Source organism: Pholcus phalangioides, unplaced genomic scaffold (genome assembly GCF_987345545.1).
Source record: "Pholcus phalangioides strain wild (caught in Gottingen) unplaced genomic scaffold, Ppha-v1.0 ptg000004l_1, whole genome shotgun sequence".
NCBI classification, from domain to species: Eukaryota; Metazoa; Arthropoda; class Arachnida; order Araneae; family Pholcidae; genus Pholcus; species Pholcus phalangioides.
This window is the reverse complement of record NW_028301597.1, coordinates 26,774,956-26,847,044: the sequence shown is the minus strand read 5'-3', so window position 1 is coordinate 26,847,044 and position 72,089 is coordinate 26,774,956. Positions and strand designations below refer to the sequence as shown.

Here is a 72,089-nt window from a genome sequence, read left to right as displayed (position 1 = left end):
AAAATTGATTTTTTTTTAGAAAAATAATTTGTAAATAGGTAAAACTATATATATATGGGTTTTATGTATGTATTATGTTTTGTATTTTTGTATAGTTTTTATATGTAGGCCTATTAGTTTTTTTTCGTACAGTCGAATCCCGTTGTAGCGCCAAAATTTTTCAATGAACAAATCTTTTACATCTAGGCATTACACACGTTAATTTGTGATTCGATGTAATGCCAAACTCGTTATAGGGCCAGAAATCGGCGAGACAAATGGCGGCGTTATATCGGGGTTCGACTGTAAATACAAGATTAAAAAAAAGAACATTTTTTGTTTTTAATTAATAACTTAAATATTTTAGAATAAAATCAATGTTTTAGCAAAACTCAAACCGTCTTAGGCTTTGTTCATTTTTCTATTTGTTTCACCCTTTTAGTTCATTACTTCTTTCCTTTCAACAGGGCCGTCTTGAGAATATAATGGGCCCCTGGGCTAAGTGGTTTTTGTGAGGCCCAACCTGGTAAATTCTTTAAATTTTAATCAGATGTCATTTTATGAGGCCCTGGGTCGTGCGTTAAGACGGCACTGCCTTTCATCACTAAGGTAATAAAAACAGTTTGCAAGATAATACTGTTTTTCTCCTGGCAAGAAAGGCCCACTCCACTAATAGGGTGGGACGGGATTCGGCCTCCCCATGATTCTACTACTATCCTAAACTCGGGTAAGGCAAAGAGAAGGTTATTGGAAGGGCAATTCAACTGCAAGAATGCATAGGGCGCGACTTTCTTTCTCATGTGTTGCAGATTTGCATAACTACCTAATTCCACCAGCTGAAGACGCCAAAGTGGCGTCATGTGATTTATTGATTGAAATATTTTATATTATACTAATTTAACTCTAACGTTGTGTTTCATACACTAAAATAAACCTATTTATAAAAAAAAAATCTGCCAGAAAAATTCTGAAAACAAATTAGGCCAAGCAGTGAACATGTTGAGAAAGATTCCAACTTATGGGCCACTTTAGAATTTCAGCACCATGTCAATAACAAACTCATATCATCAGAAAAAGGCGACCCCCAACCTCGTTCACTAAAACAATTGCATTATTGGCATAAGCGGGAACCCCCCTTCCCCACAGAACACACCAACAATGATCCGTAACCCCCCCCCCCCCACCCCTTTCCTGATCAATTCAAAATAACCATTCTAGCTTTCGATCAGGATTCCAGACCTGATCAAATCCGAAAGCAAATGGAATGGAATTCTGGAGCAAATTCCCAGATTCTCTTACGAGTGAATGCAGGTATATGCATTTGAAAGAATAGGAATGAAAAAATTTTCCCACGAAAAAATGAACTACCCTTTCCATTCCTTCAAATTTCATATTTGGTAAATGAGCAAGCGTCTTGAGCGTTTCTAGGATGGACAAGCAAGCATCTTGAGCATCATTTCTAGGATGAGCTAGCACCTCGAGCATTTCTAGGATGAGTGAGCACCTTGAGCATTTCTGGGACTAGCAAGCATCTTGAGCATTTCTAAGACTCACTTTGGCTCAGGATTTGATCAGGATTCAAGACCTGATAAAATCTGAAAGTGAATGAAAATGGAAATCTGGAGTGAATTTCAGGTTTGTTCGTGAGTAAATGCAGGTATACAAGTTCTAAGAAATGGGAATCAAAAACTTTTTTCCACAAAAAACGTGAACTATCCCATCCATGCCTTACAATTTCATATTTGGTGAATGAGTGAGCATCTTGAGCATTTCTAGAACAAGCAAGCATCTAGTGCATTCCTAGGATGTGTAAGCAGGCATCTTGAGCCTTTCTAGGATGGACGTGCAAGCATCTTGAGCCTTTCTAGGATGGACGTGCAAACATCTTGAGCATTTCCAGGTCAAAAACAAAATTCTACCTCTAAAATTTAAAACAAAAATTCCATTAGGAATTATAAAAATGCAAAACCAAACAATATTTTTAGCTATAAGTCACACTTTCACACAAACATTGGCCATTGAAATGGATTATAAGGCAATATTTCTCCCCCACAAAGTAAAAAAATTCACATGTATGAAACGAATGTTCAAGATGAACGAATAGGAAGATTCATCATCAATCAATAAAATAAAGTGAAAATCTTTATACCAATCCAACAAACTTTTAATGGATATATATATACATAATCTCCTTTAGTAACGCTGTATTACAAATTAATCTTATTTACAGCACATTCATTCACTCACTTTATGATATAACAGATTTTATAAGTATCGCCATGCTCATATTTACAAACATAATTTATGAAGATGTTATTTCAATTTCAAATCAGATACAAAGCAGGCAAAATTACTTGATATTTAAAGAGTAAACTATTCAAGAAGTTGACACGCAGAGAGATAACAAAAAAAAACTCTTCTCATATAAACTTGCGATTGTAAATTTTATACACGAATGGCAATTAAAACGTGTATAAAATTTTCAAGTAAAATAGAAAAAGAAAAGTTTTTATTGATTTGAATTTTTTTTTATTGTTCTTATATATAATAAGATTCAGATATTGTCGATCATATTTGTAATTTCAGAAAATTTATACTTTATTTTGGGACAAATTAGGGTCAATAATATCAAAACCTGCCGCTCAAAACTCATTGCATTGAACTGTAATGCAGATCATCCATATCATAGTTTCCCGAACTTCTTTTTTTTCATAGCCTTCCTTATAAATTTTTTTCTTCCATCACCTCCCTCTTGAAACAACCCATAGGGTCCCATGTTATACCTGTAGCTTCTATCGCCCCTCTGGACAGTTCTGTTGCCCCTGGAGGAGGGCAACATTACCCACTTTGGGAAACACTGATCTATATATATACAGGGTGTCCTGTAATTCTTCCTTTATCACCTCAACCATTCGTCATATACAAGTGTTCCAATTATAATTGCAGTGCATTTCATGCCTTCTGGGGTTATTGTAAATAAATAAATAAAAGAAAAATCTTAAAATGCACCCAGAAGTCACCCTGCGCCAGCTGTGACAGTGAAAATACTGTGCATCACACAAAAAATCTACATTTCTATGGTCTCTTGTCCTATAACTTCAAATTAGAAAGTTATTAATCTGTCTCTTCTGAGCCCAACAAAAATCTGTTTTTAAGTATGATATTCGCTGAGATATTTGAATTAAAAACCAAAGAAAAGTTGGGGAAAAAACAGCATGAGGTAGTCCCTTAGCTCTCATGCCTTCCTTTCCCACCTTTTCTCAGATTTTGAATCTCAGTAAATATTCCACTTAAAAAAAGCGGAAGTCTTTATTGGGCTCAGAAGAGACCGGGCAACTACTTTTTGTTTAGGAATTAGAGGACGGGGGGGGCATATAAAAATTAAATTTTTTTTTTTTTTACTTTGGCACATACTCTTTCCCACTTTCAAAACTAGTGCCAGATGATTTTTGAACACATTTTTAACATTCTTTAAATTGGAACCATATACCTCAACGACGAACGGTTGATGAGATAAAGGCTGAATTAGGACTTATGGACACCCTGTATACATGTTGTCAGTTGCGTTTGTTTCGAGTTCTTGCTGGTGTTGCCATCTGTCTTCTACATTTTTAAGCAAAGATGGAAAATGTTTGAATGTTACGTACACCTCAAAGTTGGAAAACCGCAGCAAACCCTCATTATGAAGTGTAAAACAAGCTTGTCTATATACAGGGTGGGCAAAAAAAATCAGTAGAAACTTCAAAATTCATAAAAATCGGAAATGTAACCGAAATAAAAAAAATGGTTTGCAGGGTTAGCTAGGTCACTAGAATTTTTTAAGACAGGAAAAAATATAACTCAAAAACAGCCGATAGGTGGCGCTGGTACGAGCAACTTCAGTGGAAATATGCAAATGAGATGGTTATAAAAACTTGCACTCCTAATCCACAACCAGTTCACCGTTACAGTTAGTTGTAAACCGTGTATATGAACAAGCATGCTGAGTATGAAGGTGGTGTGAACACAAACTGCTGTAATGAACAATTTGGAAATATTCTGTTCATTATTTACGTATCTTTTCTTTCACTTGTGTACATCAGTGCCACCTATCGGCTGTTTTTTTGAGTTATCCCCCCCCCCATCTTAAAAAAATTCCTGCGACCTAGCAATGCTAACCCTACAAAACATTCCAGTTTTTATGAATTTTTAAAGTTTCTACTGACTTTTTTGTCCACCCTGTATATTAGTTTATTTAGCTCTTTCCCTCATTATCTCTCTCTCTCTCTCACAGCAGTTTTTGAATTCAAATATCTCAGCGAATATTGCACTTAGAAATATAACCACCACCCATAAAATTCATTTTTTTTGTTGCGCTCAGGAGACAGCGCAAAAACTTCCCGATTAAAAGTTAGAGGACATGGGGAATGTAGAAAAACTAAATTTTTTATCTTGAGTTTTTCTTGATGCAGTGCCATCTGTGAATTTTTAAACTATTTTTTCACGTTATAAGCATTAAAAAAAATCTTCTTGACATGAAGTGTTTTAACTTGCAAACAGCATTTTTTATGTCAACTGGCTGATTTTTTTATTAGTTTTTGAAATGTGGATTTTTCGCCCACCCTGTATAAGTAACAAAATTCATTATGGATGAACATTTATAAATTTTCCACATTCACAAAATTTTGATATTGGAAAATTTTTTACTACAAAACATCTTCACGTTATTTGAACAACATTAACTTATGAAATTTCAGGAAATTATTATACAATCTTAAATTACGATCATGCAAGGAATAACATTGTACATACAATTAATTTCATATTTTAACCCCCCTATATTTCTGGGGGGTATAATTTAAGTATATAGTACATCTGGGTAATATGGAATACCAGGTTTTCTCTGCCTTCAGGTATGGTCCCTAACAGCAATATTAATAAACATCTCTTCAAAATGCCGCCATGATGCTATAGAGTTAGTGTTGCCCGGTTGTCACCATCATCACGCCTACTATATGAGAATATTTGTTTTTACACTTTCAGAAACTTACTTAGGCAAGTTTTCAAAAGTGTTTATCAACTACTGGAAATGTGGGTAATAATTTGAATCTAAGTTTTAGCTACAGATTCTCTCTGGTTAGATGGAAAAGCTATATTTTCATACATAGTGTTCGAGTAATGTGGAATACTATAAGTGTTATGAGTTGGGCAAGAATATATCTTCAAGATAAAAAGTTTTGGAGGATAGAAGAGGTCCTGTTCTCTGCGGGCCCATCATTAATATTTTGGAGTAGGATAGGAAGATTGCATTAGTTTTATGATATCCATATTTATTATGGGCATCTTTTTCTCAGCCACCTCATTGGGCATTTTGTCTGTTGTGGCATTGTATTTGTATAAATAGACTATGACACCACCATATCACCAACTGCAAAAACAAATGAAATTTTTATCTTTTATTTTCATAGACTCATTAAATCTTGTTTTTAATCCGTTTTTTTTCATTTTGCTCCCCCCACATTCCATATTACTTGACTATTCCATATTATCTAAAATCTGTTTAAAATCTATCTAAATTTTTTTAACCCTTAAGCTACGGGAACAGAAGCGAAAAGCTGCTCTCGGTGTGGCAGAGTAGAAAAATTCTCTTTTCAGTTGACTTTTGTGAAAGATAGATGGCAATCACTCAGATTTGCAAATTACATATATGTAATAAAAAAAAAAAGGTGTGGAACAGACAAAGGATTTTTTTTAAATCCACAATAACAGACACAATAGCGATTGGGGTAGGTACGACATCTACCGCTACTCAACAATGTAAACTCGCCCAACACAGTGCAAGCAAACCTGTCAGAAAACAGAAAAAGAATAATAAAAAACTAGAATATATACAGTCGAATACCCTTATAGCGAAAATCTCGTTTTAACGAACACTTTTCTAATCCTCCCAGATAAGTTTACATAGGGACATTTTTAAATAAACTGCAATTCCTTTGTAATGAAATTTTGTTATAACGAAGTGGTGAAAGGTCTTGCAGGTCTCAAGTTTCTATCATGTTTCAAATTGGAATGATCGAAAAATATAAAAGTGGCATTCCATACTACCCCAAATGTACTATACAACAATATTTATATATATATATGTTGGCCTATACATTACAATGTATATATATACACAGATAATTATTTCTATCATGCAAGTTTTAACATATGCAAATTATTGTACATCAAGATACATGTATATATAACTCTCGAAAATAGAAAACATTGTTTATTTACAATAAACACAATTTCTGAAATGCATAAATAATATAAAACCTCAAGCATAAAATCGATAAAAAAAAAGTTTTATACATGGTTATACCTATTTGAAAATTTATTGAAAACATTGTATTGATTTATTCTGTGCAAAAAAAAAAAATAAATAAATCATTTTTTAGATTCTTTTATAATGAATAATTTGTTTTTAATTCATACCTATAAGATAGTTAATATCGCACTCATATGTTGGCGCAAGGAACAAGGAAAAAAGATGAACGAGTGAGAGAGGGGTATAAGTAAATAGCATTAGTGCGCTCTCTCACTTATACACCCCTATCACTTACATGTTTCTCTCAGTTATAAGACAATATTTTCTACACTCCTGGTCAAAGATATAGCATAATAATGCTATGCACTTATATGCCTCTCTCACCTATGCATCTTTTTTTCTTGTACCGACGCATATAAGTGAGAAATCACTTATTACATATACCTTTGACCTAGAGCACGGAAAATCACCTTATAACTGAGAGATCACTGTATACAGGGTGATTCAAAACTCATCGTACAAACTTTTACTGGAAGTAGAAAACACAAAAACAAAACAGAATCACATAATAATGTTTTCACAACTTTTGTGTGTGTGTGTGTGTGCGTGCATAATTGTGGATGGTAAGAACTTGAGCACTTGTTGTGAAACTTAAGGTATTGAAGTTACTGTTCTTGTATTGCTAAATAAAGAGTTTATCCCACCCATTATTGGCTTGTCATTTCTGCGCTGATGGGGCTGGGAGTTTCCTGTCATACATTCTTACGTATGATTCTGTTTAGTTTTTGGGTTTTCTACCTTTCCTAAAAGTTTGTACATTGAGTTTTGAATCCCTCGGTTAAAATTTCATGTATTTCCAAAAAGACATCAAGTCTTGAATTGCAAATTATGTGAACTAAACTGAACGTAAAATTCAGTTGCAAATCTTTTTTTATAAGATTCGCAGAGAAAGAAAATTACAAAGCACATGAGAATGATAGCAAATCTATAAAGCCAATGGCTGGCATCCGAATGATCAACACACAAGACTTTGGTTTCAATTCTGGAAGCGCTTTAAGAGAAATAGTTATCTGAAATCAGCTTTAACTTTGTGATGTACAACAATATCTGCAAGTTGGGCTCACCCAAAAGAGTCCTTCAGAGCATCGAGACTTGTTTTTCACAACCACCTTTGAGGAAAACTTTTATTTTCTCCCTGACTTTCACAAGGCCCTACAGACATACCTATGCCTCTTAACTGAGCTGTCACCATGCACACAAATACAGTAGACTGGATAATCTGACCATGCACTAGGTCCTAGCTGGTCCAGTAATTCAGAGTTTTTAGGCAGGTTTTCTTTGAGCGTAAAAGAGAAAAATGTGTCACTGCATGTCCTTTTATATTATTTAATTAAGAAATTTATATTATTTAAATGAGCTTTTCTAATTAACTACCAGTAATCCGGCACACCTTGATCTGATATGTGCTAGATTAGTGAGTCTACTGTAGTGTATATGACAATTTTTTCAGGCTTGACAAATCCTGGGTGCCACAGCTACTTAAAAAATTAGTGTGTGTGTGTGTGTTGGTTTCAACAGGGTGTCCCTCCCCAAAATAAAAAGCGCTGATGAATTTTTAAAAAATTCCAATTTCAAAGACATTTTTATCTGGTTTTAAACTACAATAAACTGCACTACATTCAAAGTGCCTTCTCTAAACTTCTAGGCATGCATCATTAACAAACTTCATGTTCGTGAAGACTTGTTTCAGCATGACTACACCAACTGATCCAGTCGATTGAACTATTCGGTTGATTGTTGAGTCGGCTAGTGAGCATTGTTCACCAAACTTACCTCTCACAAAATAATGTTCTAACTTCATTAAATGATTCTTTTGTTTGAAAAAATGAACTTCAAATGACTTTGTTCTGGGAAGAACGTGTAGACATACACTCTCACGCCTTTTCTTTACACGATTACTGAACTCAGTTTGCTACACCGATTAAAATCACTCCCATTTCAGTGTTGCATATGGCGGTTTTTTTTAAAGTTTTAAAGTTTCTTGCGCTTGTAGTACTAGAGTTGGGATTATTTAAATTCCTACTAGCAGAGTTTTTGGGGACATACTGTATTATTAAATTGGAGTCTGAGGGCAACATATTTAAAAAAAATTGTTTTTACCCAAGGGCATACCCAGGATCTGAACCAGGGGGGGAACTCACTGATACTAAATTGATATGTCTGTGCTGCGTGTCAATTACTGCACTTTCATTTCTCTTCTGAGCAGAGTGGGAGCAGTGCCCCTTGCTGGTTATGCCCATGTTGTTACCATATCAACCACGGAAAGAACCAAAAAAGCATAAAAATTCTATTATTTTGTTTTTCTTGAAAAAGTTTGGCTCCTACAACATTTGGCTGGCACCTTTCTTCAATTGGTCAAGCCCTACACTGGCACTTTTTTTGCTATGTGTGGCTGCACAAGTGCATAGCTTTCAAAGAATGACATTTGCAACAATGAAATAAGGCCTGCAATGGCTTTTCAGAGAAACCAATAATTTAGCTGAGTGTTTCTTAAATTTGTTTTACCCACAGTCTCTTCTTCAAAGTATTTTTTTCTCATGAACCATCCCCTCCCCTCAAGAGAAGCGAGACCCTTTCATTCATTGAGAAAGCCCTGGTTCTAGTTTCACTATAGGTAGTTTTTCATTCTGAAAGTAGTCACACTTTTCCCCCCTCATATTTCACTTAAAGCTTCATTTCGGAATTTTTTCCCCAGCTCTTTGTGATCCCTTCCTTAGCAGCATGTCATCACTTCCTTTCACCTTGATTTTCACATGTGGCCATCTTGGAATATCTCAGGACCACAAGAGAGTCGCATAGCCCCGGTTGAGAAACACTGATTTAGATGGGGGGAAAAAAATGCAGATAATCTTGCTTCCCTAACAAATAAAAAAATTATAAAAACACCTTTTAAATATTTATGTTACGATAAATGTGATAAATCAGTAATTATGCATAACTACCAGTTATTATGTATAACTACCAACCATGTCAGTAAGCTCGAACAATTTTCTTATATTTATCACACAGGTGATAATACATAATTCCCTATTGAAGTTGGTAAGTATGATAAATATGGAAAAAATATTGCTTAAATTCACAACCACTTATGAGTTTCTCCCGTACATAATGAGTACACTACAAATAATTTGCCATAAAAATTGAATGAAAATAAGTGTTATAAGGATAAAAAAGTATAAATTATAACCACTATTTTAATACTAGCTTTCTTTCATATTTATCAAAATTTTAAAACATAATCAACATCATAGATCGAATCAATCATTCGACTGAAGTTTGAGCAAAATTTCTAATAAATTTAAGTAATTAAATGACGATTTATCATATTTGCCAATACAAGCTGGAAGTTATGCATAATCACAGGTAAATGGTATAAATTCAGGAAATTTACCAAAATGGTTGGTAATTAAGCACAATCAGATTTATCACATTTACCATAACATTTGTACATTACTGAAAATTTTAGATTATAGAAAAAAAAAAGTCATATTTAAAACTGTTGTTATAGAAATATACAGAGACATGCCTCTAATACAATCGACGCCAATAAAAATTTCCGATCCCTTTTTAATACCTTATTCTAAAATCCTCTCAGTCATAGGCATATAATATAAAGTTGAGCATTCAAATAATGTGCGACAGTGATTAAACTTAAAATATTAAATGTCAATAAATTAATATTTCTTATTAATTAGCTTTTTAGGAACAAAAACAAATTTACAGACAATAACAATCACAATATCATGAAACAGTGAAAGTACTAAAAAGGAAACCTGTATTAGTTATTTTTATATAGAATGATAAATAGATTGAATAAATCATAATTTTATTTTTATTAAAAATTCATCATAGATCCAAATTACAGTGGAACTTTTGTTTAGGAGCATAATTTGTTCTGTGAACAAGCTCATAACGCAAACCACTCGTATATATAAAACAAATTTTTCTATAGGAAATAACTTGGATGATTTGTTACACAATTATTCATTCACATGAATGACCAACAGAACTGGCAGTTAACCTCAATAATACAACAAGATACAGGGTTCCCGGCGATCTGGAAAGTCAGGGAAATAAAACATATTTGACAAAAGTAAGGGGAATATTTGATAAAATTCAGGGAAACTGACTTTTGAAATTGCAAAAAAAGTTATTTTTTCAAAAAATATCTTTTCTGAGATGTGATATGCAATGGTCCCATTATTCAATCCACTTTTCTAAGTAAGGCAAGAGAAATTTTCTGTAACCTGTGTTGTCACAGACTTTTCGAAGCTGAAACATAATACGTAAATGCAATATTAAAATCGGGCCACAGCACCACCCCCCCCCCAACTCTTTACAGTCAGGATCTCACACCATGCGATTTCTGGCAGTTTCTGATATTGAAGGAGGAGCTCCATAGTAGAATAATAAGTTATTTCAGCTGTGTATGATTTGGTTCGCTGAGACAGCGTCCAGAAAAAAAACCTTCTGCACTTGCTATGAAGAGTAGATTGAACAATGGGACTATTGCAAATCATCTGAGGGAAGATATTTCGAAAAAGAAATAAATTATTTTTTTGCTGTACCTATATACTTTGATTTTCTATGAGATTTTACTCTCGGTTCTTTTATGTAACGCCCCCTTGTAATGACAAAAATCAAAAACAGTGAATGGGAATATTGATCAGACTGATCATTTTACAAAGTTCAATTTTCAAAGATTCTCGCTTGAAGTAAGCACAAAGAAAAATTATGTAAATCAATTTCAATCCTCTTTTGATTCGGTAAACCAAAAATTTTTGTTTCAGTTAGTAGAGTGATGGAAGCAAAACATAAAAGTTCGCGTAAATGTGTAACATAAAAAATCTATAATTAAGCATCTCATACATAAGATCTCTATTAAATGCGATAAAACAACACATTGAATCAAATGACTAGAAGAGGAATAAAATTAATTACTCTGAAAATGACAATAACAACTAAAGAGAAGAAAAAAATGAGTTTCTAACGTATGAGGAAACTGAATTTACACATACATTTACATACATTTTTGACATTGAAACACATTATACAACACAAGATTTAGGTGAAAACATTTCTAGAACATTCACATAGAAAAGAAAACTGGAAGAAAATTAAAAAAAACCACTCTTATATTTGAAATACAGTATCCCCCTTCGCTATACCATGCCTTAATACAATATGCACTCTACTTAACTGTACATGCACCTCAAACATTCATTTAGTGGAATTTGTAACGAATTAGTTAAGGAATGTGTTGGGCATGTATATATGCATAGCCCTAACATATTTTATGTTGTCAGAGTAATGCTTTGTTTCATGTTATATTGGTGCTACCACCTTTCGTTCATACTTTGAAGTGAAAATGGCAAATGCATGAATTTTAATGTTTTATGTAAGTACCATGTTATAAAGTTCTACTTGCTCTCTGAGCAGAGCAACTTTTTAGAAACTCTAAATACAATGCGCATTCTGATATTTCATGAACTTTATTAAAAATTTAAAATTAGATTCTATAATAAAGGCATCAGTTACATAATATGTCCAGCACAAGATTCTTTTCCTTCGCCTCCTGACACAAGCGATATAACAATAGGGTTATTGTATTTCATTCATGGGAAAAATTCATGAAGCAAAAATGAAACAAAAAGTCATGAATAAGCACAAATGGTATGAACACCTTTCACAGACAGGCACTTCTTTCAGCACCAAAATCTGACATTTGAGCTTTAGTTTAGTTACGGGGGAAAGACAATCACACAGAAAGTATTGATTGCTTTCATAAATATTTGCAGTTGGTTTCTATAGAACAAAAAGCCTAATGAAATCATCTTATTTATAAATACACATAACAGAAAAAAAAACTTATGATACAGTCATTGAAATTATATCTGGAATTCAAGCCATCTCATAACATTTTCCCTAACAAGTAATGGTAACGAAAAAAAAATAACCATTAAGACCAACACGTAACATGGGAATTAAGGAATTCATGAGCAATGTAAAATATCATTGGAGATAAAGCTGAAGGAACAGAGTAAACTCTGTGTATTATTCTATTACAGAGAACCTTTTAAAGTAATTATAATAATACAGTAGACGCCGCTTATTGGAATGATGGATAATGTTATCACTTTTGCAAAGTACAGAACAGACCAATATCATGACATGGAAAAAATTTGTTTATAGTTACTTGGACTTTGGTTTATGTGGTTTTTTTTTACGTCAAAAGTATTTTTTCATGCATTTCAAAGCTCCAAGGTTGAACCAGATCTATTTTGTTTTTATAAGTTAGCGTTATTAACCTAAAAGACTATGTAGAAGGTCAGAATGTAACGACCATTCTCTTGTTTACAAACATTCCCGTAATCAGTTCACAATGTTATAATCTGGCAGTAGTAGACGTGATGACCCATGTATGTGTGCAGCTGCTTTTGCAATGGCCTTTGTACAGTGGAGATGAATGTGTAAAAAAAATCTTTCCTCCAATTCTTGGTCAGTTTCTTTCAGCTGACCAAATCCAGTTACTCCGCCAAAAGACTTTCTCAAGGAATCTAAGAAACATACTGTACATTTAAAATATTATTGTTAATACGCATTAGACAGGTGCCATTCTAACTCCTCACACAATAGCTGAATAATAATGAATAAAAAACCAGGATTTGGCTCAAAGATAAATATCGTATTTTAGAGCAATGTAAAAGAAAACAAGACTGAAAATTTTGCAACCAGTTACATAGGGAAAAGCAAAACAGAGTTGTCGCGTTTGAACAAATAGGACGCATGTGGTCATAACAATTGCTTCTGGATTTCTTTCAGATATAGTTATCAGCTAGTTATTGTTATCAGAAACCCTGGGTCCCGATTCAATCACATTAAGCGGCGTGCACTGCAGTGTAAAAAAAAGCAACACAAAAACCATCAACAGTTTATGAGCATGAAAAAAAATAATTTAAAAATCCAATGCTCTTATAATTAAAATCCTCTGGTATAAAGTGGCCGTAAAACATTTATTCATCCCGAAAAAAACATTCTTTTCAACAAAAACTGATATAGGAAAATTCAGATACGAGCATGAAAAATTTATGTATGAGAGCAGAATTTGGAATTCTATTTACATAAGACAAAATAAAATGTTTTGGGCATAATTAACATTCCTATATCACAAAACAAAGTGACTACACACCAGAAGTTACAAAGCCTTTGAAAGGACCTTTAAAATATTTGCGAGCACCAACAGGCACAAGAAACATCAACAGATATCTATTACTATTTATATAGTTTCTATGTGGCTACAGCAATTGTTTTCTTTTCATCTCTTGCACTTGTTTCGGATCAACGGGAATGTGATACTGAATACTCGCCTTCATCGCCATCAACAGCTGTACAATAAAAACACAAAAAAAGCACTGCAAAGATGGCAAGGAGAAACCATAAACATATATCGTCAAAGAACACGAAATTTTTGAGTTGATGTCATAATTCCCTATCTTGCAATTTCTCTTGTATGTTTTCATGATAGGAACCCTCTGCTTCAGATTCTATTTGAGCAGTTAAAGTTTCGACCCGTATTTTATATTTTTTCAACCTAGACTTCAGTTTTCCGGGCACCCGACATATCTTGTCAGCAGAAACGAAGAGGCGGAAGGCATCTGCACTAGACCTAGGATTCTGACAGGGGATCCCGAAGAAAGTGCTGATGGGCCACCTCCATTGGGCACCCCGTGGGAAGTGACTGGATGGCTGCTGCATTTCCATGACTTCGCGCAAACGAGTCAGTAGCACCTGGACGTCCTGATCGATCTCTAATATCTTCTCTTTCTTCATCAATTTGTCAAGCACGCTATGGAAATCTGTGTTCACTTCAGGGTTCTGAAAGGAAGGGCTTTCGAAACGTGGAAGATTATCTGATGAACCTTCTCCGAATTCTTGGGTAAGAACAAGAAGCTGGTCAAGGTCTACTTTTATCTGCTGCAGATTATGTAGTTTGTTGAGCAACAACTTGACCCGTTTTTGAGCACTGGCATATTCATCTTCTCCAAAGAATTTAGGCAAGGATTTGTAATCCACGAAACGAGCATCCTCAGAGAACTTGGAAGCATTTTCTGAATCTTGGTTCACAAGATCTTCACCACCTAAAAGAATTAGGGGAGGGGAAGCTTACATTAAAATGAACATTGCAATAATACACTCTCTTATTAGAAATAAATAATACGATCATACAAGCAAACTGATTCAAATTCAGCTAAATTATATTAATTGGAGTTTTTTGCCCAAATTAGAAATTTACTGATTATATTTTATGGTAATGTGTGTTTCCCTTTCTGTGCAAAAGGTTATTTCAAAGTAAAACATGAAACTGAAAATAGAATACTACTGCAATAATGTAAAAGTGAACATGAATTATACACAAGTTTACTAACTGAAAGATGTACCTAAACAAGAAAGGTATTGGGCTACTGAAAGAGGCAAAGAACATCTAGAGAGGAAAACTAAGTCGTAAATTTTATGATGCATTAATACTTGAGAGTAAATAATGGTTGACATTTTCTGAATTAGATGTGAAATTGTAACAATTGTGTGTTGAAAAAAAAATTTATTCGTATGTACAGCTATATCTTGGCCAACAAACACCTCTGATTACGAATTTTTCGGCTAACAAAGATTTTTTTTTGGGACTTTTCTGCCTCAGCTAACAAACATTTTCATAACATAAAATCTGTACTCAGATGGCAAAATGCCATAAATCACTTTTGTTAAAGAGAGAGGTGCGAATGAGTCAGTGTCAGGAAGAAGACTATTTATTATACAAGAGAGGACACAATATACAAGCACACACACACACACACACCTACACATATAACTAGAAACGACAGCTTCATGGACATGCAGCGCCATCTATACACATACTTATATAATGTTAACTCTAGCGTGATTACATTTCTAACAACTTTTCCTAAAAAAATTGTGTTGTTCACCTTCCAGAGTTCCGTTCTGCAAAATTTTCAAAATTGGAAGGTGGCGAAACTGTCTTTCTTTTTCAGTTTAAGATGAAACAACAGAGGTAAATTGTAATTAGTCAAAAAGCAACAGCATTGCATTTCGGCAAAATATTGTTTACAAATTCCTCAAAGTGGGTGTTACAACCTCTGTCGGGGGGGGGGGGGTTCTAGCAAGCTGGAGATATTCATTTATGCACCTATTTATGCTTTGAAGTTGCTCTTTTATAAATAAAAATATCTACCAAACTATTCTGGTGAGCTCCGGATGAACTACGAATCAGACAAGAGAGCCAATGGTGACAAAAGTTTTTTTTACAAACAAAAATACACACACATTGGACAATAACAAACGAAAAGGAAGACAAAAGAAAAAAAAACACCCATATAACAAATATACACTATGTGGCCCCAAGGGACACCAAGTCCTTCCTTAAGAATTGCTGCAATACACGATAAATAAGTGGTCTTCAAAAACCGTTCCGCAAAACATTTCAAGCAATTCATGTAGCCACTACATTACCTCAGATTCAATAAGTAAAATACTGTACCTACGTAGTTTTTTATTTGCCAATGGGTCTATTAATTATTTTTCACACTTTTGCTGGTCCGTGAAATTTTGCAACTGTTTTCACTGGCCCAATCCACAGGTATGAAGGTTTACATTGAAGAACATTAGGAAAAAAACATCTAATTTTTTTCTCCTTTTGAATTCAAATCCTATACTGTATTACTGTTGGAAGTTCTGAAGAAAATCAAAAGCTGTGTGTGTGTGTACATTCTATCAGCTTTTTCTTCAACAGGAGACAGCAACAAGCTACTCAATCTCCACATTAGCCTGATTTGTTTGCAAACACGCAATTTTCCAAAACAAATGATCAAATCTCACCTGCTACAACAGCTGCATCAGCTATACCAACTTGCATGTCTGGATACTGTTGATATGTATTCAGAAGCTCTCCTCCTTCATCAGAAAACAAGAAAACCATAGGGATGTTAACATCATCTCTACCATCACCTGACATGGCAAACATGGGTGCTGTCTTAGCACTACTGCCAGCATGGTGATCTATAAGCAAGGGAAAAAAAGCAAATTATGCATATTTTTCTTTTTGTTAAGAGAAGATGAATGCCCAACGTAGAATAGAAATAAACAAGAAATAACTAAACTTACCCAAGACAATACCAGCTACTGCACCAGCTTTTTCAAGTATGCGAGCCTGAATGAAAAAAGGGGGAAAAAATCAAAACAATACAATAATAAAATATCATAACATTTGGTACACATTATTTATGCACGAAGCAAGACAATAATACCAATGATTTTGACATTTTTCAGATAATGAAGTATAGCAATTATGTTTAAATTAGAGTAAATTAACTATTTACTTAACCCTTCAAGTGGCATTGACCAGATATCTCGCCTCCTTGAAAGCCTCTTATTTTAGCACTGACAAGCCCAGACATTTTGTAAAATTGATTCCCCCAATGGAACCCTATACCCCCTTAGTTTACTCCTGCTGAAAATCAGACGAATGCTTACATCATTAAAAAAAATATGGCATTTTATAGGGTGTTCAGTGCTTTCTATCATAGAAGAGGTTAAGCACTTTATATGTTCATTTCATTGCCTTTATTATTACAAGTCCATTTCTTTTCGGTGAAGATTCACTGTCGATTTGTGAAAAAAAATTTACATAAATAGCAATGCATACAAGAAACATGGATGAGAAAATGACTTCAAAAACTTACTTTATCAATAAACATGCAGTCCCCTCTTTCTACAACAGCTATTTTACCTTTCAAAGCCGCAGCATTATGAACTTCTGTGCATGCTCTCAGAGGCTGAACTATTTCTAACTCTGACTCAATCTGGAGGGTGAAAAAAAAATTCAAAATATTTCTTAATATCTCATCATATACATTTTTCAACTTGAAAAAGCTGAACAATGTTTACATTTCAATGACAAATGAAAACTGCCGGGCAGAGCATATATTTCATTCTCTTGACAGTCCGTTTCCCCACAGGGGTTTCACTGTATAAATACCTCTACAACAAAATTTTTAAGTTATAAGTAAGATACAAAATGCTTGATTTTTTTTCAATGAAAGAAAAGTCATCTTTTGATTTTTTTTTTTTTGGAATTCTGATTCATGATATTGCAAAATGTAAGAAGATTGACAGCAGTGCTTTACAACATAAACATTTTAATTTATTTTTTCAATTTAGAGAAAAAAATCTATATTTTATTTAAGTTTGGAATGTATTGATGAAACATCTCATAAAAGGAAATATATATATACAGCTTTATAAATCTTTTATAGGTGCAACAAAAAATAAAATGCCTATCATCAGGTCTTGACAAATCGAAATAAAATATAAGTGCCAACAAAATTTCTTAGGAGCCAAGCACTTTTTTTCCCAAGCGAAATTGGCCAAAATCTATTTTTCCATGACAGAGCTATTTTTCATATTCAAGATGAGCTGATAACCACTGTGCGATCATGTGATCATAGTGACAGATTCGTGTCACGAGGACCCAAATTCAAACCCCACAAACAGCACACTGATGGTCTGTTGAGGAGTTTGTTTTCCAATTTTGAGATGCAAATGCGAGCTAATCTTCCCATTAAAAAGTCTCAAAACAAAGAGCAATAGAACTACAGCAGTACAGTAGAATCTTGGAAATAAGAGCCCTGTAAGTTTGATTTTCCACATAATCCGAGGTACTAAAAATTGTCAAATTTCCTTCTCTTGAGACTATTTCAATATTTTTCTTTTCCCTCCAAGAACCCAACTTGATCTTTTTTTCCAGGAATACTACGTAGTACGCGAATATTGTAGAGTTTCAGTTTGAAAGAACTAGGCAGCCAAAAGCACTATAACGGATAACAGGTGCAATAAAATATTAGACTCCCTTGAATGATGATAGACCATTTCAACTTTCATAATGGAGGACTATGGCATTGTCCCCAAATTGCTTAGGTAAAATTATTGGAAATGCAGTTGAAAGCTATCAGTGACTCAGCAGTGTTGACCATCAATAACATCAATTTGTCAGTCACTCTTTCACTTTTGCACTCTTTTCACATTCTTCATTTTTTTAAACACATTGCATGGCATCTTTACCTTATTCAAGAATTTCAACCTTATGCTAGTACTGCTTTTTCTGTGTTGTCTTTTATTTTTAAGTAAAAACCAACATTTAAAGCATCTTCTATTGTTTTTCGGATAATTCAAGGTGGCCTTGGCCCCATCCACCTCAGATTATCGACACTGTTCTGTATAACCTAAATCAGGCATCTTCAACCCAGTGCTCCCTGAAGAACCAAGAGTGCTTGATGCTAGTGTTCGATTTCATGCTCGTGAGCACTTTATCAACGTCCCAAGGAAATACATATTGCACAAATTGCATTGAAGGATTGAAATCATTCTGATTTCACACATTTGTGTGTCAAACCTGCCGTAAGGGTGCTCTTCTTTCGATGATGAGTACAGACAGTGCTCGCGACTAGAAAAAGGTTGAAGACCTCTGACCTAAATATTCAATCATTACACTTCTCACTCGTAGTTATAAAAATAAATGGCAGCACTAAAATTCCCACACAATATTGCATATACACTAAGACTGTTAGGTACACATGCATATTTTTGGCACAACACATTTGGTAATAAATTGCCTATGGTGATAGACTGGAGCAATCAGTTTAAAAAAAAAGATAAGCGAACACAAATTCAGAGAAATCCTTATTGCATCTCCTAAGACTTCAATTTTAGAAGTAATTACATACACAATTTTTAGGCACCAATGGAAGTTTTTTAATTGTCATGGTGATGCAGACCATAGAATTTGTCAAGCCCTGGTTGGTACGATACAAACTTCTGTGTAAAGGATCCTGCTTAAAACATCATTTTCAGACCCTTATAATAAAACATATTAAGCAAGGGAAAACTTCTAAAATAGTTTTTTTTACATTGAAAAAAATGTGGACTTCAAAAATAAAGCTTATTTATATAGGAAAATGTCCTCAGCAATGACTTTTCAAGTGAGATTCATTTCAAAATAGAAGCAGAACATAAAACTCACTGGAGTTTTTCCTTTAATGTCAACACCAAACTGTGCAGGTCCAGCACTCATCATAACGGTTTTTTCAGTGTTTGGAACTGTGAAATAAATAACTCTCGAATTTCTTGCGATAGCTGAGAGGAAGAAAATATATTATGCTTAACAGAGATTTTATACATATATCAAAACACGTATTAACTATTTACTACTACATGTAAGTACATTAATATTGTTTTTAAAAAAAACCAACATAAAATACAAATGCACTCATATCAAACCCTCAAAGTGATAAATAAAATTAAGTATCTTGACCAGGGGTTTTGAACCTCTCCTATACAGTATGCACAAGAATAAAACAAAAGGCTGTAGGAATCCAACCCATATCTGTTTTTAAAATAAAATCATTCGAACACTTTCACTGCAAAAAATTGCTTTGTACAAAAGTATTAAAGTGAAAAAACCCATTACACAGGCCTGATTCAAATGCAAATTGCTTAATGGCTTCTTAGGAACTGAAGTATGTCTTACAGATTTTTACTCAATTGATTATCATGCTAGAATAGCATCGGAATTAATATTAAACACTGAAATATAAAATTAATCATCAAATGGTTATTTTAACTTCCTTCCGCTATCTTACTCACAGAAAAAGTAATAAAAAAACTCACAACATGCATAAGCAAAATCCTGTGCAAAAATAAGAAAGAACATAAGATAATTGCTGCCACCGCCACCAGAAAAAAAGTTCTGAATACAGTAACTGTATGTTGATTTAGCATGACAGCGATCAGTCAGCAAAGGGGTATTCAAGAGTAAGAGGTACCCATATGGAAGAGCTACATATGTGCATTAGTAATAGGTACCCTCCACGGTACCATTTACTTTTTCCTTTTTTTTCATTTCATGTGATTCTAACCCTTTAAGCGACATAACAAATAAACCTCTATAAAATTCCATATCTTTAATTAAGCAAGCTTTCTTCTGATTTTCAACAGGTGCAAAATAAAGGGTACAGGGAAAAGGTGTTTCATTGAAAAATAAACATTACAAAATATTTGGGCCTTGTCGATGCTAAAATAAGAGGTCTTCAGATAAGCAAGTATCTTGTAGTGTACGGTTTGAAAGTAAAAATGATTCCCAATGTGGGCATTAATGCCCCCAAGGGGGCAATAGGAAAAAAATATCTGCAGAAGGGGGCAATGGGACAAAAAAGGTTGGGAAACTATAGTCTAAGGCAAGGAACTTCAATCTCTCAAACATCATGGGCAAAATTAAAATTACCCCCCCCCCCCAAACCACCAATTCCTACTGAAGTATTTATAGTTGAAAGGCTGAATCACACCTCCCCCCCCCCTGATTTTCAAGGGCCTCTCATGTAATTTACAGTGACATCTACGAAAAGGGGGTCAATGGTGCCCCGAGTTGAACGGGGACGAAAATAATTGAAGATTTTATTTATTCTGAAATTATTTATTTTGTTAAATTGATTTTGATTAGTTCTGAGATCATTTTTTCATCAATCATTTTTTATCTAAAAAAAGTTTGATTAATTATGATTAACTCACAAATTACAAAATTATTATTCTCATTGATGTATAAGTTATTTTTTTCAGTAATTCTGAAACAACTTTTTTCAAAAATTCTGAAATTTCATCAATTCTTTCCTTAACTCAGAGTTTTCATCAATTTGTCCTGAAATTTTTCTTTCATTAATTCTAGAATTAATTGTCTTTCAATGTTTTCAACCATTTTCTGAAAATGATCAGTGGCCACGACAAAAACTCAGAGGGCCAAGCGTTGAAGATTCCTGGTCTAAGTGGGGGAGGACTAGGAATTTTAAAGAAAACCAGGTTGAGAAACGCTGATGTCAATTGTGATTATAATTTGAGATATTTTAACAATCAATCACTGTTAAGTCTACTCAACTGTGATTCTTCCATCATTTTTCCTCAATACATAAAAATTTAAGGAACATCAGAAATTAAAAATAAAAATGTTACATGAGAAAAAGCATTTGACATCGGCCCGGTCTTAAAAAATGATAGGTGATCATACTAAAATAACTTTCTAGATAATATGAACCCCTAGCAGCCACACAAATCAATGAATGTAAATGAAATTTGAGATATAGCAGTTTCAAAGCATGCACTCAAGAATAAGCAGAAAAGTGAAGCCATAGTTCTCACAATATGGACCAAGATACAAAGTTTTGAAAACATTCTAATGACAATGCTCATTTTTATGCATTGCTAAGTGATCGGCTCAATGCAAAACTATGAATAGAGTGGTGGAACAGTAGCTGTAGCATAAAAAACACCGGCACAGGACTTAGACAAAGAAGCATATGGAAACAACCTATGTAGATCACATTACTACCGCATGAAGTCCCCCACCAAAGGGTTAGCACACCGTTTGGCGAGATCATCTTTCTTTGACTGTGTCGGCTTTTATAATGCTGAAGGTACAGTTAAAATGTCATTTATGGTTTTCACTGAATTAATCTCTTAGCAATGCAAAAAAGTGGGTGGTGCCATTTCAATTTTTCAAAATTTTGTTGTCGTGATCGTAACTGTGAGGGCTAGGACTTTTTCTTCATTTTCGAGTGCATGCTTTGAAGCACTTATATCTTGAATTCCATTTGCATTCATTAATTTTTAGTCATAGGTAGCTTGTATATTGGGAAAGTTATTTTATGATCCCTCCATATTATCATATTAACAAAAATAAGTATAATAATTAGAATTTTAAAAAATAAAAATATGAGTTGATCATAATAATAATTATGTGCGATTTGCTGTCTTCAAGTTCTCAGCATTTAAAAAGTACATTCATACTCTCTAACAGAGAATTCTTTTGAAAATAAATAAAGAAAGGGTCAAATACTAAAGAGCAATTCACATTAAATAGAGGTATCTGTACATGCTTGTTTTAATGTAAGAACATGGACGATTGATTCTGAGATTGAAATTTTTAGTTTGGCAATGAGAAAAAAAAAATCTAACTTTTCCAGCTGAAGACATCAGTAAAGTTTTATTAAATCTGATTTTAATGCGGTTTGAGGTTCATTATAGATGCATAAAATAGCATTTTATATATATATATAAAATCTGAATGATAACAAAGCCTTCATTTGTTACATCTAAAGGTTTACTATATACCGTAGTTCAGGATAGAGAGGTTTGACTGTATTTACCAGTATTGTGATACACAAGCAATAAGACAGTTAAACACTAAAGAAAATAAAAAGCATTGTTATTCCAGTACTGATTATACAGGGTGTCCTGTAAGTCTTGATTTGGCCTTTATCTAATCAACCATTTGTCATAGAAGTATGATTCTAATTTAAAAAATGCTCCAAGTGTATTCAGAAATCACTCTGTACCATTTTTGAGTGAAAATACAGTGTTACAAAATAAAAGATCTACATTTTCTACACAGTCCCCCCCCCCCTCAACTTCCAATTATAAAGTTGTTGCTCTGTCTCTACTGAGCCCAACCAAAAGAAAAATTTCATGTTTTTAACTGCAACATTCACTGAGATATTTGAATTACAAAAATAGAGAATATGTGAAAAAGAACTGCATAAACTAACAGACAAGCTCATTATGCGGGTTTTTTCCCACCTTTTCTCTGATTTTTTAATTTGAATATCTGAGCGAATATTGCAGATCAGAGAATGTTGGGCTCAGAAGAGACTGAACAACAACTTTTTCATTGGAAGTTAAAGGACAGGAAGACCATTTAAAAATGTAAACTTTTTATGTTGACACACTGTATTCTCATTCTCAAAACTGGTACAGGGTGATTTCTGAACACATTTTAAGCAAATTTTTAAATTGGAACCATACCTCTATGACAAATAGTTTTATTTATTTCATTTATACAATATTACTTGGCCAAGCACAATACAAGAGAATGTGGTGGTGAAATTGGACTGAGGTGACGTGTATGTTACAAATAAAATCTGAAACTGTTGTAAAATCAATAATGTTTGATAAGAGATTGTTCTATTCAGTTATTGTTTGAGAAAAGAGATAACTAAATTTGAAACAATCTGTGAATGCAAAGATGGGTTTTTCAATTTTTGGGAATGATTAACGCTATTAGAAAAGTAAAGGCTGGGCTAGAATATGGGCAGTGTCAATATGAAAAAAAAGCTGTGGGGGATTTTGAAAAAGATACTCAAGAGGGCAAGTCTATGGGTAGAAAGTGGTTGGCAATAAAGTTCAGTAACAGAGGAAGAGGAAAACCAGCAGTTTAAAATGAAGTGGGCAGATTTATTTTAAATGGATTCTAACTTGTCTATATTGGAGAGTGTATGGGGGGTCCCAGATTTCACCAGCATATGAAAGTCCTGGAAGGATATAAGTTTGAAAGCAGAGATGTCTGAAGTGACGGGTGGAGTTAAGATTTCGGCAAAGAAAAAAAATTTTTTTTTTTGGGGGGGGGGGACACACACTGGTTTCCAAAAACTTTTTATGAAAGTTTATGAAAGATGTAATCCACGTAGAGGTTCCAGAGGTCAGCAGAAATTATTGCACCCAAATATTTATGAGAAACCTATGTGATTTTAGAGTTGTTGATGAGATAAAGGATGAATTACAAGACACCCTGTATGTTGATGAGTCTGAGGAACATTTTTTCAAAAAAAAAAAAAAAAAAAATTCCCTGACCATTGCTTCATTGATTGAATTTATAGAAAATAGAAATGGCCTGTTATTATCATTATTTTTTGTAATATAGCCCTATTATTATTATTCCTTATAGCCCTATTGCTATTTGTCATTTCGATAGTTTTCATAGTTAAAACTTGTCTGCAATAATTTTTCAAGGGAGGAAAAAAAAATAGAGAAAAATCACATTTTATAGTTTTTGCTGAAAAGACAGAAAAGAAAAAGACATAAAATGTAGTAGTATAGTAGGTTAGAGACCTGGGTTGTTGTCCCAACCAACAGTTGTCAAGAAATAGGCCCCAGCTAGAAAAAAAAAGAGAGAGAAAAGAAAAGATATTTGTCTTCAGGGACAAAACGAAAATGAGAAATTTCGATAATATTGGAAAAACACCAGATATGTTTCATATTTGATGCATAAATATTAAGGGAATTAAAATAAGTAATAAAGAACAAGTTAAAAGCCAGAAAACCTGTCTTAAATGAGTGAACAAATTAGTCTGTGGCTTTACTAAATAGCTACCTACTTATTTTGTCAACCGAAATAAATAAACTGTAGAAAAATGGGATCTTTTTAGAACTGGAATGTGTTAAAAGCTTTCATACATTACATTAAAATAGACTGACAATGAAATTTAAATAGTTAGACGATGTCAGCTCAATATAGCATTAAGATAATTTTAGGAATTTTAAAATTACATTCATACTGTACGGAATCCAGCTGTGTTCATGACAGGGTGATGTATATACAAGTTATATATTTCACGTAATACAGTAGAACCTCTCTATCTTGAAACCGATTGGGGGAAGGGAGGGGAATTATTCAATAGAGTTTTTACATAGAAAATATAACCAAAATAGGAAAAATATCCATGGAGTAATCTAAAATACTATATTTCACTATAAACTCAAAATTGCATGAATGAAAAAAGCTTAGGCTTTCTCAAAATCATGGTTCCACTACAATGACTTTTTTCTGCATTGAATAAAACAAAATTGTTGAACTCGTCTCTCAATATCAGGACAAGCATGTTTCTAGAATTTGCTCACTCTCTTGATATTGTTTTCACTTTTTTGATTCTGATTATTGTTGGAAGGGTGCCACAGGATATTCCAAACTTTGATGTGACGTTAAAATTTGTCTGAAATTTTTGAAATCTTCCTTCCCCCCCCCCCAATTTAAAGAACTTTAGACATTTAAAATAGCCAATCTAACCATTAGGAACATACTTTTTCTGTTATGAGAGAAGCAATGATTATTTTATTTTCCTGAGGATTTGTGATAACCAGCTTGGTTAAGAAAGAAAAAAACTACTATTGACACAAGGCTCTGATTTCTCTATTATTATTTCTTTCTTTTTTGCTGCCAGATTTACAATTTTTCATCTTAATCTGTGCCCATCCCATCACTTTAATTTTCATCAACATTTTACTTTGTATCTCCCCCCTATTTTCTATGTAGTAGCTATGAATGAAAATATACATCATCATGGTGGATAATCAATGTCATAAATTTCCTTTCTTCTGCTTACAGAAGAAAACCAGATTTCTCCTGCACAAAAGCAAGAATTTTCATGTTTCTATGCACTATCACAGTTTTCACCCTCAGGATAGAGAGGGTTTTCACAAAAAAAGTGCTCCGATATACAGAGGTGGCAAATGCATGGATTTAGCATTGCAAATGCAAAGAGTTTTTCAAGATAGTTTCAAAATATAGAGGTTCTGTTGCACCAATTAGTGCAGAGGAAGAATAGATGTGTAACACCCCCAAAGCTTGTACAGTGAAACCTCTCAACAACGGTCACTAACAGTACTGAGAAAACGTGGCCGTTATTGGGAAGTAAAGTTCTTAAGAGGTTGTCATCCTGACAAAAAAAAAAAAATTTTTGGCTGCGCATAAAGTTATTAGAATTCATGTTATAATTAATTAAAATAAGTTGTTTTGTAGCTCGTGACATTTACTTACCATTGAGGACGAATGAATTTTATATGAAAATCTTCAATTTTTGATTGGACACTTTTTAACTACTAATTTCATTCAAACAACAATGTTAAATTCTAGATGTAAAACGCAACTGGTTTTGGCAGAAAAACTGACAATTCCATGAAGAAAAATGCATAGTGCTGTGCTGCAATTTTTGTATCAACAGACATGCATTTTTCAAGAGATCAAGCTCATCTTCTGATACTATCAGTTATTTTTCGTTTTTGTCTAGAGCAGAATTTTCAATCAGTTGTAACCTGAGTACCCTCAATCAAACAGTATGGGAAACCAAAAACTCCCTAGGCTATGACATAGTCATTCGCTATATTTTAGCCCAAACAATTTCTGCTTCGATCTCTTCTGAACTGCATCTAACGCACCCATTAGCTTGAAAACCGGGACTTGAGGGTCTGCCCCCCCCCCCCAATATATGAGAAAATGGCCGGAAAAAGATGGTCAAATCTATTGTTCTGTCACTTTGGCTCCCCCGAAATGAAAGTGGTCCCCCCCGAACGAAATTTCTAGCTACGCCCCTGAACCCAATAGGATGTTTTCTGTTCCAAGAAAATGTGACAATTGTCCAGAGGTTACCATTGTTTGGAGGTGACTGTTACAGGAGGTTTCACTGCATAAGATTCAATCATTGATTTCTTGAAAATAGAGAGAGGGGAGGGGGGATTAAATTTTTTAAAATAAGTTTTTGGAACTAGATTACAAAATATCACTCTTCAAACTTGCCTTCATCAGTAACGATCTTACCAGCATCCAACAGCTCATTAAGGAAAAGTTTCCCTTCCAAAGACAACTCCTTTGATTCAGCCTGAAATAATATAGCGAGTAGTTTTAATCAAGTAAACCATTACAGTGTGACAATAAACATTATCAGTCATACTAAATCACTTGACGTAACAAAGTGGTTTTATACCCAACTTTTTTCAGAATAAGCAAAATCTGGATTCATTCAATTTCTTTTTCATTCGTCAATTGTTAGTCATGGTGTCTGGTTGTTAGATGCTGGTAAATCTGGGCACAACATCGCTACGATACAACATTGTGTTCTAAAAAAATAAGTGTGAACTAATGGACATTTTTTGCTTTTTTAAAAGAATAGTTTTCCTTTCCTAGTTCTGTAATTTTTCATTATGTGATTCATGCTATATTGTCTGAAATATTTATGCATTTTCAAGTAGTTTTATACCTCCACAAATTATAATTATTTTTTCATATATTTGTTTTGCTACATACAAATTATATATAGAGAGAATATTGTTATCATTATATCAAAAGTATTTGTTTACTCAGGCATTAATCAATGCTTCTCTATGCAGTACGCATGAATGTAAGCATGCAAGTGTGTATGAGTACTTAATCTGATTGCAAAAATCTCTATACTATATCTGCTACAAGTTGAAAATAAATGTTTTTTATTTCTTACTTGTAAGGCATTCTGAATAAATTGTACCCTGCCATCTTTCAAATTAAGAAGTTTAATGCCCATTCTTCGGAGGAGAGCAATGTGTTCGGGGTTATTTGGCTGGAAATCAGCAGCATGGATAAGTCTTTGTTTACTGTCACATGTTAGGGGGGGAAAAAGACATACTTTAAAACACATAAATAGTAACTTATCAAATTAGTGGTTAAAAAAAATTCTATAGGTGTCTGGTTCTACAGCAAAATAATGTGAAATAACAAATGATTTGTCTATGAGAAGTAAAAAAAGATTACTTCTCCACGTTTTCTAGAGTGTCGAGTTTTTTTCAACAATTCATAAAATTATAAAAGATCAAGAAAAATATTCTTCAATAATTAACCAAAAAAAAAATGATGAACATGCAGCCTTAGGAAAGCATAGACCCCTTGCTCATTGAAATTAAAATAAAACTTCATGAACATAGTTTTGAGAAACAAACATGTTTAAAATAAATGTTTTGAACAAACAAACTTACGGAGCTTTATTTGGTGGGCAAACACCCTCTACAAGATTCTTCAGCGGTAAACGAATTGACTGAGCAAAATTAGAACCCTCTGGAAAAAGGTAATGAGTATTTGGACAGCTGTGTGAAAAATCTTCATCCTCCAATTCATCAAGACTAGCAAACTTTGGCGACTGAAAATATAAATACACATCATATAAAACTAAAGAACAAAGATACCTTAGAAAAAGTGATATCAATGAAATATATGCAGAGAAAACTTGAATGAGCATTGAAAATTTTGAAAACAAATATTGCAAAGTTGACAAAAGAAAATTATAAACAAATTAGTGCTCTCATTATTTTATTAGTTTCAAACAGGGTTTAAGCTACGATCCCATTTTTCGCAAAATGCGAAAGAAATGGTAGCCCCTTTCGAAAAAATGCGTACAGGAGATATATAATGGGTAGACATCCTACCATTAATCATTAGCATTGTAATATTTTGCTAAATCTCCCCCCTTCCATTCTCGCTTCTTTGCTAAAGGAATTTTTAATGTAGCTTAAACCCTGGTTTCAAATACCAGTTTACTGAATTGCATATCAAGTATAAGTTATATTTGGACTTTTCTAGAAATTGCTTGTTCATGAAATAAAAGAAAACTGGTACTACTGTGAATTTATAATATTTTAAAAGAGTTTTTGCAAGTTTATGTTACCATATTACTATATGTTATATACCATATAAGAAAATATTCAAAACAAAACATTTTTGTCTACAAAAACTTACTAATTACCAGAGTTACGAGTAGTTTTTAATCGAGCAAAAAGTGATAACTGTTCTAACATAGTTTCTACTATTATGAACAGAAATGATAAAAGTTTGGTACTACTCGTAAATACAGTGAAAGTTCTATATAATACGATACCCTCTATAATGATAATTTCCTATACAATGATATCCTGGCTAACAACAGTTCTGTTTAAGAGTTTTCAACTTTGGAGGATTTTTTCCAATGTTTTTGTGCCTTGGCTAAAGAATATGGTACAGCTAATGAATATTTTTGCTGATGTAGATATATATGCTAACCCGACACAGCCGTGTTCATGAGCTGAAATTTCGTGCCAGGTATTAACTTGAAAAAAAGAATTATTGAAAACCATTTCAAATGAATAAAAATGAAGTACGGATTTACTTCTGGAGCGAAGAGGTTACACAAGAGTGTTAAACTCTTGTGTAACCTGTATAAATATTTTTTTTCTTATACCTGTACATATATGTAGTCAAACTTTTTTGGTTAATTAAAAGCTTAAGGAGGATAGCAAAAAGTTTGAATTATCCAAAATTCAAACTAATCAATACAGAATAAAATACTCTTAAAAAAAAATCTAAAACTTTCAATTACAAAAATGTATTGAATGCTATCATTCACAATGTCTGTATGAAACGCAAATGATCACAAAAAATCTTACACTTGTAATTTTAATTATATTTTTTTCTGAATTGAGAAGATTTTAGAGAATGAAAGATGTGATTTGATAGCATTATACATAGTAATGATAAGGAAGTTATCAGCAGATGTTTTATGGATTAACATATTTTCAACTTTGCTGTTGATGTTTATATAGAAAAAAAAAAATCCTAATTTTTCATTACATATAATTAAAAACCACACATAATTTAATTCAGTTATAATTTCTATAGTTGTGTAATAAACTTTCACATTCATAATACTTACGTGCACAGCTGTAGCATTACTGAGACGAGCAAGACTTAGTGGAAGTAAATGAGCTTCTGTCGTGAAAATGAAATCATCTACTTCTATAGTCAACTCATCTTTGTCAGCAAATAAGAGATACAAATACTTCAATGTTTCTGCCAAAACAAAGGAATCCATTCTGGAAATGAAAATTTTTCAAATCAAATTTTAAAAAAAAACCTAATAAAATATACCACTTGTTCGATGTTCAAATCATAATACACACAACATATTGTTTATTCAGAATAACAAGTATCCAGAAATTATAATAACAAGTATCCAGAAATTATAATAACAAGTATCCAGAAATTATAATAACAAGTATCCAGAAATTATAATAACAAGTATCCAGAAATTATAATAACAAGTATCCAGAAATTATAATAACAAGTATCCAGAAATTATAATAACAAGTATCCAGAAATTATAATAACAAGTATCCAGAAATTATAATAACAAGTATCCAGAAATTATAATAACAAGTATCCAGAAATTATAATAAAAAATTCCCATTCATAAACACGTGAAATTCACAAATAACAGACCTGTCTTCATGGCTTCCTGTTCGAACATCTTTAACAGCAGCAAACCCACAAGGCACTCTGGCATGTTTTTGAAGACTGTGTAAAACTCGTTTCCCAACCTCCAGATAATAAGGGTCACTAGTTGCCTAAAAATTTGAAATTTAAAAACTTAACATGCAGTTTTGTGAAGAAACATGTCAGGAATAGAGTGGTAAGGTGCAGTGAAATAGTAATTATCAAATATAACTAAAGAGCATTATTATATATAGAGCAGGTAAATGTTTAACATAATAGAAGATCTCTTATTGTAACTGTAAATGAAAGATCTAATATCACAAAAAGCAGAAAAAAATATAATTGAATTAAACCAGAAAACCTGCTGTTGAAATTACCAAATCTAATTTCAAGCAAAAATTTATGGTAAAAAACCATTCACTCGTGCTTTTAAGAAAAGAATTAATATATTGAGTACCAATAATTTACTAAACAAATAGAGAAAAAAATCAAATTTTCTCTTGAATGGCCAAATAACAGTAACATTTCACAACTTTATTATCTGGTACATTTCAAAATTACCAGGGCAGGTATAGCTTCAAAAAGCAAATTACACAAGTTAAGATGGTCCAAAAGAAGCAGATTTTGGAGTTAATTTTTAATTTCCTCCTGTCCCAATTCTTTCTCTTCAAAAGATAGTTGAAAATAGAAAAATTTTGTAATCATTGAAGCAACAAAATTCATAATTTGTTTATTCCGTTTCAAAAAATTCCAACATAACTATCAATGAAAACTTATTTAATGAAAATGACACCCTAAAGTCAAAGTTCTCTTTTTATACAATTTTTATAGAAAACTTTTCTTCAGAATGATTTCAAATGAAGTAAATTTGATCAAATCTGTCTAAAACTTGATCATGTTCCCATTTGTTTCTCAATTGAAATGTGAAATGTTGAACAGGAGCACTACACATCATATCAATTAATAGATATTTTTAATGCATCAGTTTTTCAGTCATTCAGATATCATTTTGAGGTCAATGTTTAACACTGGCAGTCAATAGATAAGGGTGAAATGGTCATATCAATCCCAATCAATTCAAAGGATTCTGAACACTATTTTATCATTGAACTTCGCATTCTAAAATAAATGCAACTATTTCAGACCTTACTTAACATCAGTGGTTCCCAACTGGTGCTCCGTATGCACTTCTGAGGGGCTAGGGGCTGCTCCAGGTAAATAAAATAAATTAGTAAATTTCGTGAATAAAAAAAAAGTCCAAGGGGCTCAAATAGAGAAGTAAATTATGTTAGGAGCATTACATAATTGCATAAAAGAAAACTAATTTTTCATCAAAAAAGTTACTGCATTCAGTGCACCATTTTATATCCAGTACTTGTCATTGTTATTACTGATCTGTTTAATATTTTCATATTTATTTATGGGAAGGGGAAAATATTCATCATAACTAAGTACTTTGTTACATACGATTTTGTTACAAGCAGGCTGGACTGTTTTTACAAATAGGCATGTGGTATTTAGGTACTACCACAGAGGCAACATAAATTCATAATCAATTTTTTCTTCACCTTATATAAGAAGTAAGTACTCTCAACAAACTCTGGTCGTAATGGATGTTGTCCCCAGTGCACTTGAAAGTCTATAGTAAATGCCTATAAAAATACATAAAAACCTTTAGTTTAAATTGTTTTTTTTTTATTAAGAAAACATGATATAATACAGCAATTCATTATTTTATGGTTGAAAAAGGCACCAATATATGTGTCTTAAAAATACCAAAATACAATATTTCTCATTGCATTCTCAGTTTTATAATGAGCAAAATGATAATATGGAGCAAAAAGTTATTTTTCTACCAGCAATTTTTTTTCTTCAAGATTAATGAGTTCACATTTGCTTTTTTTTTTCTTTTATTTTCACATAAAAATAAATATAGGCATAACATTTTCTTACTAAAACTTGTTAAAATGCTGAATTGTGCTTTTTTGAAGCAAAAAATATCAAATTTTAGGAATGAGATATAACATAAAAAATTGCAACTTATGAGAAATATCTTTTCACCTAAATGCCAATAAGTTCTCTCTCTGCAGGTGAAACAATGTTTAAATAATCTCAACTCACCAATGATAATGAAAGAACATAAACCAAAATGATAGAAATATATAAAATCAGATAACCGCAGAAAATATGCTAAGAATTATCACAACCAAAATCAATAGATCACGCTAAATAATATTTTCAATTATGGAAACATATGGACATATTTTTAAATAATGGTTTTTAATTGAATGAGTATGGTTTATGTGAAAAATAAGGAAAAAAAGACATTTCAATAAAATCTGAGTCGGTAAGTGGATTAAGACTTACTTCGGGAAGGAAATTATGCCTTTGCAATACTTGGTACAGCATTTCATGGGTTTCAATGGCAGGTTTTATATCTCCTTTTAGAACCTGATAGAAAAATAAATTTAGATGTTGATCATATTATGTTTCAACAAACATTTTTTTTTCATTATATGCAAAAAGCTGAGAAGATTTGTCAAATTAGAACCAAAAAAATTTCAATTGGAATAAGCAAATTATTTCATGAATTTTTTTGTCAAATACTAACAGCAGTTTCAGAGCAATAATTTATGGGAAAAATAAGTAAGCTAAAAATGTTTCGGACAACAGTCATATTATTGTTTACAATATCTGGCTGAAGTTGGTTTTCTGTGGTTCCCAACTTCAAGGTGCAAATGCGAGCCGATCTCCCCGTTAAAAAGTCTCGCCACAGAGAGCAACAGTCCTACAACGATAAATCATTCAATCATAACACTTCACTCATAGTTAGAAAAACTGGTGGCAGATGGCAGCACTACACACAACAAGCATTACAGAGAAACAAAAAAACTTCACGTCAGGTTTCACTACACGTACACGCACATTCCCGCATATAACGATTCGTTGGGGGTTCCGCGGGGTGTGTGGGGTGTGGGCGGGGTGCATGTGTGGTGTAGCAGTAGTAGGTAGGGCCTCCAAAAAATGGCTTGGGGATCACTGATGTTCTTAAGTCAGCCACCTCGTTGGGCAATTTGCCTGTTGTGGCGTTGTATTTGTATCTATCAGTTCAACTTTTTTTTATGATAGTTTAAATAGCTTTTATAGTTTAACCCAGTGGTTCTCGAACTTTTTTCACCCGCAACTTACTTGCCCTATTCATGATTCTTCTGCAGCTCCCCAGAATAGTTTAGTAGATGTTTTCACTTATAAAAGAACCATTTCAAATCATAAATAGGCACACAAAGCAATATTTACAGACCGCCACAATGCCCCTAACAAAGGTTGGTGCTGCCCCTAGGAGCTGTGATGCACACTTTGATAGATAATGATAGGCCAATATTTCTCGTCTTTTTTGGGACGCTTGTTTTCATTTCTAATCAAGCAGTGGAAATTTTAGTTTTGATAGCTGCACCTAAATTTTAAACTGACTGCTATAAAAGTTAAACACAATTTAAATTTTTTTTAATAAACAATGATTCATTAATTAATAATTTTAATTTAATAAAACTTTTTCCCCCAAATACTTTTTCTTTCATATTTTATTCATGTTACTTTTTCTTTTTTTTTTAAACTAAATAATAGAGTTTTGGCATACAATGGGTTAACCATACATAAATTATATTCTACAAAGTGAACTTAAAATCAGGGCCTGAGAAGTTTCTATGTTATATTTAATGCAACACTGTTTCCAAAAAAACCAATATAAAAATATCAATTTAAAAAAAAAAAACTAATCATTTTTATTCCTCTTTAATTCTAAATTCTAATTCCAGTACATTCATTCCGACCATTACCTCTGGATGCAAAATGTAAAAATACTCTAACATGTCTACAAATAACAGTTTGAAATAAATATTTTCTATTTAGTGAACATGGTGATTTGGAAAGCAGTGCGAGTAAAACATATTATAACAACATTTTTTGCAAGTTGTTACTAAATACAAGTCTGAGAGAAATGTTGTACTTACTTTTGGATTTAAGAAATAACGCTTGGTGTTATTAATTAAGTATAACTTAAAAATGTATAAATTAACTTCCGAAAGATTAAAAAGAAGTGTGACATGAACTTTTTGGGTCCATGAGAAAAAATTTAAATTATTAAAGAAATTTATCATTCAAAGTTTATTAATATCAAAATAATAAAAGGAATAAAAACATAAACTTATAAGCATTAGTGATCTTTTACACAAAAAAGAAACCCTTTGCTTTTTCTCCCAAGATTTCTCTGTGTGTGCGTGTTGGAGTTGCTAGTTTTAAAATCTTATTAAAAAAACATTAAGAGTGCAAATGGTTAGCTAGGTCAAATGAAAAATGCATACCTTAATTGCACTTCATAAATGGATATAGGCCAAACTGCATTTCTTAAATTAAAGAATAAATTATAAAATACAAAGCAACTAAAAGATTACTAACCTGCAAACCTGGCCAAAATGCAAGCAAAGCATCCATAAAATTACGAGAATTTGTATGAGGTCTGTGCATGTGCACATCTATCAACAATGGACCCTGACTAATGTATTTCATAACTGCAGAATAATGCTGAAAAAAGAAAAATATAAATAATTTTTAATAAGAACGCGTAAAGAAAAGTATTTCAAAAAATGGTTAAACATTAACCCTCTAGCTGCAGGCAAGTTTTAACATATTCTATGAAATTTTGGTGGGTCTGCTATTAATGTGCATTCTATATACATAGCCGATAAAAATACCCAGCGATTTTATACAGAAAAAATTTAAAAACAGCCCGCAGCAGAAGGGTTAATGAAATGAAGTTTAAAAAACATATTGTCAATCACAGAAGGAATTATAGCCAAAAATCGCTACTTGGATACCATTAGCACTGGAGAAAATATTTACTTAAGCCATAGGTTCTTATTTTTTTAGCCAGACTCCAAAATCAATAACATGATCTAATTCATTGCCCATGAATCTATTAGTTATACAAAAATGAAACCACTGGCACAATAAGTGCTATATTTATTAAAGGAATGTGAATATATTTGTATGACAATAGGCAGTGCCGTCTTAATGCATGGGTTCAGTTGAGCGTGGTCTGGGGCCTCAGGAGAACCACAAATATCAGAACCAGTTGAAATTTTTTAGAATTCGCCATGTAGGGTCTCATAAAAATCACTCTGCCCAAAGCCCATGATGCTCATAAGACAGGTTTGCTCATAGGTCAAGAACCCGACTAAAGCAATCTATCCACCTACATTATACTGTCTTGCAAAATACAGTGAACAATTGCACCATTAAATTTGAATCACAAAGTACTTTACACAAAATTATTTAAATATAGGTTTTTACACAACAAAACACACTTCCTACAAGTTTTTGTGTTAACAAGTAGACAGGAAAATCAATAAAAAGTTTAGTACCCACTTAGAGAGTGTTTTTTTTTTCAAGATTTTGACTGAAAACTAGCCTTTAGTTAAGTGATTTTAGCCACAAAAACATTATTTCCTTATCTGATTTTGTATTGGAAATCTAGATAGAATTAAAAAACCATATTCACTCAAAGAATTTAGACTGTATAATAATATAATCAAAAGAAACATACAAAAATGCAAATAAGCACATAAAATAAATTATGTTGTTCGAGTGGCAAATACTAACCCTGTTGAAGCGTTCCAAGTAAACATCATCACCGAGCAATATGTAGGCCTTCAGACAATATTCATAGTAGGAATCGATGCCAGCACCAACTCCACTATCTGTAAATATTGATACATTTCCATTCATTTGTTCCATTCTTCAGGAATTTTGTGTGTGTGTATGTATACCTGTAGTTAAGCCTGCTTATAATTAGGGTTGTTGGATTTGCTGCCCAGGTACATCTCCCTCCAGGTTTTTTTGTTTTGGAAAAAAAAATTTTTTCACAAAAAATGGGATGCTTTCAGGTTAAAATTTCAGTTTAAAAAGTTCATGCATTTCAAAAATTGCTGCACAGTAAAGTGCTTTAAAAATTTATATTTTAAAGTGATTTAAATCATTTTTGGTAGGGAAAATGTGATACTTTAAATTTTTTGTTACGCACACACACAGTTATAATGCTTATCTACTTTTTTTTTGTAATGCAAGAATTTAGATATAAGATTTACAAAATTTAAATGTACTACAAGAAACTACAAATAGAAAATATTACTATGGACCTTACTTTGTTAGCCTCTGTATGTAGTGAAGTAAACCAATGTATGTGAACTAAATTTTTATTCAAAAAATATTTAAATGTTTGCATTATTATTTTGTGAGTTCCATGTGGGTACATTTAGATTTTTGTCAATTCAAATATGAAAGGACATTAGAAACAAAATTATAATGTAATTAAAATAAAATAACTTTGTGGGAGTCTAATTAAACATTAAAAGTAATACACATTTCATCATTAAGTGAAACGGAAGAAAAAGTAGTGTTTCCCAAAAATAAGATACACTTGATTTTTCAGGACTCTCATAATATAAGCCCTATCCAAGTAAGCTTCAGTTAAAACTGTCAGACAGACTAACATATTTTGAACATCTGTTGCTATACATGATGATTATATCAAATTATAAAGTAGTATTAATATATAATAATTGGCATGTACACTTAATGGTAATTCAAGTTATTCAGTAAGTTTAAGTTCCCAAAAATGGCCACTTCGGATGAGAGGTCAACTCTAGAGTAATGAATCTGTAGGAATGACTGCCATCTTCACTCTTGACAAAATATTTGAGGACCATTTGTGCATGGAAAAGAATGATTATAATGATATTGGAAATAAGCTTGAAAAATTTATGAAGAGTCCCTGTGAGACTGCAAGATATTGCTCTGCGAGACATATTTATTATCCTCTGAAGATGACACCCATAGCGTGTCGAAATGCATTTAAGAGTTTTATATTCCCCTATTTGTTGGTGATTTTCTGAGTAGGAATATTCTTCAAAACATTTAAAGTACGGAATTTAAGAAAAAAAGAAGCAAAGTCACTTTGGCTCCTGAAAGTTTGAGTTAGATTAAAAAAACAAAAAACTCAATGGTTCTAGTTATATATAGCTGAAGCTTTTATTTTTGATGGATCAGTACACTTTTGAATACATCTTTCCACAGGGCTTGAAAAATTTTAAAAAGGAATTTAGGTACCAGCCAGATTTCTTATGATCCAAGTCCACATGGGTTTTTTTTCCCCTCAAGAACAATCCTGAATAATGTTTATTTGCCTTTTCCAAGACTTCATGACCCCTTTTCATATTGAAAGGCACGTTGTCATGAAATCAGAAAATTTTGTGGCATCCTTAGACTCTAACCTACCTATTACATATAGAAAATTTCAAGTGCCAATGCTGATTGTCCAGTCGCCATTGTGACAGCCAATGGAATTTACCAAGCCTTGTCTTTCCATTAATAAATATTGCATTATTTTCTAAATTGAAAAAGTGAAAATAATTTGGGACCTATATTTTCAAGATTACAAGAGATCATACTCTATATTTTCCTCATTACCTATCAAACTGCCAGCACCTTTTTGTATGATCAAGAAAAAAAAATTTCCCCCCTAAATCGCTAATCATGAGTGACTCAGCAGCCTACTAAGCTTATCATCTAATCATGTTAGAAGGAGTTCAAGGGTAAAATTAACATTTTCAAGCGTTGCCTGAACAGAATATTGTATATTACAATAAGTACTATATCACTGTATTGTACATATTTGTACTATAAAAGTAAGCAATAAGATGCCTAAAGTAGAATTAAAATTATAATTTCATTATCACAGGGTAGCAACATTTCAAAAAAAAAAAACGTAAATTTTTTTTTTCCTTTTGAATTTAACTACTCGTGATTGAATTTTCATTATCAAAATTAATTTATATTACCACAAATAATCTTCTTGCTACAGTTTCACATACGACTCAAGGGATTCAGCTATTACTCAGAAGTAAGTGTGCGTGTGTGAACAATTATTACTCACACAATAGAAAAGTCACTTTTATTAAGTAAATACATAATTTAAGAGTACCAAAACTGTATATTCAGACATAATAAAACAGACATTAAAATTGTACACAAGAAGGATGTACATACATATTTAAGTTAGATATTTTCAACTTGTGCAACTTGTCCATTTTGCATTAAAAAAACCCCACTCAGGATGGGGTTTTTTTACAACCCTGCTTATAATGAAATCGGATATTATGAAGTACCAGTAATAAAAAAAAAATTTTCCATCCCTGTGAAACTGGAATACGAAAATAATGTTAAAAATATCACTTTTAACAAATTTTCATACTTATGAATATCTGGAAAAATATTTTTTATGTTACTTAATCCTGTGAAATAAAAATTTGATTTTTGATGGATTAAGTAACATAAGATCAGAAACTAAGGTTATCTTTCAGAAACCACTTCTGATGGTGAAGTTCTGCAGTATTGTGAGAGAAGATATGAGCGTACCCCACATATAGGGAGAAGAGAATTCAGAGAACTCCAGCCCTGGGGTCCGGAATGAATCCAATTTTTTTGTACTTGTTTTTTTACACCGCAAGTTTATTTTAGAAAGGTCTGTGAAAAGGCCTAATTTTAGATTGGGGGGAAGAGACAATATATATATTTTTTATTTTTCTACACAACCACTTGAATACAGTTCTTGCTTATCCGAAAGTCCTTATTGCTTCATGAACTGTAAAAAACACGTGATGTACAGGGAAAATATAAAAGCTTGAATGACATCAGAAATTTTCAAAGTTTGGCTAAAAGAATTTTACAACAAAATGCTCAAACAGGATAGGTGAATTTTGCTGCTGATTGATAACTGCACCATACATAGAAAAGATTAACATAAGTGTTTTGCTTCTCACGCAGTGTAACTTTGAAACTATCCACTAGATATGGGGATAATAGAACGTGTCAAAGTACATTATAGATCTAAAATCATCAGACAAGTTCTTTTTAATCTCGAAGTTAATCTCAGTTTTGTTGGTGATTTAAAAGCTGACTCTTTTAATGCAGAAATTGAAGCTGAGCAAATGACTGATGAAATTATACTGCATTAATAAGATCACAAAATGCATCTATTGACTTGGATGGAAAGGACACTGAAATTGAAAAAAATATAAAAATTAGCAACAATAGAATATGCCATAGACAGTCTCAAAAACCTACTTCCAAGTGTTTTTATTTTTTAACTTACATCATCGACTGCCGTGAGAATTTAAAGATGTCAGAAAATAAAATTAAAGACTTGGGTGTAAAAGCCAGACAGCTTCATAAGTTTTTCGGACAGACAAAAAACACTTGCACTGTATGAGATACCCGTACACAGCTAATTTTTCTGTATATCTCTATAGTCATGTTTGGAGCCGTATGGTTCTTATACAAAGGGACTGTTTTCTCTATCAATAAGTGAAAATCAGAAAAAAATGGAGCTGTCTGGTTTTTACAGACTTCTTCAATTTAGGTTTGTGGCAAACTCAACCTTCCAAAAAAGAAAAAAACAAAGTTCCCTTCTCCCCTCTTTTACATCAAGTTTCACCCTTTAGCAGATTATTGTTTGGCCTAAACCCTTTGGGTGAGTAAATTCCGAATATCAGAATAACGAATATCAGATATTCTGAATAGTTTTCACAATCTTGTAGGACTTTTTTATACCTGGGCTCGACTGTATTTAAATACAGCCGAATCCCATTATAACAAACTCCAAAAGACCAGAGAAATCACTTCGTTATAACGAAATCTTGTTATAAAGGAATTCCAGGTTTTTGCATTGTTCCTATGTGAACTTATCTGAGGGATTAGAAAAGTGTTCGTTAAAACGATATTTTCACTACAATGGTATTCCTTAAAACGGGATTCGACTGTATGTATATTGATGAATGTGCCAGTGAAATTAAATGTACAAAAATTATGAAAACTACTTGCCTCTTCTTATCCAATCTCCATTATGAATATTGAGAACTGTTCCCATGAGATCACTTGTACGATGCCTCTGCTTCCAGAGATAGTCCATTGCTCCCCTGGCTTTATCCTAAAATCGTGTAAATAATTCAGATTTAATGGTGTGTGTAAGTGCATGTTCATGCATTTATACATAAATAGAATTGAAATGAAGTTATAAACAATAATTTAAAAATGAAACGAGTACTTCAAATATGGGTTCCCCCGTAAGTCGACTCAGTGCTGCAAACTCCAATATCATTGTACCAGCACAGGCTGTGCAGGTTTCCCTTACTATCCCTAATTTAGGTGATTTCATTCCATATAACAGATTTATCTATGAGAAAGGTTGAAAAAAAACCAAATTATACGAATATTTAAAAATAAATATCCAATAAGTTTCGATGATGATTATTGCATCATTTTCATGATATTTAACTTGTATTTGATGCACTTGGAATGAAAAATTTGAAAAAATACAAATCAATGTTATTTGAGAAAGTAAATCGCTAATCATTTAGTTTATAATTAACACATTATGTTAATCTGCAGTTTATTTTTTTCAATTACACAATTTTATCCACGGAAAATATTCAATGTTATTTGATAGAAAACAGCTAGTTATTTTTATGTTTATAAAAAGTAAACTCATAGGAGTTAAGTTTTCCAAATTACAAATGCACAACTTTGAACTGAGAAATAGAAGGAACTGGAATAATTTCTTACAGACCTTTAGAACCAGACCAGCAACCCCTAAAGTTAAATAACACATTGAACAGAGATGGGGCGAATATTTGGCTGCTATTCAAAGTTTGGCACTTTTGTCGAATACGCTATGTTCAGCCAAATAATGCTAAGGTATTCGGCCAAATATCTGTGTAAATCTAACCACAGCAAAAACTAATTTTAAAAATTAAATTTATTGAAATTCCTCGAATAAATGAAATATTTACTGATTATAATCATGGTGTATATCTTTTTCTGTGAAAAAGTTTGTCAAGGTGAATTTCTAGGATAAGTAAAACATGAATCTGAAAATAGAATCCCACTGCAATAACGTGAAAGTGAGCCTGAATCAAACAAGTTCACTAACTGAAGGATATACCTAGTCAAGATATGCATTGAGCTACTGAAAGGGGCAAAGAACATCTAAAGAAGAAAAACAAGAAAATGAGTCGTACATTTTATAATGTATTGCTAGTTGGTTAGACATAAAATTGTAACAAGTGTTGAAAAAAAAACTGATTCTGCAAGTAATACTAAAATACAATATATCATCGTTGAATTTGGTGGTCGGTATCATGGCAATAAAAATCTTTCAATCTTCAGTTTTTTTAAACACTTATTTAACTAATAAATTACATAATTAAAATTAAAACAAATTTTGATATTGCAATTTGGCAATATCAAAATTGAAAATAAAATTTTATTTGTAATTGTGATGAATTTTAAGAAAACTGATATTCAGCCAAAACATTACCCAAATATTCGGTATTCAGCTATTTGGCAAAATCCCTATTTGTCTCATCCCTAACATCGAACACAAGATTTTTATTTAATCGATTTGATTACCCTAGGGTGAGGCACTCCAGTAGTTGTGTTAAAAGCAGGAAGAAGTCTGAATCCGAGATCTCTAGCCATTTCAAGAAGCTCTCCTCTATACCAGGTCATACGATGAAGACGTTCTTGAAGGTATGATCCAAGTATATGAGCACTTAGCAACCCTCTGAAATAACACACATACATCATTCATCAATTGAAAGAAAGCAATATAACTGCAATCAGAGTCAGACATATACACACAGTAAAACTTGATTATCCAATGCAACTGAGACAAACCTATATCAGTAAATCAATATTTTTGGATAATAGAATATGCATCAATCTAAAGCAAGGGCGTAGCGAGGGGGGGGGACTTGGGGGTCTGGTCCCCCCCCCCCCGAAATGTGAGAAAATGACCGAAAAAAAGGAAAAAGATGGCCAAATCCATTGTTCTGTCACTTTGGGCCCCCCCCCCCCGAAATGAAAGTGGTCCCCCCCCCCCCGAACGAAATTTCTGGCTACGCCCCTGATCTAAAGGACCAGTATCATGTATATTGATTATAATCGAAAAATACATTTAACAGGGATATAGACAATATGGTCATCCTTTGCTCTACAGCTGTTATCATGAAAGCTCAATTCTGACAACATAAATATGTCAGGGCCCTACACACACAGTTCAGCATGTACCAATGCGTTAGAAATTCAGTAGAGGAATGTATACAAGGTATATGTATGGTTAAATAGTAGTAGCTGTAACATTAAACTTTTAGGGATGTTATTTCTAATCAGTCGTGATGTAGCTGCTGCTCCAAACAGCATAGCCTATAGGAAAATCATTCAAATCACTGTTGCATATTTACACCAATAGCAGAGTTTCTCCCCCCTTCCTTCATCATTAAGATCTTTATTTTAACCAGTAAGAGAATTTCAAACATCCGGTGATAATTTCCTTGTCACTAAGAAAAAAAAAGCATACCTAATAAAACCAACATTGGTTAACAGAGAGTTCCAAATAAAATGAGTGTAGGATAATCGAGGTTTAACTGTATAAATAGGAGGAAAATATACATTGTGTGTTACTACTTACCCCAGCACCCTTATGTTTGTTTCAAATACTGACACTACTACATCATTGTCAAATGAAACATCTCTTATTACTTTTTTAACAGCACGCTCAAACTCATCATAGTCGCCAAGCACCTAACGTGTATAAAATAAAACTATATATCAAAATTGACAAAAATTTATCTTAACGACAATGCAAGATACAAATAGTTATTTCAAAATCAACCGCTAGACTGCTTTTTCTGCTCATACGTTGCTCGAAATTGAATGACTCAATAGGTAAACATAAAAAAAGAATGGCTGAAATAATATTAAGTACAGAAATATTGGAGAGGAGGAGTGATATTGAACAACATACTATATGATTTATTTAACATGGAAAGAGAATGCTCACCACTAATGTATCCAAGGTATCAATCAATGTCAAGGAAAAGCTAGAATAAATTGAAATAAAAAAATGTATGCAATGAAAGAAAAAAAAAAATTTTAACACTTCTCATTGGTTACCCTCATCACATACTCATGAACACTAAAGTACAGATTATTAAAATTACAGGTTTTATTTTTGAGGTAAAAAACATGTATTGAGATGCTAAGATTTTTCTCTACACCAATACATTCGACCTTTAAACTAACATTTTAAGAAATATACACTTAATTTACAATATATTGTTTTCAACATGCGGGTGAATGGGATCCATTTCAAAATCAGTCTGTCTGATCATGTTGGTTGTACCTCCATCACTTTATGCATATAAGAGCCAATTAGACTATAAGCTAGTTTTACAGCTGATTATACATGGCTTCCTTTTCATGTCTCAAGCTGCGTCTGTATATGCTTACTCTTTGACTTTTGTTCCCCTGTGCATTTGATTTCCTTCTTTTTTCTCGCTTCTTTTCCTGTCCATCCACAACCCAGTTCTAAGTACAGCGGCACTCGAAAAATTCCAAGAGACACAACACAGCAGGTTGTACAAAGTTAGATGTTCATCTAGTGGATATTGCTTGGTTCGCAATGAAATATTTTGTGACAGTTGTACACATGGATGGGAAACCGCAACAAACCACTCAAGGGCAATGCATAGCATGCATATAGACAATGCATAGCATGCGTATAGAAGTTACTGAGCTAACCACTCAGCTTGGGACTTTTTTATGGCAGCCAAAGATAGAATGTATTTCAAACTTGCGAAACATCTGAACGCCCTTTGATGCAGCAGGAGGATGTCTTATCGAACAATAGATATCACTCATATCTTCCTTAACAGTATTTATATTGATGTATTTAATTCTAGCATATTATCATAGACGCACACAGAAAATGAGCTACTTCACTCAAATAAAATGCACAAAAACACTAAGGTCTTAAAATAATATTTTAACCAATAAGACTAAATGAATGTTTAACACACAGAGATTCAGTTAAACTAGCCTAATATCAAGTAATGTATACTTTCAAGTTGGCATTAGTTAGAGACTTTTTAAACAAAGGTTGCTTGTGAAACGAACTGAAAATATGATGGTCTGATTTCTTTTCTGATGAAAGAGATTATTCTAGTCAGATTATTTTTTTAAAACATTTGCATGTACAAGATTACTTGCACAAACTGGTTTTTCAGCAATCCATAACAATAGATGATGCGGTAAATAAGGATTGGGGGACATCTATGAGTAAATAATCATTAGTGTAGGTCGCAAAATTGTGCTAAGAAACAATTATTTGTTATCATTTGTTTCTTATTTTAAAACGAGTCTCAACATTTTTTTAAAAGAGATTTTAAAACTTCTACATCACAGAATATTTATATAACTTTGTAAGTACAAATGTTGTGTCAGAGGCATGTGTACTCGAGCAACCTCAGTATTTTGTGGTATGAATCTGAGATCACCAGAATTATTTTATTCAAATCTCTGGAACTTTTACACAAAGCTAATGCCGAGAGAGCATCAGTGCCCATGAGACAAACACTTTCACGCCCCTGAATTTAATTCCCTCCATTTAAACTGAGCATTTAGATTCTAACACTACACATAAATCAGAAGCTTGGAATGAAATGTATATCAAATAAAAAATATGAAATGAGAAATTCTCAAGTGTAATATCTTGTCGAAAAGAATTACTGGGTATAATATAATGAACAAATAACCATATAATACCAAATAATTAGCTAACAAACAATATATTGAAGAATTATCATACGTGTATCCAGTCCATGAGCATGAATCCACTAAATGTTTGCCACCATTTTGATAATAACCCAATATTTTCGAGTCTCCTACCAATATTTTCAATAACTTTGCCTTTGCATGTTGCACTTATCATTGATATTAGTTTTAATTTTATTACGCATCTACTTTAAATTTTCTATCGAGGAAATTATTCTGATATGCATCCCCCTCAGACAAACTTCAGCAGAAGAGAAGAGATTTCGAGGGGAAAAACATGTTTATATTCACTGACAAAATGTTCAAGAGTTACTTTTTTCTTCTCAAATCTGCACACACATGCGGCATAAAAATAGCAGTGAAGACATGGTATTTTGTATTTATTCTATACAACTTCCGTAATATCATGTTGAAACATTAAACGAGTTAAAAGTGATTGGAAGCAAAAGGTTAAGAACAGTTTTTTTACTTTTTCTAATAGAAGCGAAAGAGAAAAAATGTCTAAACATGGATACTTACTTTCCAAGTGCATCATCAACATCACCTCGATTTGGCTCAATGTCTCGGTATCTGCCTTTACAACTTAAAGGCATAAGCTCATCAGCAGGGTAAGCATGGTCCTAAGAAGAAAATAATGAATTATAATGTATAAAATCTCTATGAAATAAATTCAGTTTTTGAACAGCACCTTTAAAAAAATGAAGCATATAAATATTTTAATTTTTTTCCAATAGAATAATAATAATTACCAGATCCAGTATTCTAGCAGACTTTAGAGACACAAACTATTCTTTTAATAATTTATTTCCCATTCATAGCATAGAATTTTTCAAAATCATTTTGATCATTTTTATTGCATTTTAGCTATCTTCTGTTACAAAAAGACTAATTAGACTTGGGGGGGGGGGGGGGGGACATACAGTCCTATAGTCAATTTGAATGGCAATGTTTTATTTCTGTCATGTTACTTGTCAAGAGGTTGGTACAACAATTCCTAAGTGGATTGGATTTCTTGCAGTAGCAATGTGCAAAGCAGTCATTTTGTCAATGTATTTATAATACAGGGTGTCACGGCTATAGATATCAAAAAGCAACAGCTTATAATGAGAAAATACCCGCATGATTACTTATAAATTTGAGTTGCACTGACGCATGCAAACTCTTCAAGTTTATATATATATATTTATCAGTTAATAAAGTTCAATGTCAGCACGTTTGTGGTCATCTTCAAAGATTTTCAAACTGCATTCAATCTGTTTTAAAGTGTTTAGTAACATTTAAGGCATTATTAAATCAACTGCTGCAGATACTTTTTCAAATCATGTGAGAGGCTTCACATTTCTCAGTACGTACGAGTGTTTAACATGCATCACTGACTTGGTCAGTGCGAGTAAGCACATTTTGTAGCCCCCCCCCCCAATAATGTTGAATGAGGGGTAATTAAAGGGTGAAATTTGCATTCCTTGTGGTCTGGCATGCAGGACACCAGACCCCCGCCTGCTCCCCCTAGTTGTGGCCCTGGTTAGCCCAACTGCTACAAAAAAATTACAGAAAGCAGCTTTTGACAGCAACCTTGGTAGAAAACTTGGAGCAATTCCCTAACAACGGTGCAGCACTGTCATAACTAAGTGTGCATAGTTCTCTCAATATAAGCCATTACCTTTAAATGCCTAAAGGCCAGTCCTTGAATTTTGTGAACTACACAGCCAAATCAGCAACAAAAAGAGTCGATTTTTTAGGGGGTGTTAACTGAAAGGGAGGCGATTTTTTATCACCAAAATATTATTCACTTACATTTGAAAAATGCCCAAAAACAGCCCTGCCTGTATCCTGTATTCGCTATTTGTGCCAAAGAAAAATTCTAACAAGGATCACTTGGATACTGAACTTTCAACACCTCTGAACAGCTTTTTAATATAGTAGGCAAATGTCTTGTCAACCTAGGCTTACAGCTATCAGAAACTTTTAGAAGTTGCAATGGACTGGTGAATTTCCCATTATTAAATTCTCGTGCATAGAGGAATTTTATGAAAGGGCAAAAACTTTACCAACACTGCTTAAGCTAGGGCTTGAAAAATCACAGACACCAGGTTGCCGCGGCAACTGGAAAATCAGTATTGGCACCTAATTTCTGTCCAAGGATGGCACATAATTTTCTGAATTCGTTACATAACTCCTTCTCATGTTGATAGGTGTGATCAAGTCCCGGAAAAGTAGAAAAACATCATTTAGGACCATTTTCCTTGTACAAAAAACCATGGTTGGCTCCTAAGAAATTTGGCCTGCACCTAAATATTTTTTTCATTTATCAAACCCTGGGTTAAGCCTATATTTGTTTCAACAATTCCACTACACCAAATTTTATAATTAAAAAATCCTGATAAATTGGCAAAATTTGAATAAATAATTAGGTCATACTATGAAATAAATGGCTATTTCCAATCTTTTTAAAAATAAACACTGATCATAGAATAATCACTAGTGCATAACCCATGACGAACAAGTACAACCACTCATTGCACAACTAGCAAAGCATGAATGACATCATGCTCCAACCCCCATGGATCTCTTACATAGAGAAAGGTCTGGAAGAGCAGCCAACTGGACAGAAATGAATATGTTCAGAGTTCAAGTGAAGTGGGAGATTCCTAAATTTGAGCTGGCCTACCGCAACATCATTGATACAACAGAATCTTCTTTACTTTGATTATATGGTACTGCACAGATGCTCAACACAAATATTTTATAATGCATGTACTAGGTTGATAAGCGTTGTGTATCAACAAATCACTTACACAGAAAGGCACATAACATTTTGATAGAAAATTCATGAACTCACCATATAAGCATGATAGGCATGGTAGAACATTTCCCTTGCTTCATCCCTGATCGGAAGAAAGAGAAAAAAAAAAATCAATGAAATGATTCTTTAATCATCCAAAAAAATATTCTTTGGATCCTAAATTACAAAAATCATGAATGAAAAGAACTGTTACTTAATAGATCAACAGATCATCATCATCATCATCATCATAAGCAGGGCCCGGATATTGATGACATTTGAACAGTCCGCCATTTTTGTTTTCCCGGGGGAGGCAAAGAACACATACTTAATGTATATTTCACCTTGTTTATCCATTTCTATTGTATTTTTTAAGGTGGGGGGTGCAGCACCCTTCCCCCAAATGGACATGCATTTGAATTTGTTTGCATATTTCTGCACTTTTACACTTTTTTTTTAATAGCCTGATCCTCACGTATTCCCAAGGGATCAGCATGATCTGTCCAGGGAATTTGCTATTGTTAGTAGACATATATGCCTGAACTGGGATTCGAACCCAGACCTGCACAGGGTGAGGCTAGCTCCCTAACCACTCGACCGCCAGGCGGCATGAATTCATTACATTAAAGGCATTTTCCCCAGCCCTTTCCCTTTGAAGGCATTTTCCCAAGTTTTAGGACTTTTTTTTGGCATTCTAAAGATATTTTCCCCTTTTTAAATTATTTTTCAGAATATATATGTATATACATATATATATTTGTATAATATATATATATATAATAAAATTATAGCCTAGTTTTTCATAGTAACACCCAATGCAATTAGCTTGCATATACATATAAAGTATATATGTAAACTAATTGCATTGGGTTACTAAGAAAAACTAGACTATAATTTTATTTATTTTTTAATAAAAAAAAATATGAATTGCTTTCATTACTTCATTTTGTATCTTTCTTTATAGATTTGACAACGTTTGGTAATAATTAAAAGTAATTCCAGTATTTAGTAAAAATTCCAAGAGTTAGCCACTTCACCAAACAATAAATTAATTCAAGGAATTCTGACCCCATATGGAAGGTTGAGCAAGACAACCTTTTTTTATTAGGGGATGTAAGCATGATCAACTTTTGGAGGGGGCACATCAAATTTGGAAGGCACAAGGGATTTCTGTCAAAGAAATTTTGTGTTGAAAAAAAAACAATTTTACATATAAAAAAGGGGGAGAATTTTCTTTCAGTATTTTAATTTTTTCCTAAAATGTTTTTTAATTTTTCAATGTCTGGGTAAGAAGGTATGGGTCTCCTAGGACTGAGGAGGGAGCACCAAATGGACCTTTGCCCCGGACAACTGGAGTACATATCTGTTTTTAGTTGTGGCCCTGATAAAGCTCAACAAACAAAACCCATCTCTAAATTATTACTAGCAATAAAACTGAAAATTGAGATAAATGTATTTTCAGCACAATGTCATGATTTGAAGCTGGCTAAATGACTAACAGGGCATGACAAATCAAACACGTATCAAGACGACAGACAAATTTGTTGGCAGCCAAGCATGGTTTTTGTTCAAAAAAAATAATTCTGTGAAAATAGTTTTTCAGACTTCTCCGGGACTTGATCGCTTCATCATGTTAAGAGACATACTGTAATGAAATCAGAAAATTTTGTGTCATCCTTAGATGCTAATTTAGCAATCATATAAAGAAAATTTTAGGCACCAATACAGATTTTCTATTCGCCATGGCAACCTGGCACCCGGGATTTGTCAAGCCCTGATGTCTGTCCTAGAAAAAGGGATTAGTTTAAGAACGATACACATCTCCATTGTTCAGTGTATGAACTGCATCATTTATTCTTCTCATCAAAATACCCGTACGTGAAAATTTTGTTTCATGGCCAAGAACTTTCGATAATGAATGTGAACCAACATCATTCCTTTATTCGATAAGACATCTTGAGGCAGCTGCAGAGATACTTTCCGTGTTTTAAATTCCTTCTACAATTACCGATAACAAGCGTGACGCCAAACCCGATCCACGTGACTGCAAACAATACTATATCCTCAATGGCATTAAGACTTGAAATGAGCGTAACGGGAGAAAATGAGAAGATATAGAAGCAAGCAATCGATCGCGGCAAAACCATTACGGCAAATGGCTTTCAAAAATAGGGACTATTTCGCCATCCATTCGCAACCGCGATTAATATTTAAATAAACTTAATGCTCGTTCGGAGAGTACGAGAGATTTGTTGCTCGATTCGATTTTAGGAGACAAAAGCGAAATGTCCGGGAGAACGTCTGTTACTGACACACTACGGCGATTAATCTGGGGTTTACCTCCGACTCTCTCTCTCTCGTATTTAGGCTCACGTACATTAAATGAAGAATCGAATTCCGGATGAAATGCCGGAGGAATTTCGGATTCTTGAGCGTTGGCCGGACACCGTAAAGAGTTTATCCGTGGGGGAAAAAAAACCAGGAGAAAGTGAAAACAGCGGAAGTTGACAGGGAAGAGTATGAAAACGCCGATATTTTTTATCCGTAGAATGAAAAACCGATAAAAGCTTAATGAAAAAATTTCTCAATCACCAAAAAAAAAAAAAAAAGCGAGGATTGTATACAGTGAAAGTGAAGTATATCGGAAGGAACATTTATATATTGCTGGAATCAAGTGCATGTGCGTTCCTTAATGAAACGTGAATGTGCCTTTGCGTATTTTTTAAAAAGCATTCTAAACAATTAATTTTTGTTTATAATTACGAATTATTTACAAACAAGTATGTAAAAAATATTAAAAGAAATTAACTGATTGAGTTTTGACAATGCAATTAAAAAAATCTAAGGGTTTGCTGCAAAAAAGAGATATAGCTCTACTTCTACCCATTTGTAGTAAATCGAAAATAAACATTTTAAATTTTCCCATTACGAAACAATTTTTTTATCCTATCAATTGTTTATCGTTCTTCACATCAAAAACAGCATGACAAAAGTATCTGCTGTGAGTTACGGAGACAATATTTTGATAATTTTTGTCGCACATGTAATTTTCTGCACACGAGGGCTAATTATAGAACGGTACCTGCAATTTATTGCCGATTCCGAACGGCAGAATTCTACATTTTGCCTTCTTTTGTACTCGCCGACAGAAGCAAATTTCGGGGGGGGGGGAGCGGCGGCTGAAAGTTGCAGGTCGTCCCGTATATGCGGGACTCAAGCACGTACGCAGGAGAGAGAAGGTGCATTGCATTGTTTTTTCAGAAATTATTGGGAGGGGGCCAAAAGGGCCTCAGCCCCCTAGGTTTTGGCGCCTGTGCTCACCGAGAGGTTGGTACGCTCGATGTGGGGCTCCCTGGCAGGGCTGTATGTGCTACCTGTCAAGAAGGAAGCAGCTTCCGAATCAGACCGCTCCTTCTTGAGCCAGTCCATTTAGCTAAAATGTTGAGGAAATCGGAAGTTAAAGCTCGGATCTACGTGAACCTTACACCAATTGAAAGCATAAGTGGGTACAGGCATGGGCGGAGATACGGATACCTCCAGTCGGCTGATCTAATGTATATATGAATTGACATCATCATCGTGCCCCCCCCCCAGACTTCCAAGTCTATCTCCGCCTATGGGACAGGCTCCTCGAACGGAGGGTGGGGGATGTCTACCTCCTCCCTATTGATACCGAACACAACCGAATATTCAACCCCCTTCCCCCCCCCCCAATCCCTATTTCGAATGCCTTCCTCAAAAACACGCCAAAGCAAACCTTACAAGGAATTCCAACAAAACCTGCAAGCCCTTTCTAAGCGAGAATTGACGATTGCGAGCGAAATTCACTAAATACTACTAACCCTATTTGAAGGCAATTAGCGTTTGATTGATTCGCGGTGGCTTCTATGCGTAGTCCCCCCCCCCCCCCCAAGAGAGGTCATACGATCATCTGAAAGTACAACAATCATTAGTCTTTCAACCTCAGAGCATGGTTCCAAATTCAAGGTATCTGACTCGAAGAGAGAGGAATCAACTTGGAGAAGCGGGGAAGATTCTCGAAATAATCAGCATCCGTTATATATACAAGTTGGAAAAACAGTTTCCTAAACTTCCTTGAAGCTTTATTACAAAACAAAACAATCCTTTTCAAGGAGAGCCAGTTTAAACCAAGTTTCGAAGCGAAAAGCATAAAAAATATCGCATCCAAAAAAAAATACAAAAATTCCAGTCACCAATTCACCGTGTATTTTGGGTATTTACGAATCTCGTTATGAAATTAGAACTCGGCAAAAGTATTTGCATAAAATGTGACATTCGAAACACGGGCGTGTTTCGAACTCAACACGACTTTACTCATAATTACATTGATCGTAGCGTATACATGTTGAAAAATCACATTCATACATTTTTTCTTCTTTCCCATTAAAAGTCCGTAATTATATAAAGAAGGGTAACATTTCTAGAAGCTCTACCGATGGCGTCTGTAAAGGATTTCCAGTAGCTCTAGTTCCATCATTAACGAGTTATTACGTCAAAAAAAACTTGCGCGGCCGGTTCGACGAACTGTTTTTTTCATACCAGAATTTTTTCCCCCCTTCAGATGTAAATTTTCTGGGTTTTTTTTACATCTAGAAAACAATCAAAATCCAATATTTCATAGTTCTATGCGAGTTTTTTTTCTTCAAGCATCTTACCCATGGTCGCATTTTTCCACAAGGAGACGGCATCCCATATCCACCTTTTTTTTTCTCCAGTTAACGTCGTATAACATGAGCGACTTTTGTCAAAGCAATGATGAAAAAATTCATCATTCAAAAAAAATTCCGGGTCAAATATTTGGCTTTGATGTTGCTGGGTTAAAAAAAACGGTTAGCTATCATTGGTATATACAGTAGCACTCAAAAGCCTTTTGACAAATGCCATGTTTGTAGAGCCAACTCATTTGCACGCACTGCCCGGACTTAGGCTTACGTAAAACCGAAGGAAAGTGTTTTAACACTTAAACGGCCGCTCACGAGATTTCTCGTGTTTCAATGCTGAGACGTAAAAGACCGGCAACGAGATTTCTCGATTTTTAATTCTACGTATACGTATTTGTTTTTCACTTCCAAACGAGAAAATCGCCGGTCTTAGAGTAAGCCTACGGGAAATAATGAGGTCATTTAAGTGTTAAGATTATTAGGAGGGAAGATATTGAAGATTTATCGACACCTGTAGCTGAAATTTGTTTGTTTGGCGTTTGTGAGCTTTCATAGTCGAATTTTTGTTTTTGGGCGGGTCGAAAGTGTTTTGACAAATATAGTTTAATCAAATATAGAAGTAATCCTTATTTAATATAAATTTATAGTAGGATTATGCAGAACACAAAAAAAAAAATCGGTGGGTTTTTTTTCGGGAAAGCGTAATTAAGGCTTTAAGTAAGGGGTGAAGTCAAGCTCAAGTGACAAGTAATTTTGGTATTTCAAGACAGTTCATTAATTTTTGAGAACCACGTTAAATAATCCCGGGAACCTGTAAACAATCATTTTCTTTCAATACGATCAAAGATGATAACAGCCCGGATGAATAGAACAGTCAAAATGCAAACAATGAGAGAACCTCAAAATTTGATTCAAAACACGAACTGAATGCGAGCATACCACATGTAAAACGTCGGCTGAAAATCATGAGCTTGTTTGGTTGTCTTCCACGCGAAAAAAAACCCCGTTATTACTTAATTACAGGAGAGAAAGAATTATGTCAATCTTTTCCTATTAAAAAAAGGAACAATCCAAGGTATAAAAATAGGTAATACAACTGTATGTAATAAACGTATGAGGCAATACAGGTTCTAATAGGTAGTTATAAGGTAAATTATAAAAAAATTATTAAGGTATATGTTTTTATTGTTAAATACGAAGACGAATGTGGGAATGCATCTAGGATTATACTAATTTCTAAAAAAACACAAGGAACAGGTTTCGTTGACATTGAAAAAATGTTATTTCATAACCACATGTCGTCCTTTACGACGTGACACATGCCGCTATTATCGATATTCCAGCATGATAATGACCGTAAACATAGCTTAAAAGTTATTACACATTACCTGAAAGGCAGCAAAATCAGTTTTATTGGTGGTGAAAAAGTCAGAAAAATAACTTGAATATCCCATCAAGCATTTATGGATCGCAGTCAATAGAGACGGAGCCAGAAATTATGTAAATTTGACGGTTGTTTCAATTGTGTGAAAAATGAATAAGGCAAAAAATACCCACTGGCCATGGGACAAGCTCACCGAGTCCACCAAGTTTTACGATAGAGGAGCAGCGTGCTGCTGTCCGATTTATGTGGGCAAAAGGACTAGATGCAAAGAAATATTCACAAAGAAATGTTTCCTGTTTATGGCGAGAAGTGTTTACCGCGTAAAACTGGGTCGAGAAATTTTCTCAAGACCGCTCAAAAATTCGTGACAATGATAGAAGCGGGTGTCCCATTTTGATTGAGACAGAATCAACAGTGTAACGGGAGGAGAAATTGATTCGGGCTGATCGACACACAGCTCGCCGAACACGGGAAACAATTAAAAAATTTGGTTGGAAACTTCTTCAGCATTCACCGACTTAGCACCAAGCGATTTTCATCTGTTTAGTCCACTAAAAACTATCTTGGAGGAAAACGCTTTGCAGATGATAAAGAGGTTCAAGATGAGATCCTTATGTGGCTGAGACAGCAACCCAAAGAATTTTATGGAGCTGGTATTGATGCACTGATAAAACGATGGAATAAGTGTATAAATATTGGTGGAGATTATATTGAGAAATAAAAATAGTTTCGAAGTGATTATCACTGTGTTATTTTTAAATTACCTTTTGTGACTTACTTAATGACTCTTCTTCGTAATAAAGCGTATCACATAAGAAATTCTCGAACGAAAATTTCAGCATGTGACATCATAACCAAATGTGTAGTTACAAAAATTCTGGAGCACGTCAATTTCAAACTGATAAATCTGAAAATCTTTCGTCAGACATTGTTTGACTAAGATTTGTTTTCATAAGATCAATATTTTGTCGACTGGATTAAAATTTCGTATATAACTCATTTAAACATTATCTGATCTTTTCTGAGGCAAAAGATAAGACAGAAGCCATCTTCTCCGTTTGAAAGGATGACCATTTTTGTCGCACCACGGTCATTTACTGCACACGAGGGGGCAAACTAGACCGGGACGCCATTTCAGAAAGGCAACAACGTCTTACAATTTTTTTTTTTTTTCTCTCTCGCAGAGAAGTTAGTGTGCTAACCACGTGGTGTGGGAATTTCCTGCGGCAGCAATGTGCTGAGAGGTCGTCTAAGCGCCACTTCCATTGTATCTCTGTCCCAGGAAAGATCATGACAAGAATTCAGAGGGTATCGAACCATAGGCGTAAACTTATTGAAAATGTTGGGGGGGCTCAGGCTCTAATGGAACCTCGTTTATACGACGCGTCGTATAAATGCGAAAGCAGTACTGCAAAACGAACTTTTTCCGAAAATTACCCCCCCCCCCCCACCTTTTTTTTACAGACGTTTCCGAAAAAAAAATTTGTGAAAATCTGTCGTTTTGATTCAAAATCTTATGCTTGAGAAGAAATATACTTATAATACTATCATAACATTACTGTTGCTCAAGCAATTCTTCAATTCAATAAGTCTCAAGCAATTTTACGGTATTCATTTCAAGATTTAACCGAAAAAAAAAGTGTTATTTAAACGTTATATAAAACGTCCTTTACTTGACAGAGAACACCGTTACAAAATTATCGAATGTGGGGGCGACAAAAATCCCAGTTACAGCCCTGGCTATCAGCATACCGTAGCCCGTTCAATAATTATTTCAGTACATGTCAAAAGCCATTGAACACAGGGCCACAACTAGGGAGGAGCAGGCGGGTCTCGTGCCCCGGGCGCTAGACCGGATGGGGTGTAAATTTCATTCTAAAACCTCTCCTTCAACATTACAAGGGGGGTTACCCCGGGTAACCAAGCATCTAGTTGCAGCCCTGATTGAACCAGTCAATCATCTTAAATTTTATTACTTTTTCAGTAAAAAATATGCATGAGAAACTACAGTCGATCCCGCTTAGTTTTTCCGCTTACAACGTTTCTTCATGATGGGTTTTTGAAAACCGTAAAACACTGTATTTCAGTGACACGTTTTCACCAATTGAAAAATTATGTGATTCGATTGATAGAAAAGGTGTTTTCCAAAGACTTGGGAGTTCGAATCGATGTGAAAACGTCGATTAATTGAAGTGTATACAGGCAGGGCCCTGGGTAAAGCAGGAATTAGGAGGCTCTTGCGACAAGAGTCAAAGATGTTAATTGGTCAGTGAATGTATGTTGTTTGAATTTCGGGGGTCAAAGTTATAAAGGCTTCATTTGCCCATGAAGAAATTAGGCCCTGTATACAGGGATAATGTATAGAAATGTATAGCAACTGAAGCAAAACCTCGTACAAATAAGTAAGGTCAGAAACGTAATAGGGAGATAAAGGAAAAAGATAAATAGGGAGACAAAGGGTTCCATTACATTTTCCTAAATACAGTAAAATCTCCACAAATGATCACCTGTACTCAAACACAAATATGCATCAGTGGCCGCCTCTATTCGGCGTAAAATTTCTATAGTGGAGCCCCGTACGCTCTCCTCTTATATTCATTTATCGAATTTACTGATTTATTTTCTTCGAGTGGGTGCGGAGCCCCCGGGAAGTGTACACGGAGCACCGGTTGAGAACCGCTGCTTCAGTGAAAAGTTTCCCAAACTTTTTGTGTTCCATAGCTCTTCTTTAAAAAAAATTTCTTTCTCATTTCTCCCAACTCAAGCCCACCCATAGGATCCTATACTAAACCCATAGCTTCTATCGACCCTTTGGACAATTGCATCGACCCCTTTCCCCAGGGGTCGATATTTCACACTTTGGAAAGCACAGCTTCAGTGGCCATTCTTGGTTATTATACAACTTAATTTAATGAAAGGTCACGGGAAATTGACCTTTTTATTTTTGATTTATTCATTTTTTTTTTTTTTGCACTATTTATAAATTTGTTATGATTAGTCCTGTTTGTAGCATTTATATAAATTAACCTCTTTTTAGCATTAATATGTGTATAAATGTATGTAATTGAAGAATTTTCAGAATAAGTGCAAATTTTCAAGTTGTGCGGAAGATTAATTAAATTTTTGTAATTTTTCAAATTAATATTGCTCATAAATACAATAAAAGTTCGTTATAACAACAGCTCACAACCACAAGAAAAGTTTTCGCTGTAACGTAGTTCTCATTATAAACGAATTTTCACGTTTCGCTCTGTAAGAACATAAAATTATTGAAAATTGCTGCTTTATCTGCATTGGGACGTCTTTGAGATCATTTCGTTCTAATATTAACGATTGAACGGAACTCTAGTCATGTGAAATTGATTTTTGATCTCAAATCAGTTGATTCTCTAAGAGTATAAGACGTTTTCCATAGAATTTCGTATCATCAAAGCGGTTTAGATGACCAACTGAACAATTAAAAGTCTGAACTTATTACATTCATGCTCACTTCCATGGATTTATGGATCAGTCAACATCGTCTATCGAATCGGAAATTCGACATTTTCAAATAGTTTGGTTGTTCAACTCCAAGGACCTTCTAGCTGCAATGGACCATACCCGAAGCCCGGGTGCTTTATTTGCTTGTCATTTCTTTTTTTTCAAGTAAAAAGAAGTAAAATCTCAGGAGAAAAATCCGCCCATTTTTGACATTATTCATGTTTTGTTACTTGTGTGCACGTGTAGTTTGCTTCTTTTTCGAGCAACTTTTTCTTTCTATTAGTGAGCAGCTACGGTACTAATAACTAGAAATTCCTAAATAAAATACATGTAGAAATCATTTGCATGGGAATGTTTTTGCAAATGAATATGCACCGAGATAAATAGAAAAGATGCATTTAAAAACGCATTTCCGTTTTTTGCTTGGTTATTTGTTCTTTAGCACATATTTTCTCAGTTTTAGTTCATATTTAGCCATTTTTTTTAAGTGGAAAATTCGGGCTCTGATTACAGGCGAATCCCGTTTTAACGAATACCGTTACAGCGAAAATATCGTTTTAACGAATGGTTTTCTAATCCCTCTAATAAGTATACATAGGAACAATGCAAACAATCTGAAATTTCTTTATAACGAAGTGTTTTCTCCGGTTTCTTGGACTTCGTTATAACAGGATATTCGACTGTATAACAATCATTTAATGTATTGTTACCAAAGTGAATGTGACAAGGGCGTAGCCAGAAATTTCGTTCGGCAGGGGGGACCAAAGTGATAGAACAATAGATTTGGTCATCTTTTCCCCTTTTTTCGGTCATTTTCTCACATTTCGGACGAGGGGACCAGACCCCCCAAGTCTTCCTCTTCGCTACGCCCTTGGAATGGGACTACCCCTGAGCATGAGCGTACCCAAGAAAACCAATCTATTGGGGGGGGGGGGGGCACGGAATTTCTTCCAGAGAATTTTTGAGTTGGTGCCAATTTTCCAAAAGCATTTAATTAACAAAAATTTATTTGATTGTTGGGGGCGTAGCCTTTGCCCTTGAGCCCCATTCTAGTTTGATCACGGTCCAAGTAAAAATATACTTTCATTCTCTCTCTCTCATTGAAACGAGCACAACTCCGGTCTATCGCCATAGGCAATTTATTCAGATCTAGTCATGCCGTAAATCTGTGTATATCCTCCCAGGATCCCCCAGATCTCATGAATCCCGAAATCCCCTGGGCGGGGTCATGAAAATGACTATATACAAAAAATATATTCAGAACAGTATATGCATCTTTATTTATTCCAAGGTTGGACAAACCCCAAGTGCCAGGTCACCATGGTGACTGGAAAATCTGTATTCGCGCCTAAAATTTTGTATATGTGATTGCTAAATCAGAATCTAGTGATGGCTCAAAATTTTCCGATTTCATAATTGTCTTCCAACATAGAAAGGAGCAGAGCCACAACTAGAGAAAGCAGGTAGGTCTGGTGCTCCGGACGCTGGACCAGAATGTGAGTCGAATTCACCCTTTAACTGCTTCTTCTACATGCAAGGGGCGCCAAAATTCCGAATTGCCCCAGATGACAAAGTATCTAGTTGCGGCCCTGGGAAGGGGGTCATCAATTCCCAGAAAGGTTGAAAAAAGATTATTTAAGATACTTTTCTCGTGAAAAAACCATGCTTGGCTCTTACAAAATTTGGCTGGTGCCTAAATTTTTTAATGATTTTTGTCGAGCCCTGTATTTATTTATATTTTATGATACAGTGTATATTTCCCCCAAAATCAAATTACATGTCACTTATTTAAGATTTATTTTACTCTCATATATTGAGTCATATATCAGGTTTTAAATTAGAAAAATAATAATTTTTTTAGTTGCATAAATTTCTTATTAAAAACTCGATTCAAATATTGTCACTTTTACAAGTATGCAAGCCAAATGGAGTTTAAATTTTTCTTAAATAAATTTTAAATATGATTGAAAAAAATAAAACATGGTAAGTTTTATTAATTTATTGATATGTCTAACAGAAAAAAAATATTTTATACTACGCTTTATTGATTATAAGTATTAGAGGGCTGCAAAATCTAGATTGTTTTTGAAGATTCTGAATAAATTATCATTAAAGAAAATGTTTAAAATGCATGGATTTATCAAAAATGTGTAGCTATATTTAATATTGCTTACTTTTTCTGTCAGGAAACTGCGCGGAATCACGAGGAACTTTTCCGTTTTCTTGTAATACAACATGTTTTACTAACAGAAGGTTATACTGTACGTGCACAACCGAATGTGGTCCACACAAACCATCAAATACTGTGGAACTGTCCATCTCAACATTTGTGGGGGGGGGGGGGGTTCAGTGGAAAAACAAGGAGTTTACTTCAAGTGGCTCCAAACACAGCTATTCTTATATTCTTATTTTGCAGAATCACAAACTTCGTCTAGATTTTTCTTCACCACCGTAATTTCTTTATATTCCAATTAGGATCATCTATGTCGGCGTCCTTCACGGATGGCCATCCATTAAGCACAAAAGCTTTTAAAGCCTTGACCGGCGGCGTCAAGAAGAATGTAGTTTTCAGGATCAGAAGGGGGGTCCCCATATGGACGGATGCCTCCAGGTGACATATTCCCCACATAAGCGACACGCTATACACTCCCTGTCCTTCTAATTAGGAAATGGTGATTGTATTCAGTAAACCTGCATTGAAGCAGCCGAAACTGAACCCTATTGAAATGCTCTTTGTCAGCTGCAGAAGGTGCGGCCCCTTGATCATGAAAAAAAAAAAAAATACATGGAATAAAAAGCCTGCCAAAGATCCCAGGCTAGAAGCCCTTCTCCAGTATGTGGGAGTCCATGGCCGTGCTTATAGCTCGCTGAGTGCCCCCCCCCCCCCGGGAAACACGGCACTAGATGCCACGGACGGGCTGTAACTAGGAGTGAAGATCATTTTATTGTCGGGAAGGGGTGGGGGGGAAGCATCGAAATGCCTCCTTGAGATCGACTGTGATGCCGCAAGATATTTAAAATTTCTAACAGTGCTGCGAACGTAAACAGGGTATTTAAAACCCCCTCTTTGCGGTCACCGGCTGGACAAATAGAAATTCGTCCGTAAAAAAGAATTGATCGGGAAAGGAGGAACCCTATTAAAACCTTGAGAATAATTCTTCATTTTGAAATAAACACAATTTTTTGAATAACATAAGTAAGAAATACTACATCCTTTTTAGAAAAATTCCCCAATTTAATTTGCAATGGAACATAGAAAAAATTACAGTATTTTCCGATAAATAGAGGTCGCATCCTGTAAAATGGCCGGAAAAAAGTGTTTGTGGAAAAATCGCCACTTTTTTTTTTACATGTCACAGCTTCGTGTAAGGCCGAAACTCACTGTACTGACGTGACGTGATTATTCCGAGTCTAGGTGTGGAAAACGTATCCATGCGATTTTTTTGTGGGGAAGAGGGGAAGATTGAGCCAGCTCTCCAAAATTAATAAGAGGGGGGTGGGGGAGTCTCGATCCCATTGGCTTAAAACAAGTTACGATTTAATGCACTTAACATACGACTTAATACAAGTTACGCTTACGACAGGTCCAAGCACTTCCCTGTGAAAAATCGGGGTCCTCGCGAAAGATCTGTCCAAAAGCCCGGTCCAACGGAGACAGGATCATTTTAGTCGTGGAGGGAGGGAAGAGTATGTAATTTTTTCACCCTCTCCCCACTAAAAAAAACGATCGAAACGATATTTTTCGTTCTTCCACCCCCCCCCCCAGAATTAGCAGTCCCCACAAGAATTCCGCCTGTGAAAACTGCCTTCTTCCCTAGTTCCGGCCCTGGCTACCTAAGTGTTGGAGTACTGGAAACAGGGCTGGGGGGAGGGGTCAAATGTCTAGGGTGCCGGACCAGAGGGGGGACGCAAATTTCACCTTTTAACCTCTCTTCAACATTTATTGAAATACCGTATTTAAAATTTCTATATAAGAGTGCTGCTAACGTAGATAGTTTGAGAATCCCTGATTTATAAGGAGGAAATTTCATATTCCTAGTATTAGAATGCAATGGTACCCGGCTCAGGGGGCTTTGAAATTTTCCATTCATTTCTTATTTTCTTTTTTTTTTGTGTGTTAATTTTATTTTACTATTATTTATTTGATTCCCCTCAAAGGCACCGGAACCTAGGAGTGGAGGATATTTGAGCCCAAAAAATTTTGTAAGGTGGTTGAGCCCCCCCCCCCAATAGTTTTCAGAAGAACAATGCAGTGCGTCCTCTGTTTCCTGCGTATGTGCTTCATTTCAGTGCAAGCAAGAGAAAGGACCCCCCCCCCCCCAAGTTATCTACACTGGTGCCTTCAGGCACCACTCTGGGAGGACGCAATTTAGGATGAATGGATGCTGGATTGATTGGGAGATAAGACTACTATTGTCACAGAACAAGTGCGTTGAGATTCTGAAGAAAAGTAAAAAAATAAAATTTCGAGCAGATGGATTTCTACTATTTAAAGAAATTTTTTGTCAAAAAGTTTTTTCTGAGCCAAGTGTGAGAAACATATCCACGCGAATTTTTGGGGGGGCCGAGCCGGCTCTTCTAAAATGTTGGGGGGGGGGGGGCTCGGCTCGGGCCCACGGGCCGGATACAAGTTTACGCCTATGTTCTACCCCCACCCCCAATCAAATTTTGTTGTAAAGGGGCTCGAAAAATGTTTCGGCATCGATCCTCAAGATCTGTTATGAATGGGCATTTAGAATGTGCTTTTTTCCCCAATATTTTTCAAAAAAACATTGGGGGGGGGGGCCTAACTGTTATTGGTCCTCCCGCATATACGGAACTCATGCGTGTACGAAGGAGAGGGAGAATGCATTGCACAATGGTTTTTTTCAGTAATTACTGGGAGGCTCAGTCCCCTTACAAAATTTATTGCGGGGGGGGGGGCTCAAATGGCCTCAGCCTCTAGGTTCTGGCACCTATTCTTTATAGAGTGTAATTTATTTCGGTTTCAATATCATTGCTTCCCAATTTTCAACCTTCCCCCTCCCCCCACCATGCATCTTTGGGCTTATTTTCATGTTGGCGCCATGGCCGTCCTCCGGTCGCAGTGAACAAAAGAAGAGACACTCAGTTTTTGCCACAGGCAAAGAAGAAAGAGCCCCCTCAACACCTCAAAGAATCTTCCTCTCAGCCGTGCCTTCTGGCAGTAAGGATTGGAACCGATGGAGGGTGCAATTGGGGATTGAACGGCAGGGAAGAAATGAGATAAACGTATTGTCATGGAACAAGAAAGCCAAAGACCATCCAGATTTTTTAAAAGAACTAAAATTTTGAGCAGATTGTTTCCATTAACTAATTCATAATTAGGACAACTTTTGGTTAAAAAAAAATTTTTCATCATTGCAAAATGAATAAGCCATATTCATACGAATTTTTGGGGGGGCTGAGCCGCGTCTTCAAAAATGTTGGGGGGGCTCGGGCCCATGGGCCCTATAGAAGTTTACGCCTATGTATCGAACTTGCCACTTTTGAACTTATCTTGTTTTTTAGGTAGGAAAGTGTCTTATCGGTGCAGAACCGTTGTTTGAATGATTGAGAATAAGCGAAATTTTAACGAATAGGAAAAACGTAAGTAGTAAAAACGCATTGATATCGACAAAAGAAAAATGTTATTTTATACATGGGTTACTCATAAAAGGCAAGGAAATATAAATTTTACTTCTTTTGTGTCGTCATTAAGAAAAACGAAAGTACCCTGACTATCATCTCCTTCTCCGAAGTTCATATACACGTTCCGAAATATTCTTTCGACAATACAAGGTTCAAAATCTCATAGAAATAAGAAAAAAAAAACAAACACGTTTTCAATTTCCATCACAAAAGTTCTGTGAACATATACAGATGAAAGGTTGATGAACTCTGAATCTACAAAAAACTGAAGCTCGAGAGAGAGAAAGACTGTATCAGAGCTATAAGCCACCGAAAAATATGTTGTCTTTTTTTGTTAAGTTCGGCCTGTTCCGTGGTTGACGAGAAAGGCAATGGAGAACTAAATAAAAAATTTTGTCAGGGGAAAAAAAATAGCCGTAAGAAAACATTTTCGATGAAAAGTGAACGAGAACAACTCGGAAGAGAAAAGTTTACTCGAGAAGTACATAGAAATAAATATACGGGTCAGTGGGTCTCCATTGCTTGAAAAAGTCGAAGAGGCTACTACGGATTGATTTGTGAATGCGGAAGAACTGCTTCAGAATCACTTTCGAACGGGTCAACACACAACTTGCTTTTTTTTGTAAAAAAATATAACCAAAATAAAAGAGGGAGAAGGTTTTTTTCTGTTTTTTCCTGAAATAAAATTTCTGTGGAAAAAGAAACGTTACAGAATCATCACATCTCGTCTAGAGGCGTCGGAAGTGTTTTAGACCTGCGGGTGCTCGATCTAGTCTTCATGTAGGAGATTTTGATTTCTGAATAGATTCTGGGAATGCTCCATACGGTGATCAGGGGTGGAAAATGCAAATTTGATTTTTGTAGCAGGAAAAATTATTTTTGTAGCAGCATTTAACAGTCATGTAGTACTAAAATTTTGGCAGTAAATAAAATACGCAGTTTTTATATACATAAATGCAGCAGCGTACACAGGATTACTTTTTACTTTAAAAGGACCTTGTACCCCAAGGCACAAAATATATATACAGAGAGATTTCATCTAGAAATTTTTTAATTTTTAAAACAAAAAAATTTGAGAGTTTAGCATAGACACATTTTAACGTGCCGTACTTCAGATTTCAAAAATAGCTTGAAAATGATTGTTTTCGGACAGGATTAATTTACCTTGTAAACTTGGTAATAACTGATCAAAAAAAAAAAATCACTACAGGGGAGAGACTTGAAACACTCATTAGAAAAGTAATTATTTTTGTTGTTTTTGCTGCTGATGCAAGTCAAAGTTGTGCTTTTGTACTCTTACAGTTTCAAGCATTCTTTTCTTTTTTCTTTTCCTTCAAACTTTTTATAGAGTGTCATTACATGTATTTTTTAAATTTAAATCTGGTCACAGGAATATGATTTTTCCAAGCTTTATTGTGGTCGTGATTTAAATAGTTATTTAAATTGTAAACTTAGTTTAAATTTATTCCACTTCAATGTTAATTAAATTGTTACTTTGTAATTATTGTCTCATTCCTCCCATACGGGAGGGAGGAATGGGCCAAATTTTTTGCAAATTTTAATGTCTCATTAAAAAATTGATTACTACTTATTTTGGAGTGTAATTATTATTTTTTCCCTTATCTCAAAAATGATAAGGTTTTTGATTTATCAATTACAACATTTTATATCTAACGGAAAATGTTTCTTTAAATGTTTTTGTGAAAAGTGTCCCATTCCTCCCCGAATATTTTCCAATCTGCTTAATCCTTCCCTGACTAAAATTCCTGTAGGAAAAAAATATATAATTCTAAATCTTAACCCTCTAAATGTTTTTCACATTTGTTTCTTCCCTTCACAGAATTTTTCACTGACTACCAAATATCTTACAACTTCTTAGAACTTCCCTAACTTTCCAGGTCACTAGAAACCCTCTAACTTGGAGCTGCGAATTTGAGCCGATCTCCCCTTTAAAGTCTCATAGGCCCACAAACGATACAATTATTTAACCATTATACTTCACTCAGTTAAAAAAATTGATGGCATATAGGCAGCACGACACATAACAAGCATTACAACGAAAAAACGAAGCAAATTTTTGGAAACTAACTTGTTAGGTTCACAACACGTACCATGTTTCCAACATGCACCAATTCGTTAGAAGTTCCGCAGAGGAATGTGGACAAGGTACACACATGTGGTTTAGTAGTAGGTCACTAGTCCTTAATCCATATATATATGGATTAAGATTGCTTTGATAAAGGTTTATGAATCCCCAATTACACAAAATTTAATTAAAACTAGACGAAAGAAAACTAATTTATGAAAATATATTGAAAACAGAAAAAAATTTAAATTAACAGGAGATATTTTTATAAAATTCTTTCATTGATTATCGTTATAATCTGCTATTCAAAACTGACATCAGATATAACAATTTGGATGTCGAAAACCCATTTGACGACAACAGAAGTCTTTATAAGGAGGTCACAATCAATCACCAGAACTATATAATGATTTTAGGAATGTTGATGCTCCAATGGGAATTCAAGAAAAATGTGTATTTAGACTATTCAGAACTCTCATGACAGTGGTGATGGCAAAAAACAGATATAACCAGAACAATAGGAATTTTACTCATATATTCATGATTTTTCTCATTCGTTGTTTGAGCATCACCTTGCTTCACTACATTGCTAGCAGACATGAGAAGGGAGCACCTGGCAGCAAAATCAACATGTTTACACTACACATTATTATTTTTCTCTCTTGTTATATTTGTGAAAGCTGTTGCAATCACGTTTGTCCCAGCTGCTACATCAAATCCAAAAACATGAATGTAATACTAACTGAACTATATTATCTCATTTGGGATGCATAGTAAGATATGACATAAAAATATAAAAAAATTTTCATGCCCACAGAGAAAATTTTCTGTTAATCCTATATACGGAATATCCTGTAAATCCTGATTCAGCCTTTCTCTAGTCAACTGTTTGTCTGTACAGATATGGTTCTAGTCTATAAAATGTTCAAAATGTGTTTAGGAATCACTCTGCACCAGTTTTGAGAATGAAAATACAGAGTCACAAAATAAAAAAAAACTAAGTGTTTATATGATCTATGTTCTCTAACTTCTCCAATTAGAAAGTTGTTGCCTTCTCTCTCCTGAGGCCGACAAGAACAGTTCCTCATTTGTAAGTGCAATATTTGCTGAGGTATTTGAAAATAAAGTTTGGGGGGGGGGGCAGCATAAACTAACGGACAAAGCTTCTTCCCCTCATTTATGATGTTCTTTCCAACTTTTCTATGTATTTGAATTAAAATATCTCATTGAATATCACACTTACAAAATTGGAACTATTTTTTTGGCCTTTTGAGAGATGGCAACAACTTTCTAATTGAAAGTTAGAGGATATATGGATATGGAAATTTAGATTCCCTAGTTTGTGACGCTGTATCTTCATTTTCAAAACTGGTACAAAGTGACTACTAAGCACATTTTGAACATTTTTTAAATTACAACCATACCTCTATGACAGCGGTTCTCAACCTTTTTTAACTCACGGAGCCCTTTTTATTAAAAAAATTCTATGTTGGAGCCCGGTAGGTTCATTTCTTAATTATTTATCAAAGTTACTGATTTATTTTTACTATTTAAAAATATTTATAATTATTTTTTTTAAATTTTACTGTTTTTTATTTTTCTCAAGCGTGGAACACCGGTTGAGAACCGCTGCTCTATGACAAACGGTTGATAAGGCCAAATTAAGACTTACGGGATACCCTATATATGGTATGGTATACATATTTAAGGCATGGGTGCACAAAACTTTTGGCTTGTGAGATAATATTTTGTCAAAAACTACATTTGTGTATGGCCCAAGTGGTAAATATCGCTTCTTTGAGAGCAAAGTATGGATGAAAAATGCCCAAGCCTTTGTCTTACATTATATTTCAAAACAATAAAAATTCTTTAATTGTTTAGCCAGATAAAATTTGATGGTATAGCAGAAAATACAGATATTTCCGGCATGCCATCTTCCTGATTCCCATCATGCCAGCTAATGTGGGGGGGGGGGGAATGCTGTATTCTACTGAATGTTTGCAATTTCTAGACAATAGCCGCAATGTTTGTGCAATCAGCCTGGAGACATAACCAAATTAGACTTGTAAGCTTGTGCTGTAATGTGGAATATGAATCCCTCATCCCTCTTTCTTTCATTTCGCCTGAAATGTTTACCCCTGATCTTGTTACTTTATTTCAAACTATAAATCTTTGCAGGGAAAAAAAATTCAGATCATGAGCAATGAAGGTTCCCTAGATCAGTGTTTCTCAACCACTGGGCCCTGACATCAGTCAAACTGAGCAATGGGGGATTCGTTGTATCATTTTTCCTATTAGTCAAGTGTATGGCTGGGCAAGTACTCATTTTGGCACCTTGTATAACGTAGAAGGATCAGCTAAAGCAGGTATTCGTAAATTATGTGTCACGACACGAACCTGGGAAGCAGGGACTTTCAAGATGGCTCGTACAAATCCACTTCAGAGGTGCTGCTATACTATAATTTACCTGCGTCCCGGGACCCAGGTGACCAAATCTGGGTTCTTGAGTGAAAGTGGGTCCCTTACAAAAAAAATTAAAGTATGTTTCTTTGCCCCCCCCCCTACACTGGTATCCCTGTGAATCAAATAAATAATTCATTTCTAAAAAGATGTTTAATCCAAAGGTTCATTGAAAAAAAAAGATAAATTTACCAGCTTATAAGTAGGTTTTTATATTTCCAATATTTACTACTAGAGAACACATTCCATGGAACATGTGAACTATATTTTTATGCAGCCTTTTCCGAAATTCTGAGTATTTGATGCGCTATAGCACGTCAGTGGCATCACTGTCACTTATAGAAAGGTATTCTTTAGCTAAGGGTCATCACCGAAATTTGATTTGCATGGGTGTCTGATATGCATCATTGCCCTTTCGTACAAATCCACTTACTGTCCCGTTATAAATGCACTTATTATGTCAATGGTTTCACTAATGTTGAAAAAAAAAGTTTCATGGGTTGCGAAGCTGATCTTGTTGCTGATTTTTTGTCACAGCTGAAAAAGGTAAGAATTCCTGAGTTAAAGAGGTCAATTTGGCACCCTCTCTGGTCCACCAACGTGGGCACCAGACTCACCTGCTTCAGTCTAGTTGCATCCCTGTGACCAGGCTATCCAGAAAACAAAAATCAACCACCCTGCGGGCTTCTGAAGGTTGAGAACCACTGCCCTAGATCACATTCTTCTCCTTTAAAAAAAACTCTTCATAGACGAAACTGGTTGATAATTAACCAGTTTCTCATTTAAAAAAAAACACCGATAAAAATAAATTAATTAAAAAATAGAATATTCGACATTTCTCTTGGCTCAAACAACGCCTGTGCACGTCAAAAAACAAAATATTCAACATAAGCCCCCCAGTTTTTAGGTTAAAATTTAAATTTCCTCTAATTAACTGTTTTAATTCCCCTTTTACACAAGGAAATATTTGTTGAAAAAAATACTCTCTGAATTTATAATTTTGATCATCTCATGAGCAGAAAGGTCGAAATTTTTTAAATCTAATTAGTTAGCATTTGAATGCTTTTATATATTGCTATTATATTTCTTGGCAATAGTGTTTTTTCGAAACAAAAATAATCAGGACTGTCTTAATAATTTTTCACACATATTTGACTTTTGGGAAGAGGGATCTACTTTACTGCACATCAACTGTGGTTATATATCGCCATATGGCAATTTCCAACCAGCTGAGTTGGCACCTTTATTTCCCGCCAATCTATCAGTGGTCACCCCAGGCTCAGTAGGTAAAGAACTTGTTTCGGATGTTCTTTCCTGGATTTGAATCCATGGACGTTGAAAGTAACCTTCGTGGTGGAAGACGAGTGTCTTACCATTGCACCCCTATGGGGCAAGGGAGGAGTGATTGCTCGCTCCCATTGCTCCCTTCTGGTTTTCTGCCTGCTCCAGTAGAGCCGTATGTGTTGATTTGCAGTTGCAGAGCTCTCCGCCGAGAGCGTTCACTCGATCACACAACATTTGGAAAATTCCCTTACAATACAACAAGCAAAAAATAACTAGCACAATTATAGGTTGAGCATGCATGGTGCAGGACAAAGATGCTCAACCTTTTGGGGATTGGAGGTCACTTCATTGTTTTCAAAATGTGTTGAAGGCCCCTTAAAGTGATCTATAAATGTGTTATGGTCTGCTTGAGTGATTTGGAACTATGCCGCAGGTCATTCAACTAATCTGTAAATTTGCAGCAAGTCATTTAAGTGATTTGTAAATGTACCATGGATCACTTAAGTGATCTGCAAATATGTCGCAGATAATTTAAGTGATTTTAAGTGATCAGGAAATGAGTTGCAAGTCACTCAAGTGATCAATAAATATATTGCAGGTCAATTGTGATCTGGAGCAGTGCCGCAGGTCACCTTGGTGTGCATGAAATATACCGTGGGTCACATAAGTGTTCTGAAAATGCACTGCAGTTTGTTTAATTGCTCTGAGACTGTACTGTACATTACTCAAGTGAATTGTAAATGTGCCAAGGGTCACTCAAGTGACCACTTATGTGCGGCTTAGTTCATTTTCACAAAATTAGGTTTGGAGTCGTGGGCCACATTGTATCCCCCAGGGCCATGGATCGAGCATATATATGGTGTAGAACCATAGCCCTCAATAAGGGTGGGGGAGGGGGCTGAAAGAGCTACAGCCCAAGGGCCCGGAACTATTGTCTTTTTTTTTCACTGTAGAGGGGCCACCCAAAGATCCCAACCCCAGGGCCTTGCTCCAGATTGCCCCCCCCCCCCCACCATGTGTAGGACCACGACTGCTGGAGGCACCCTACCGTTCGAGAATCACGGACTTTCATACAAAAAAAATCGCATCAATAACTGGACTGTGTTTGTTTGGGAGCGGAGGGGAAAAAAGCAATGATATTAAATAAAAGAGTCTACATGGATATGCTTACTTTAGATCACGTTTTTCTTCGGCATTCATCGATGAAACCACGTCATGATGTGTACACAAATAGATGATCAGCAGCCAGGATGTGATGTAGGCCATTATCTCACTCGCCCCCAGATTTAAAAAAGTTGACGGAAGATCTCTCCCGAGTCTCCTTAAAAATGACTCAGATTACGATTCCGAAGCCAATTAAGCATTCAGGTCTCCATTTTTTCACGTCCAGCGCATCGTCATTACGAAAAAAAATAGGGGGGAAGAAAATTAAAGGCAGTGGTGGTAATTAATTTTCGGTAGGAACACTGAGGTACACAATCCGCCACTGCTGGATCGGAAGTGTCAAAGATTCGGGGGCGACGGTGATGTGGGAAGGGCGGGCGCACATCTCACTGCAGGCATCTTCACATCGGTAAATCTACCGAAATGAGCATACGAATCAAGTTCCGTCGTCGTGATTCGTGCTCAGTTATCGACATATCGTCCTGTTATTGGTCGCTTCATGACGTCATTCCATCTTTTTCAACAAATCAAGCCGATCTTGTTCACGGTCATCATCACGGAAGATTTTGCGGAAGAGTTCGCTCAAGGGTGCTCAACCTTTTGGGGAGTGCTCCTCCCCACTTCATGCCCCTCCCCCTACCGTTTACCGCTTAGCCTTGGGTCTCATGACCAGGAACTCAACTGGGGGGGAGGGGCATGTGGGTCTCCTGCCCCGGGCGATGGACCAAAGGGGGAGCGCAAATTTTATTCTCAAATCTCTCCTTCAACATTATAAGGGGGCACCAAAATGCGCACTTGCCCCGGGTGACCAAGCATCTAGTTGCGGCCCTGCTCATGACAATTAGATCTGTGGTGAGCAGGTATTTTTAGGAGGGGGGATTGTTCAGAAAAATAATTTTACCCGGAGCCTATGATGCTACGGCTCATAGGCGGAGATAGACTTGGAAGTCTGGGGGGGAAATGGTCATTATTGCTGGGGGGGGGCACGATGATGATGATGTCAATTCATATATACATTTATACATTAGATCAGTCAACTCCACCTTTGACGCTGGGGGGTCAATGCCCCCCCCCACCCCGTATCTCCGCCCATGCTACGGCTCGGTCAACATCTTCTAAAACAGAAGGTATTATGCTCTAGAAGGTGTTGGCTCGGTACAGGGCCTAACCTGCCGGTAGCCTCAAGTGCCAGCAGGAAGACATCATGACAATTTGATCTGGTTAAAATTTTGGAGAGAAGAGTGAGTGTGCGCAAATTGGTCCGCAGATATTTATAGCTAGGTTGGGGGAAGGCAGAGGGTGAGCTCAGAAAAATCTGTTTTTTCCATGGAGGCCTGTGATGCTGTTGTGATGACTCTAGGCTCACTTTATGGAAATCGAGCGAAATCTCAATCCAAAAACTGAGCATTAACGCAAGTTCTTGTTTGCAATTAACTTAGTTTCTCTGCTTTTGTGGCACTCTGCCGCAACTAAAAAGGAAAATTTACTTTGTCTTTTGGGGGGGAGGGGGGATCTGCATCTATTTTTGCATCCCTTAATCGTAATTTTTAACGGAAAAAGGGTAAAATCAATTTCTAAGCGCGAATACGAGCTATCTCTCCGTTAAAAAGACTCGCCACAGAGAGCAAGAGACCTACAAACGATACAAATATTCAATCATCAAACTTCACTCACTTTACTTCTGAAATATATAGATAGCACTGAAAAATCAGACACGCACTCAGACTGTTACGTACACACACTTACCCTTTCGCACAGCTCACTAGGTAGTGAATTGCCCATGGCGATAGACCTGGGTTGTGCTCGGTTTGAAAAAAAGAAATAAGTTTTATAGGATGCGGTCATGTGGGCATAGGCATCGAGCATAGGCAGAGATGGACTTGAAAGGCTAGGGGGGAAGGCATGATGATCATGATGTCACTATATATATATTTAGATATGCATTGGATCAGTCGACTCCACTTTTCACACTAGGGGGCGTATTTTTGCCAATGTGCGCGAAGATGCAGGTTCGAACACCGTTGGCAACACAGTTATGGATAACTGTAGGGGCCTCATATCCTATAGCTGGCCCCCAGGACAGGTTAAAATGCCCCCCTCTAGTAAATTTATATTGCGAAAAAAAATT

General features: G+C 34.7%; 1 protein-coding gene across 1 annotated transcript; it reads right to left on the bottom strand.

Moving 5' to 3' along the window:
• Positions 1–13,676: 13,676 nt before the first annotated feature.
• On the bottom strand, positions 13,677–70,302 carry LOC149087020 (ER degradation-enhancing alpha-mannosidase-like protein 3). The gene is made up of 23 exons (XM_089231240.1): positions 69,969–70,302; positions 47,830–47,875; positions 45,510–45,610; positions 43,219–43,258; positions 42,847–42,959; positions 41,787–41,940; positions 40,423–40,551; positions 40,200–40,305; positions 35,922–36,019; positions 34,719–34,844; positions 32,631–32,714; positions 31,832–31,915; positions 30,270–30,394; positions 29,704–29,863; positions 27,998–28,158; positions 27,487–27,619; positions 26,790–26,871; positions 24,329–24,373; positions 19,419–19,531; positions 17,083–17,202; positions 16,505–16,550; positions 16,220–16,399; positions 13,677–14,466 (listed from the first exon to the last, which is right to left on the bottom strand). The coding sequence occupies exons 1-23, from the start codon at positions 70,061–70,063 to the stop codon at positions 13,808–13,810; spliced, it is 3,000 nt and encodes a 999-aa protein (XP_089087366.1). The 5' UTR covers positions 70,064–70,302; the 3' UTR covers positions 13,677–13,807.
• Positions 70,303–72,089: the final 1,787 nt, after the last annotated feature.

Excerpts from the sequence above, each read along its gene's own strand:
- LOC149087020 (XM_089231240.1), bottom strand. The coding sequence starts at position 70,063 with ATGGCCTACATCACATCCTGGCTGCTGATCATCTATTTGTGTACACAT. Across the intron at positions 17,203-19,418 it reads ACATTAAAGGAAAAACTCCA|ATTGAGTCAGAGTTAGAAAT; the intron begins GTGAGTTTTATG and ends TTCACCCTCCAG. Across the intron at positions 16,551-17,082 it reads ACTGCATGTTTATTGATAAA|GCTCGCATACTTGAAAAAGC; the intron begins GTAAGTTTTTGA and ends TTTTTCATTCAG.